Below are 72089 nucleotides of genomic sequence, written 5' to 3'. Positions count from 1 at the left end.
TCATTGACATAAATGGTATGTTCAATTTTGCTAAAAAGTTTTTTATTTTATAGTATATCGGATTATAATTCCTATCAAACAGCATCTTTGGGTTCGCTGTAATTTTTAAACCTAAATATTTTAGTTCAGACTTCGGCCATTTAAAGGGAGACTGTGTACTGACAGCTAGGAACATATTCTGTGGTAGTGACACATTAAGCGCTTCTGATTTGTCATAATTGATCTTAAAATTAGATATCTGGCCAAAATCTTCAAAGATCTGTAACATTTTTGGAAGTGCTTCCAAGGGGTTGGTTACGTATATTAACAAATCATCAGCGAAGGCTGCCGTTTTGTGTTCAAAATTCCCTACCTGCAGCCCTTTAATTGTGGGAGTTTGTCTTATCTTTAATAGCAAGGTTTCCATTACAAGTATGAATAAGGTAGGGGATAGGGGACATCCCTGACGTGTACCATTCCCAATAGGGAAGGGATCTGAAAAGACACCGTTCACTTGTATTCTTGCTGTGGGATTCTTATATAAGGAGAAAATTGCGTCTATGAATTGTTGCGGAAAATCAAATTTATTCAGAACCGCTCTTAAGTAAGGCCAGTCAATTCGGTCAAAGGCTTTTTCTGCATCTGTACCAAGCAGCATCAGAGGGATCTTGTGTTGTTTTGCATAAAACAGGGCTTGAATGGTTCTAGTGGTGTTAAACTTCCCCTCTCGTCCAGGTACAAATCCCACTTGTTCCATTCCTATCAGCTTAGTCAAAAAGGAACTAATCCTTGTCGCTAGTATTTTTGCCCACCATTTTAAGTCCGCATTCAGTAGGGAGATATGTCTATAGTTACCGCATCTTTCCAGATCCCTCCCCTCCTTAGGGATTATTGTGATGTTTGCTGCTAATGCTTGTGTTGGGAAGCTTGAACCCTTCATAACATCATTACATACTGACAGGAAATAAGGCAATAGGGTTTGTTTAAACTTTTTAAAGTAAATAATAGGAAGACCATCTGGTCCAGGACTTTTCCCGTTTGGAATGGAGCTCAAAGTTTTTTCTATCTCCGCCAGAGTGAATGGGGCAGTTAATGAGGATTTTTCCTCTTCTGTCAAAGATGGAGCCTCAATTGATGTCAGATAATTCTCTACCATATCAACCTGTGAAACCTCTTTATTTTGGTCACAATCCTTATGTAGGTTATATAACTCTGAATAATAGTTCCGGAATTCTTGAGCTATTTGGGCAGTCTTCGTGATTTTCTTATTTGATTTGTCTTGGATAGATGCTATAAATGTTTTCCCTCTTTGCTGTTTAATGAGGTTTGACATCATTTTATTCCCTTTATCCCCATGGGCATATGATTTATATTTGAGTAATTGAAGGGATTTAGCTGCCCGTACATTCAATACATTTTTCAGTTTCTGTCTGAGATTCTGGAGTTCTATCTGATTAGCTTGTAGTTGCGATTTCTTGTGTACTGTTTCTAGGTAGGATATTTGGTTTAACACCTCATTTATGAGTTGAGATCTCTGTCTCTTTACGCGTGAGCCCAAAGCTATTAATTCTCCTCTCAAAAATGCCTTGTGTGTCTCCCATAGTATAGGTCTGGATATGAGAGGGTCATCGTTAAATGTAAAGAATTCTTTCAATTTACTTTCAATTGAGGCTACATCTTTAGCGCTTTCTAATAGTGTATCATTCAATCTCCAGTTCCACTCCCTGGCAGGTAAATCTGCCAAGGTTATCTTAACAGAGACTGTGGCATGATCTGATATGGTTATGTTCCCAATCGTAGAGGAACATATTTGGGGCAAATACTGTTTAGGTAAAAATAGGTAATCTATGCGATGATACGAATCGTGTGGGTTAGAGTAGAAGGTATAATCTCTCATAGATGGATGTTGAAGTCTCCATACATCTATTAACTGAAATTTGGTTAACATAGCTTTAAGACGTCTGAGGTTTTTATGAGCAATAGGTGATCTTTTTGAAGAGGAATCCATAATCAGATCTAAAGTTAGGTTTAAGTCTCCTCCTAATATTACGAGGCCCTCAAAAAAAGGTTGCAATATTCGCATTACTTTCAACAACCACTGCGCCTGTCTCACATTCGGCGCACAGAGGTTTACTAGCGTGACTTTCCTACCGGAAATAGTGCCTTTAATAAAAATATATCTACCTAATGGGTCTACTTGTGAGGTTTCAAGGGTAAATGGTATAGTATTTCGTATGGCAATTTATACGCCTCTAGAAGCCGCATGGTGAGTACAATGGTACCATTTATCATATGTTTTAGTATGAAGTGATGGGATCTTGTTTGTTTTAAAGTGTGTTTCCTGCAAGAAGACCAAATCGGCATCCTCCCGTCTCATTAAGTTAAATATCTGGCTTCTTTTTTGCGGAATATTCAATCCTTTAACATTAAATGATATTATTTTGCACGAAGCCATCTATCCACCTCATTGTGAGACAGACGCAGTGTTATCCAAGTACGATCACAGTATAAACTTAACAAATTATGTACAAATGCATTTTTAAGCATATCTTCTATATCCTGCCCGCTATATATAACTGAGCTTATCGGTATATCAAGACATAGAATTAACCATAGTTTAATGACCATAGAGAGATAGTCAATCTCAATGGTCGCCGTTTGTTTTCTCTTACTAGAACAATAGTAAAGTAAGGAAATAAATGAAATAAAAGAAATAAATGAAATAAAAGAAATAAAATAAATAAAAGAGAGGGGGATAAGCATAGCGTCACCAGATACAAATTCCCCCTCCAGAAACGTTAGCAGCGAACTGAACAATTTTTGCAGTAATGAATAGCTTCTCCTCTGTTTCTGCTAAATTGAATACAGGCTTATTGTATACATGAATTACATAAAGCAGCCATTTTACATTTTCTCGTCTACATATATGTACTGTGAAAAATTCACTTTTCAGCATGAAATAAAATAAAATAGCGTATACTTGAAATAAAATATAATAATATAAAATTACGTGGATGTTTGAGATATAGTTAAACATTTGTTTTACAACACTCACGCAGTCTTCTTAGTTCACCGCTATCTGTAGATACGAGAAAATAATGTACTATAACATAACGTCCTACTATCCAAGTCAAGTGTCTCGGGGCCTGAAGTCGGTCGCATGTTGTTTCTTATTTCTTGGAGATTTCATTCTAGAAGCTCTCTGCCACTCCTCTTGTGACGGTAATACCGGAAAATTTTGATCTAGTTGTGCCGGAAGCCAGGACGGGATCTCAATTGGTTGAATTTCTGTCTTCTCCCAAAACTTCGGTAAATCCTCTGGAGCTCTGATAGTAATTTGCCGTCCATCTTTTATGGTTGCTAATCCGAACGGATATAGCCATCTCACAGGTAATTTCTTGGATCTCAATTTATCCGTGACAGGTTTCAGAATTCTCCTTTTAGCATGGGTGCTAGGAGCGAGATCTTGAAAAAATAATAGTTTGGACTCTTCGAACTGAAAATCTCCTTTTTCTCTCGCCGCTTTCAACAAGCATGCAGTATCGACAAAGCTCAGCAGTCCGCAAATTATATCTCTCGGCGGTTCATGCAGTGCGGGTTTTGGTCTAAGAGCCCTGTGTACCCGTTCTATTACTATTGTAGCAGCTCTCTCTTGCCCCACTAATTCCACAAAAATTTGGTTCGTCACCTGATGCAGCACTTCTCCTGATGTCAGTTCGGAGAGGCCTCTTATTCTTATGTTCCGTCTTCTGCTGCGATTTTCTTGATCCTCTATCATCAGGTGGGTATTATTGATGTGGAGTTGATGTGATGCCAGCGTGGTGTTAACCGCTGCACTGTGTTCCAAAATGGAGGCTTGGGCTTCTTCCAGCGCATCCACTCTGCTCCCAATTTGTCTGATATCATTTTTTATATCCGCCAACTCCTGCATTATCGGTGAGACCGCTTGTGTCAGAGCTTAGTTAAAATATGATCTCGATAATGTATCTCTGCTCCTTGCCGTGTCCGAATAAGCTGTTGAACTTTCTCCATCGGTGTCGTCATCTCCGGCATCGTTATGGACTTTTAACCTCGAGAACCGTTATTCTCAGGTTTTAATATTAAGACCTGTGCTTAATATAACTGAGACACTATCTTAGAGGAACCTTATGTTTTTATCACATAACCTTATAACATCTAAATGAAAAATAATAAAAACATATATAAACAAACTTATATTACCTTTATTCATACCATGGTAACAGGGGCCACAGAAATTCATCCTATGTTTGTTTACTCTGTGCCGAGAAGGAGGACAGGATGACCCTCAATATTTCCTGAGTTATGGGGTCCTCCTCACTGTGCAATCCCCAATAGAGTGCAGCACACATAAAATATCATCAGTAACTTCAATTTGTCCCTCAGGCTTATACTGGATGACAGCCTCGATTGTTGCAAGGATATCAGCACCTATAAGATTTACTGAACAGAAATCTGAAACTTGGCAACAAGCTCTTGAATGCTGTAATCTTATTTGGTATTTTAAATTTCGCCAAATATATTCCTAATATTTTTATGTGTGTGTGTGCATATCATCATTAAAAAGAAAGGATACTGTTAAAATGGTTAAAATGTAACACTGATATAGAAAAATCTTTCTTGTCATATCACTTATGGTATATGAACTCCTATTTTATTATTTATAATTTAATGAACTATATTCCTCATTTATTAAATTTAAAAATATGAACAAAGTTTTTCATTCTGGATAACAAAGAAACCACATAAAACATATAAACATGAAATAATACTGAATCCTTTGATCTTAATCATTAAAGTTACAGTTCTGATTTTGCACTAAATGTGCACTTTCTGCAGACACAGCTATACTACAGATAACAGAGAATGTAGCATTAACCCTTTACTAGCCAAAACTTATGAGCTAAATGGTCAAAATGTCACCATGTGCTCCTGTCAATCAATGACCAGCATCTTCACATGCTCATTCCACAATGGAGATCTGAGGTATCACACATTTGTAAGTAACAAACTTTATTCTCTGTTATCATTAGTTATATTAGTCTAACATTGTTATTATAGATTAATAGTATATGTTGTTAAACATCCCATGCAATTATTAAAATGACTGTTAAATAAACCAAAATGGAAAAAGATTTACAGTAATGTTTAAAATGCCTTGAAAAAACCCTCGTATAACGAGAGAAAATTTCATTAGTGACAATTTAGGACAGATGATATATATATTCCAACAACCAGATCTTGATAAATGCCTTTAGGGGTGTAGTCTCTAAAACGGGGTCACTTTTGTTTGGTACATCAGTGGTTTTGCAAATGCAACATGCTGTCCGCAAACCATTCCAGCAAAATCTACGCTCCAAAAGATAAATATCGCTCCTTTTCTTCTGAATGCTCCCATATACGTAAACAGCTGATTATAACCACCTATGGGGTGTTACTGTACTCGGGAGAAATTACTTTACAAATGTTGGGGTGCTTTTTCTTCTCTATTCCTTGTAAAAATGAAAAATGTTGATCTAAAACGACATCTTGTTGGAAAAAAAAAATTATTTTTCATTTTCATGGCTTAATTCTAATTAATTCAGCAAAAAACCTTTGGGATCAAAATTTTCACTATACCCCTAGATGATTCCTCAGGGGGTGCAGTTTCCCAAATTGAGTCACTTTTTCGGTGTTTCCACTGTACTAGTACTACAGGGGCTCAGCAAATGTGACATGGCGCCCAGAAACCATTCCAAAATCCAAATGTTGCTAGTTCCATTCTGAGCCCTACCGTGTGTCCAAACAAATTTTATGGTGCTTTTTCTCCTTCAGTCTTTGTGGAAATGAAAAAAAATACCTAAACCTACATTTTCTTTGGAAAAATGTAGATTTTCATTTTTACGGCCTACTTCCAATAAGTTCTGTGAAACACCTGTGGGGTCAAACTGCTCACTATACCCCTAGATAATTTCCTCATGGGGTGTAGTTTCCAAAATGGGGTCAATTGTTGGGGGTTTCCACTGTTTTGTCTCCTCAGGGGCTTTGCAAATGCGACATGGCCTCCGCAAACCATTCCTGCTAAATTTGAGTTCCAAAAGCCAAATGGCGCTCTTTCCCTTCTCAGCCTCGCCGTGTGTCCAAACAGCCGTTTATGACCACATGTGGGGTATTGTTTTACTCGGGAGAAATTTCTTTACAAATTTGATGGTGCTTTTTCTCCTTCAGTCTTTGTGGAAATGAAAAAAAATACCTAAACCTACATTTTCTTTGGAAAAATGTAGATTTTCATTTTTACGGCCTACTTCCAATAAGTTCTGTAAAACACCTGTGGGGTCAAACTGCTCACTATACCCCTAGATAATTTCCTCATGGGGTGTAGTTTCCAAAATGGGGTTAATTGTTGGGGGTTTCCACTGTTTTGTCTCCTCAGGGGCTTTGCAAATGCGACATGGCCTCCGCAAACCATTCCTGCTAAATTTGAGTTCAAAAAGCCAAATGGCGCTCTTTCCATTCTCAGCCTCGCCGTGTGTCCAAACAGCCGTTTATGACGACATGTGGGGTATTGTTTTACTCGGGAGAAATTTCTTTACAAATTTTATGGTGCTTTTTCTCCTTCAGTCTTTGTGGAAATGAAAAAAAATACCTAAACCTACATTTTCTTTGGAAAAATGTATATTTTCATTTTTACGGCCTACTTCCAATAAGTTCTGTAAAACACCTGTGGGGTCAAACTGCTCACTATACCCCTAGATAATTTCCTCATGGGGTGTAGTTTCCAAAATGGGGTCAATTGTTGGGGGTTTCCACTGTTTTGTCTCCTCAGGGGCTTTGCAAATGCGACATGGCCTCTGCAAACCATTCCTGCTAAATTTGAGTTCCAAAAGCCAAATGGCGCTCTTTCCCTTCTCAGCCTCGCCGTGTGTCCAAACAGCCGTTTATGACCACATGTGAGGTATTGTTTTACTCGGGAGAAATTTCTTTACAAATTTTATGGTGCTTTTTCTCCTTTAGTCCTTGTGGAAATGAAAAAAAATTAGCTAAACCTACATTTTATTTGAAAAAATGTAGATTTTAATTTTCACAGCCTAATTCCAAAAAATTCTGCAAGAAACCTGTGGGGTCAAAATGCTCACTATACCCCTACATAATTTCCTCAAGGGGTGTAGTTTCCAAAATGGGGTCACTTGTTGGGGGTTTCCACTGTGTTGTCCCCTCGGGGGCTTTGCAAATGCGACATGGCCTCCGCAAACCATTCCTGCTAAATTTGAGCTCCAAGAGCCAAATGGCGCTCTTTCCATTCTAAGCCCTGCCGTGTGTCCAAACAACCGTTTATTACCACATGTGGGATATTGTTTTAATCGGGAGAAATTGCTCTACAAATGTTGTGGTGCTTTTTCTACTTTAGTTCTTTTGGAAATGAAAAAAAATTAGCTAAACCTACATTTTATTTGAAAAAATGTAGATTTTAATTTTCATGGCCTAGTTCCAAAATTTTTGCAAAAAAACTGGCCGGTCAAAATGCTTGCTACACCGCTAAATAAATTCCTCGAGGGGTGTAGTTTCCCAAATGGGGTCACTTTTGGGGGGTTTTCACTGTTTTAGTTCCACAAGACCTGTTCAAAGCTGACATGGTGCCTAAAATATATTCTAATAAAAAGGAGGCCCAAAATCCACCAGGTGCTCCTTTGCTTCTGAGGCCGGTGCTTCAGTCCAGTAGCACACTAAAGCCACATGTGAGATATTTCCTAAAACTGCAGAACCTGGACAATAAATATTGAGTTGCATTTCTTGGGTAAAACCTTCTGTGGTACAAAAAAATGGATTCAAAATGAATTTATGGAAAAAAATAATGAACTTTGTAAATTTCACCGCTACTTTTCCTTAATTCCTGCGCAATGTCTAAAGGGTTAAGAAACTTTCTAAATGCTGTTTTGAATACTTTGAGGGGTGCAGTTTTTAAAATGGGGTGACTTATTGGCGGTTTCTAAATATATCTAAGGACCTCAAAGCCACTTCACAACTGAACTGGCCCCTGTAAAAATAGCATTTTGAAATTATCTTGAAAATGTGAGAAATTGCTGCTAAAGTTCTAAGCCTTGTAACGTCCTAGAAAAATAAAATGATGTTCAAAAAACGATGCCAATCTAAAGTAGACATATGGGGGATGTTAGTTAGCAACATTTTTGTGTGGTATAACTGCCTGTCTTACAAGCAGATACATTAAAATTGAGAAAAATGCACATTTTTACAATTTTTCGCTAAATTTTGGAGTTTTTTACAATTAAATACTGAATGTATCGGGCAAATTTTGCAAGTAACATAAAGTCCAATGTGTCACGAGAAAACAGTCTCAGAATCGCTTGGATAGGTAAAAGCATGGCACTTCTTGGGGCGTTTTTAGAGCTGATTTACCATTGACACTATGAAAAACACCTAAAAAAAAGCCTAGAAAGAAGCTTCAAATGAAAAAAAGCTTTATTTTCATCTTAAAAAAACAGCTTGAAATCAGAGTCTGTTTTCCCTTAAAAACAGCTCTGTAAATGTCTTAGTACCTGTAAACATACCCTTATACTTTGGTACATTCTTTTTTACTGGAGTGTCACTATGTATAGAATTAGACGATTGTGAATTCTTGCTTATAAATGACAACTGTGGGGTTTTTTAGTTTTTTTTTTTTCTGGTACATTCATTCCTTTGAGACATTCAATTACTTCTATCTGTTCATGTAAACCTGTTTATTAATCCAGGGCCCATCATCGCTCAAGAAATCATCCCATCTAGTATAACTGCTGTTTTTCCCCCCACCCTCCACCTTGGTGCCCCTTTATCTTGGCTATCTAGCATTTTATCTTTGGCACACTTAGATCCAGAAGACCCCATGCACTCTGCTAAATCCTTTGTTTGCTTAACTCTTTAGCCTATATTTAGTATTTCAGTATGTCAATAAGGTTAATTTGTTGTTATAGCCTCTTTGTGGGAACAATTGTGATCATCTGGTATATCACAAGGTATTATGAGGTACCAGATGGTACATCACGAGGTATTATGAGGCTTGTGGATTTTTGCATTATATCAACATTGTGATAAAGTTAAATATATAACATATAACTGTGGGCTTTCCTTGAGGAGATCATTGTTACTTAGCATTGATATTAAGAATCTTAATTCATGAACCTGAGATTCTTTAAAAGGATTTCTTAAGCTGCCCATACACTTGAGGTAGTTTTCGGCCAACAGCTTTTCCTCCCGACAACCCTATACACGTGCATGCGTTTTTAACAGATAGAAGTGAGAAAGCCGCTGCCACATTCCTCTGGTACAGGCTTATCTATTTGCAAACTAAAGGATCAGACATGTTAAAATTCATCATGCCCAACCCTTCTCTCCACCAACATCTGCCGTCAGGGGACACCGACATTTACATAAGATAGTCGACCTACATCTAATCTGTATGGCCAGCCATAGGGCTCACACACAAGCGCATTTTATGTCTCTGTTTTGTAGAGAGGTGAAATAAGCCTTATATAGAGGTGCATGGGGCCTTTACTGTACCTATTTTTTTTATACAATGTAATATGTAGATTGTATAAGGATACAGAATCAGAATCAGTTGACCATAGCAAACAACTGGATCACAGCTGTACTTTTCCATGGCAGTGATAGGTGAAATCTAAATGTTGCTATGGGCAACTGCTGCAACGGAACCGAGCTCAGTACATATATACAGCACCAGAACCAAGCTCAGTACATATATACAGCGCCAGAACTCAGCTCAGTGCATATATATGTAGTATGCGACTGGCACAGGGTAAACGGCGCAGGCCCGATATGGAAGCTGGAGATATGTCTTAAATGGGCTTTCGTCCTTGTTAACGGGCCTACTGTAACTTTCCCACTTTTCCTTGGGCTAAGCGCACACCAGTGACTCTAGTTCTCGGTATCTACTCCTGTCCAGTTGGTGTGTGAGCTCTTCTTGGTGGTTAAGTGCAAATTAAAGACAGGAGGCTGTAATAAAGTGGAACAATTAACTCACGGTTCCTTTACTTTTCCGTAACTTGTAAAACTCTTCAGATTTGGAGGCACTTAGTTCTTATAATAAACAATCTTTCATCATTGGGCTTGTAATTCTGGAGCTGAAGTTGGATACTACTAAGTGTCAAATAGTCTACACAAAAAACAATGTGAACGTTCCTAAAAAAAACAACTGATAAGCCAGGCCGGAAGCCTAAGGCCTAATCATACATGGAAGTTGTCAAAAACGAATAAGTCAGGCCGGAAGCTTCTGACTTAGACGTGGCTATGAGACCCAAATAAAATGTTTCCTCACAGACTTCTATTCTGTTCTCCTCAGAGACCAGCACATATTGTATTCCTTGCATTCCCTGTCGAACGCCTACGACTTTGCCACAGAAAGGGGAAAAAATTATATAACTTTAGCTCCTTCCTCCTTCCAAAGCAATCTCCTGGTCATACTACCTAAGTATTGGGGAAAACCCTTTAATGTTCCAGCCTCAGATGGTAAGGCCCAGGTGTTCAAAGATACAATTGAATTTACATTTAAAGTAGCAGTACACAAAAAGTACAAGTTCCTTATAAAACACCATAAAACGTTGTAAAACATATTATAATTGCAATGAATATTTAGTAGTGTTTGGTGGGACACTACATATACAGCACTAGAATCAAGCTCAGTACAAACATTGAGGACCAGAACGAAGCTCATTACACATATATAGTACCAGAAAAAATACAGCTCAGTACAATAATTTGCAAAGGAAGGTTAACCTTAACCATAATTTGTATGAAGTAAAACTACAGCTTCCAGAATAGGCTGAACAATGGTAAGGATTTTCTGTGTCTAATAAAGATAGTGCCACACAATGTGGCACCCTAAAAGTACAGTAACACACACACACACACACACACACACACACACACACAGTGCCCCCTAAAGATAGCGCCTAACTTTGTGCTACCTAAAAGTGAAGTGGCACACACTGTGCTCCCTGAAGATAAAGCACCATACACACAGTGGCCCCTGAAGATAGTGCCACACACTGTGCCCCCTGCATATAGTGTTACACACATAGTGGCCCCCTGAAAATACAGCACCAGAAACGTAATGCCCCCTGAAGATATAGCCTGACTCTGTGGCTCCTAAAAATGAAGTGCAACATGCTGTGCTCCCTGAAAGTAAAGCACCACACAGTGTCACGTAAAGGCGAAATGCCACACAAACAGTGCTCTTAAAGCAAGTGAAACAAACTTATCTGTCCCTGTACTCTTGCTGTCATACAGCAATGCAGGCCTGGCCTCTTCTAGTCAAGCGGAACTATGCAGAAACAGCGTCAGCGGCATGATTACATCATCACACCATCTGTATTACAAACAAAGTAGGGAACTGCTCCTGAGAAAGCCAGTTAGGGCTGTTTAATTGTAATCCCTCTACTCTCTGGTTCCACAAACCAGCTGTCATTTTAACAACCGGTAAGGGAGAACTGGGAAGAACCTAACCCTGTGGGTAAGGCTTTGGATGTTGTATATCTAGATTTTTCTAAAACATTTGATGCAGTTCTACCTAAACAGTTGGTACATAAAATAAAAATGCTGGGACAGATGGAAAATATGTGTATTTAGGTTAATATTTGGGAAGGGCAGGAACAAAGGGTGGTCATTTATAAACTATGCAAAGGTTGGGTCAAGATTGTTAATGCATACCTACCAATTGTCCCATTTGTCACGGGATTGTATCACGAAACAGAACTCAAAAGGAGAAGGGCTTATTCAAATGAGCCAAAAATGGGAATTTCAAGAAGGTTTTGTGGTCATTTCTGGGCAAATCAGGGCTAGAGCTTAAAATGTCCCATATAAGAAATTTTAAATGTTTGGAGGAATGTGATTGGTGTTTTATAAGGGTCAGTAATAGGGACTATTTTTTTTTGTATGTTTATAAGCCATCTTGTAGATAACATACAGAGTAAAACTTCAATACGTGCAGATTATACTAACCTAGGGAATTTGTAGAGCATTTTATTAATTTTCTTAATTTGTGTCCATTACGCTATATATTTGTCCCAAAGCTGTATACTTCTGAACCGGGGTGCGCCGATATCCCAAGAAGGCTGTCCAGTCAAAAACAAGAGGGAGATGGTGGAATACACAGGGGTATGAGAGTTGGTGAAGCGGTCCGATAGGAAACCCAGAGAACTTTCTATTCAGGATAAACATGTAGTTTTTTATATTGTTGTAGTGGACATTACTGATAAAGATAATTTATGTTATATTATATGTTGAAGACTGATATTTATTTTTAATAAAATTTTTATTTATATTCTTATTTTTTGATTGATTGTTTTCATTTTTTTTTTTTTGTTTCGGAGCGCCGGGTCTTATATTGATTTTGTACACTATAGAAGTTTATAAAAGTAGAATTGCTCAGTCTTCAGTATGAAGGTGTATCATGTACCTATGGGGCGTATTTAATATAAATACTTTAAAGAATACAAAGAGTTCTATGTTAGTTGTTTGATAATTGTTATAAATAAAAAAATATATATTTAAAAATGCACCAAATTTATTAAGAGTTGTCCGCAAATCACGTTACCTCCATATTCAAGCATTCAGGAGGAGGTTTGCAGATCTGACCCGTAGAAGACAATACACATTGGGGTAACTGGCGGTCAGTGTTAGATGTTAAGCCGCCCAGTCACACCATCTGCACCCAGACTACAAGGAGCGCCAAGCCACCAAGGTTCTAATAAGACCGCATGGAGTACCCAGTCATACAGCCCATAACCCATTACCAGACTGCACTCATAGAGAATTGTGAGCATAGCACTACTGTGCAGTAGCATGGCAGTATAGATAAGGAGACTCCATCCTCTCAGCTTGTTGGGAGACTGACAAAGAGACAATTTTATATTTTATTTTGTTTTTGTCTCTTTGTTACTTTAACAATAAAATTGGTTTGTTTATTTAAAGATCATTATTTCTCTATGTGAATTTATTATAACACAAGTTCCCATGACCGGCTCATGAATATAATAAGTCATCATGTGATAAGTTATTCTTAGTAACACACTTTGTAAATTGAATCCTGGTAATTATATAAAGATCGTGTGTCCCGGTCTAGAGGTAGTCACCCCGTCTGTGATACAAGAGTAGATGATGGATTCCAGTACCCATAAGCTCTATCACGTACATGGCTTTGATTCCAGACAATCTCTGGAGCAATACTTTTCAGATAAACCTGACATGGTCTTTGGAGATGACTCCTTGAAATTTGTCATTGAAAATCTTAGACAAGTTTTCGCAGTGGGTATGTATCGTGGGTATACGTTGACATGTGTATTCTATTATTTTTAACCAGTTTTCAACAATTGAATACAAATTGAGCAAACTTTTTTTTTTGGGTTGTGGGCGATCAGAGAGGCTGAAAATACTACCCCAGTCTTAGTAACTGGAAAATCACAGGGAGCAGAGCAAAGCCCTAGTCATTATATATGATAAAGAATATAAGATGTCAGGGTTCAGTAGAGTCATTGTTTTCTCTTCTCTAACCTCAAGAACACCGGAAAACTTTTTGGCGGATGATGAGGGGTATCTCAAAAATTCTAATTGTGGGTGCAATTAACTAAATCTGCTTTTATCTGACAATTTGTGGTTTCCCAATATAAGCTGCAGTTATTTTCTGATCTCTAGAATCTACAGTTCGATATTTAATCCCTTCCCGCTGCAAGCACTTTTGACCTTGCGGACAGAGCCTTATTTTTCAAATCTGACATGTGTCAATTTATGTGGTAATAACTTTGGAATGCCATTCTGAGATTGTTCTCTCTTGACGTATTGTACGTTATGTTAGTGGTAACATGTCGTAGATACATTCAGTATTTAATTGTGAAAAACACCAAAATTTAGGGGAAAATTGGCTTTTCTCTAAATTTAAATGTATCTTTTTATAAGACAGATAGTAATACCACACAAAATAGTTGCTAATTAACATTCCCCATATGTCTACTTTAGATTGGCGTTATTTTTTGAACATCCTTTTATTTTTCTAGGACGTTTAGAACTTTTGTCTAAATTTCTTACAGTTTCAAGAAAATTTCAAAAAGCTATTTTCACAGGGACCAGTTTCGTTGTGAAGTGGCTTTGAGTGGCCTATATAATACAAACCCCAATTTTAAAAACTGAAAAGTATTAAAAACAGCATTTAGAAAAGTTTATTAACCCTTTAGGCATTTCACAAGAATTAAAGATAAGGAGAGGTGAAATTTACAAATGGTTTTTTTTTTGCAGAAATTCATATTTAATCATTCTTTTTCTGTACCACAGAAGTTTTTACCAGAGAAATGCAACCTAATATTTATTGTCCAGATTCTGCAGTTTTTACAAATATACCAAATGTGACCATAGTAGGCTAATGGACTGAAACACAGGCCTCAAAAGCAAAGGCGCACCTAGTGGATTTTGGGGGTCTTCATTTTATTAGAATATATTTAAGGCACCATGTCAGGTTTGAGGAGGTCTTGTGATGCCAAAACAAAGGAAACACGCCCAAAAGACCCAATTTTGGATACTACACCCCACAAGGAATTCATCTTGGGGGTAGTGAGCATTTTGACCCCACAGGTGTTGCATTGATTTTATAAGAGTTTGGACGTGAAAATTAAAAAAAATATTTTTTTACAATAAGATGTTGTTTTAGCAAAAAAAAAAAAACAAAACGTTGTCCACATGGAATAAAGAAGAAAAAGCCCCCTAACATTTGTAAAGCAACTTCTCTGGAGTAAGGAAATACCTTATATGTAGGCATAAATAGTTTCACCATGTCACTTTTGCAAAGCTCCTAACGTACAGTGGAAACTACCCAAAAATGTCTCAATTTACGAAACTACACCCCTTGAGCAATTCATCTCAAGGTGTAGTGAGCATTTTGACCCCACAGGTGTTTCATAGATTTTATTAGAATTTTTAGAGTGAAAATAAATAATTCCTTTTTCTTCAATAAGACTTAGCTTTAGAATTTTTCCCTAGATATGCCATTTCAGTGGAAAATATGTCATGCCCAGCTTGTGCCACTGGGGACACACACCCCAAAAATTGTTAAAAGGGTTTTCCTGGGTATTGTGATGCCATATATGTGGAAGTAAACAGCTGTTTGGGCATGCTGTAGGGCTCATTATGGAAGGGAGCACCATTTGGCTTTTGGAGAGTGGATTTTGCTTGGTAGTAGTTTCGTTTGAGTATTGCTGCCGTTTTGATTTATAATGTGGGGGTACATGTAAGCTGTGCAGAGTACATCAGGTGGTATAATAATGGGGTTAAATAATCCATAGATGTGTGTTACGCTGTGAAGCAATCCTTTCTGCACAGGCCGGTGTCACACTGATAAATGGTGTACTTTCTTTCCCCCTTTTGTTCCATACTTTGCACCATTGCAGTTTGGGGAATTTTGCTGGGAAAGTGTTGTCCTGGTATAATACGGGCACCCTCGCTTCCAGCAGACATGTTTGGACAATCCCCTTCCTGGTTCCCTAATTTTAGGGCCTTGATTAATCGCCTCTTGAAATAGAAGAAATGTTCCCCTCGGGCCTGCACAACTGAATATTTTCTCTTTCATGACTTTAGGGAGCCTTAACTAATTTTTTTTTTTTATAGACATAGTGGTATGAGGGCTGTTTTTTTTCGCGGGTTGAGCTGCAGTTTTAATTGGTACAGTTTTGGGGTACATACGACTTTCTGATCACTTTTTATCCCATCTTTTAGGAGGCAAGGTGACCAAAAAACATAAATTTTGCTTTTTTATTTATTTTATCTATTTTTTTATACAGCGTTCACCATGCGTTATAAATTACATGTTAACTTTATTCTGCGGGTCAGTACGATTCCGACGATACCTAATTTATAGCACTTTTTTATGTTTTACTACTTTTTGCACAATAAAATTACTTTTGGAAAAAGAATGTATTTATTCTGTTACCATGTTGTGAGAACCATAACATTTACATTTTTAATCGACGGAGCTGTATGAGGGCTTCTTTTTTTCGAGATGAGCTATAGTTTTTATAGGAACTATTTTTGGATGCATGTGACTTTTTGATCACTTTTTATTCCAATTTTTGTAGTGCAAATTGACCAAAAAACCGAAATTCGGGCATTGTTTTTCATGTTTTTTTTTTGTTACGCCATTCACTGAATGGAATAAACAACATCATATTTTTATCGTTCAGGCCGTTACGGTTGCAGCGATAGCAAATTTGTGTGGTTTATTTATTTTTTTCATTAATAAAGGACTTGAGGGAAAAAGGGCGACTTCTTTTAACTTTTTTTTTTTACACTTTTTTTTAGTCCCACTAGGGGACTTGAAGGTCCAACTGTCTGATTTTTTTTTTTAATACATTGCACAACCTATGTAGTGCAATGTATTATATATGTCAGTCTTTCACTGATAGCAAGCCGATTAGGCTTCGCCTCTGAGTGGGCCCTAATTGACTTCCATAATGGCAGCGCAGTAGGTCATTGTTAGGCCTCCTGTTGCCATAGCAGCAGTCAGCAGCCCTGTGATCGCATGCAGGGCTGCCGATCTGCTACCAAGTCCTAAGATGCAGCGATTGCATTTGATCGCTGCATCTAAGGGGTTAATGGCAGAAATCGGAGCTAGCTCCAGTCCCTGCCATTACAGGTGGATGTCATCTGTAACATACAGCTGACAGTCACTGCTGATAACGCCGGCTCAGCTCCTGAGCAGGAGCCATCTTGCCGTCGGCTACTGAAGCCTTGTAGGCCCCGCCGCCTGGTGGGTCCTAGAAGGCTTCCATACTAGGCAGATCAGGAGGCCAGTATTAGGTTTTTACTTGGAATTGCAGCCACGGCACCCCGGCAATTTCATTGCTGCTGTGCCGATGAGCTGCAAACACCTTAAATGCAGCGATCGATTTTGATCGCTGCATATAAGGGTTTAATGTCGGGGATTGATGCTGACTTCGGTCCCCGCCATTACAGCAGGATGTCAGCTGAGCATACCCTTACTGTGTCTTATCTGTGGTGTCACATAAGACTGCTGACTGCAGGTAACGTCAACTGTATTATCTGTACTCAAAGAGTTATCACTGTGTGTTATCTGTGGTGTTACATAGGACTGCAGGTAACATTTACTGCATTATCTGTACTGTGTGTATATATGTGCCTGTATGCATATATATGGGTCTTTATGTGTGCATATGTCTCTGTGTTTGTATGTGTATATGTGTATCTGTGCATGTATACATGTGCCTGTGTGTCTATATATATGCCTAAATGTATTTGTATATGTGCCAGTATGTGTGTGTATATATGTCCACAAGGGAGAAAAGAAAACCTGGACCGCACATCCACTTGCTATACTTTATCTATTTGCGTTTTAGCAAAATAAAAATGTACGAACATGAGGTTCTTAGTAAACATTTTGATCAAACTGTATAAGCCACTTGCCACTTCACGGCGACCTCTTTCAAGTGGGTCCCTACTCTACAAAGTGTAGTATCCCATAGCAATTAATGCCGCTGCAACTCAACACCTGAAGAGGGGCAAACCTGGAGACCAACAGCATTCATGCTGCCAGTCTAAGCCACCTTGGCTCTGGACAACGTCCCCCCAGAAATACAGCACCACAGCAACAAAAAATCACCACACAACACCACAAAAAATTAACAGATGGACAAAGCTCACATTTCCTTATAGTCTCAGGGGCCAAACTGAGAACAAATAGGTAGAAATCTTTTTAATATGCCGTCTCCTGCTATTTAAAAACACCTGGGCCAAATCGGGGTGGAGTGCTTGAATGCCACAAAAATGAGACGGGGTCAAAACCGTATATGGCCAGACAGCCCAGTCCATTGAGGGAACCTAGGGCTGTCTGACCATATTTCCTGTTGTTAGGGCATACTGAGGTATACCCTAACAACTGCCTGTATACAATCAGTACACAGGCTAATGTACTGGCATATAGATATATGAAAACTGGAGTGAAACTGCTTTTTTTCAGAATTTTTGCCAAAGTAAAAATGTACATAAATTAAACGATAATGTAAATGTACCAAAAACTGGCACGTACATAAAGTACAACTCGTCCCGTCTCATACAGCTACGTCGGAAAAAAAACATAAAAACGCTATGAGGGAAATATAAAAAAAATGTTCTGTCCTCAAGGCCAAAATTGTCCGTGTCCTTAAGTGGTTAACACATATTGAAAACTTTTGGATTTTTCTAGTTACGGCCCTATGATCCTCCCTTCTCCTTTTATTTCCTCTTACTACAAGAACTACCTCAGATGATTGCAATCTTCCCCTTCTAAAAACATTGATGTCATCAATTTATAGAACAGTTGAGGATTATTACATCTCTTTTTTAGAACTTGGGGTATTGGATACCAATCTTTACATAGTTTGCTAGAAGAGACACAGACATATGTCCTTGTTTATCCACAAAATCTATAAAGATTCAACATATTAGATGTTTCAGTAGCCAAACATTTTTTTCTACAGGTCATATTAATGGAGACATCTTGATTGACATCAGTATTGGTTCATTTGTTCATCATCTATATTCAGCCTGTGAGTTTTTTGAAAACATCCTAGTGCTGAAGGTCAGTAACAGATGCATCATGGAGCTGAAGAGATGGGTGGACGACCGTACAGGAGCATTTAATTGGGGCCACACATCAACACTTCAAGAGAAAGAGGAAAACAGGTGATATATTTGTGCAAATATGAAGAGAAAAACCACTGACATTGTGATTGTTGCTTCTTATACAACAAATATAAGGGGAGATGGGGCAAAGATCCAGGAAAACGTTTATTCTGTTAGAACTCAAGTCAAAACGTAACATTTTTATTACCCACTTAGTTGAATATTCTTATACAAGTTAATTCTGGAAAGACACAGCATAATGCCTTATTCACACGAGTGTTGAATACGTCCGTGTGATGGCCGTTAAAACAATAGCCGTCACACGGACGCATGTTTTTCAATGGGGCCGTTCACAGGGCCGTTGTTTCAATGGATTGTGTGAAGGGTCCGTTGAAAAACATTTCCTATTATCTTCCATTTTCACGGATCCTTCCATAGGCTCACTTCTATGGGGATCAGTGAAAACAGGACCCGCGCCGGGTCACCTAGAACGTGAAAAATGACCAGTTTCCCCATGCCCATATGAATCTAGCCTAAGTCTGACACTTGGTTCAACAATCTTGAATGATTTCAAGCTATACCTCTAGTATTGCAGTTCAATACTCCAGTGCTAAGCACTGAGCCACCATGTTAATGTGTAACAATCACTTTCCTTGTATTTTTTTACTTTCCAGTGATCAGTTTCAGGACCAGGAAGCAAAACTGAGATCAGCCCTTCAACATGTTGTGAAATACGACCTGGAGAAAGAGAATATGACAGACCCGCTGGTCTTACCACTAGCCGATTGTGTCATCAGTGTTTGGCTTCTGGGTGTTGTCAGCAAAGATCAAGATGAATACATCAAAAATATGAGGAAGTTCTCTAGGCTGCTGAAACCTGGAGGACACCTCATAATAATTGGGACTTTAGGTGCAACATATTTCACAGTTGGAAAAGACAAGTTCCAAGTTATTCCATATGATGAGGATTTTATCAGGAAAGCTCTAGTTGGAGAAGGCTTTATCATTGATTACTGTAAGGTCAAGGAGAGAACGGCTGTCAGTGACCTTATTGACTATAAGGCCGTCATATTTATTGCAGCTCACAAGGAGAAGTAGGTTGAAACTTACAAAATCTGCATGTCATTACTTTATCTGTTCAGCTTAAAAAATAGATCAGTAATCAAAAAGAAGCTTCCTTAGTGCAGAATAGAATAGCATAAAAATAATTGTTCTTTTTGGGACTTTGTCCTGGACTGGTCCTAAATAATATTGCCGTGACCGAGTCTGATCATCTGGGACATCATGGGAATCTGAAATCATGGAATCAGTTGCTTTCTCATTGTTGTTCTGTTTCGTATCTGCTTTATATAATTAGTGTAATAAAGCGAAGCATGGAGCATTTAACTGTTTGTGTTCTTGAATAGGGGGGTGGGGATTTCCTGCTCTATATGTTTTACAGACCTTGAATAATAAAATGAAACTTACAAACTTTAAGACAAAACAATATAATAATCCACAAGGATTTTGCTCTATGATTTCATTTACTTAGATATTTTTTAGAGGAACCTGTTAATTTGTTTATCTAGAATCTAGTTCACAATTTTATTGCTTAAAAATAATTTTTCAGAACATTATCACCTATCCTGTAAATAGATGATAATTTATGAGTCTGGGAAAACCCCTTTAAGGAGATTTGTATCTGTTAATCAGGAAAACGGATCTCAGAATTCTATAAGGATATAATATTAAATGATTTGGCACAGAACTTTGGACCAATTTATATAAAAAAATACAAAACGGTTCAAATGCATAAAAACGCTATTTTTGAGCAAAAACATTGTGACTTTTGAATTTTTACGCCACCTCCGCCATTTTTTTAAATAAAGTGGGCATAGTTCAGTAGAAGGGGGTGGCCAGAGGCCCTGTACATTTACTATAGTTTCTTCCAGAAACTGGAGTAAATTAAAGCACAAATCTTCCCCAGCTCGCAGCTAAAATAGATTTGAAATTTTGGTGCAGGGACATACAAATGGTATGCACCTCTTAATAAATGAAGTGTATTTTATTTCAGTGCTCCTCATATTAGACTTGTCACATAAAACACCAGTCTTACTAAATTCCCTCATTATCTATTTTATATTTTTCTGTTCCTTACACTTCTTTAAGGAGTTGTCCATAGACTCTATTAGGGAATTCTGAGTTAATATAGTGAGGTCCCCTGTTCAGAATCCTGTCCTGTCCTGCATTACACAGATAACACATTGATATAATTGGACACTCTGCAATGCTTAATTTACCCAGTGGTGGCGCTGCAGGGAAACTAAACACTTACATCTAGGTTTCTCATAAATTACAGCTGGGGTCTCGGCAGGGGGTCACTTTGTGTTCTGTTTGTTGTTACAGGACCCTTCTAACAAGTAGGGATTTTTTTCAAAGAGGAGAACTCCATTAGTATATACAGCCTGCACATAAGTAGAATTTAAAGAGAATATGATTTTACTATGAATTTTTTGTAAAGCAATTAGTTAATTTGTTGTTATAGCGGCTTTGTTTCTGGAACCTTTTCTTGTACTGATAATAGTTCCGGGAACTCGTGTGATCATCTGGGACATTATGGGGTATTATGAGGCTTCTGGCTATTTGCATTATAATATCATTGTGATAAAGATAAAGATATAACATATAACTGTGACTTTCCTTGAGGAGATCATGTGACTTGTCTGCTCCTGAGCATAGGTATTAAAAATCTTGATTTATGAACCTTAGATTTCTCTTGAATCCAAGACACAGAAAGTTAAAATGAAATGACAAAAAATATTAGCTGTTTCATACGATAGAATTTAGAGGTTGAAAAGAGGTAAAAGGAAATTATTTTTCAACATAAGCTACGACCATTTTTTACAGGTCCTGCAATAAATGTGCCTTGTATCCCCTAATTTATAAAATATAGTGCAGAAAAAAAAAGAACATGAAGCAGTTGTCTATATCAACCAATCAGATCACAGCTGTATTTTTCCAAGGCAGTGATAGGTCAAATCTAAATGTTGCTATGGGCAACAGCTGCATCCGAAATAAGCTCAGTACACATATACAGCACCAGCACAAATACGGCTCAGTACAGAGATAATTTTCAAAGTCAGGATAACTCAGACCATAATTTGTACGTCATGAAACTACAACTCCCAGCATGGGCTGAACAATGGTAACGATTTTCTGTACCCTCTGAAGGTAGTGTCACAAACTACCCAGTGTAGTTAGTGCCACGCACTGTGCTCCCTGAAAATACTGCACCACACACACACACACACACACACACACACACACACACACACACACACACACACACACACTGTGCCCACTGAGAAAGAGCCTGCCTCTGTTCCCCCTAAAAGTAAAATGCCACACACTGTGTTCCTTGAAGGTAAAGTACCATACACACTGTGCCCCCTACAGATAGTGCCACACACATAGTGCCCTATGAAAATACAGCACCACATGTACAATGCCCCTCAAATATAGAGCCTGACTCTGTGCCCCCCAAAAACGAATTGTCACATGCTGAAAGCGAAGGACCACACAGTGCCCACTAAAGATGAAGCGACCCCAAATTGAGTAAAGAAAACTTATCTGTCCCCGTACCCTTGCTGTGATACAGCGATGCAGGACTGGCCTACTTTAGTCAAGCGGGACAGTGCTGGAACTACGTCAGCGGCGCGATTAGGTCATCGCATATTTTGTATTACAAACAATACAGGTAACAGATGGTCTCCTTGCTACCGAGAATGCCAGTTAGGACTATTCAATAGTATCTGAGTCCTAAAAGAGACAGTTTTAGGACTGGATTAGGATCCCTCTACCTCCCTGTTCCACAAACTAGCTGTCATTTTAAAATCCGGTTAGGGAGAATTGGGTAGAACCCAACCTTGTAAGTAATGCTTTGGATGTTGTATATCTAGATTTTTCAAAAGCATTTGTTGCAGTTCCACCTGAAAAGCTTGGCACATAAAATAAGAATGGTGGGACAGATGGAAAATGTGTGTAGTTAGGTTAATATCTGGGAAGGGCAGAAACAAAGGGTGGTTATTTATGAACTATACTAATCTTGAGTCAAAATTTGCATACCTACTGTAACGTCTATGGCCACGGTCTGTCGTTCTAACTTACCCCTTGAAGAATGCGGCCATGGACGTCCTGCTGCAGTGCTGCGTCGTCGCCCTGTGAAGCGCCGGTGCTCACTTCCGGGTATCGAGCCTGTCTCCCTGGAAATACATCATCATCAACTCCTGAATTCCTGGACTATAAGAGGGTCACCGCCCTTCTTATCCTCGCCTAGGCGTTGCTGTTGTTTCCCTTAGTCTGTCTTGCAAATGGTCTCCTAAGTGTCTTCCATCTTCCCAGTGTTCCCTGTACCTGTATCCTGTTTCCCGTGCTATCAGTACCATCCTGGTCTACTGTCGTGCTGAACTGTTGTCGTGTTTTACTGCATCTCCACGCCTGTTCTGCTGCACCACGCCTGACGTCTACCTGCTGCCTGGTCCCAGCCGAGCCTGCCTTGCTACTGCCTACATTGCCTCAGGTACCCTTTTTTGAACTATAGACTCTGTACCATACCTGTTTGGCCAGCTCCGTGGTATGGCCCAGTGGATCCACACCCCGCCCCGTGACAGTAAGCTCAGGCCATGGACTCCGCTGGTCAATTTAAGGGCATGTCACCCTCTCAAGCCATGCATGCGGACATGCAGTATCTCCGAACAAGACAGGATCAACTTCTTGTGCCAGTGGACTCCATGGCGCAGCAGCTAGGGGCGCTAGCTGCTTCCATTCCTGCCTCTATACAAGCTCCTCCGACCGACCCTTCTGCTACATCTCCTGGTGTTTCCGGTTCAGATTCTCGGTTCCCGCTGCCGTTACCTTCTTGGTTCCATGGAGATGCAAGTACGTGCAGGGAATTTCTGAACCAATGCTATATCCATTTTTTCCCTGCACGCCCGAGCATTTCCGTTGGACGGAACCAAGATCGCCTTCATGATGTCTCTACTTGCTGGCAAGGCCCTGGCAGGGGCGAACCCAATCTGGGAACGACAGGGTCCAGAGACTCGAGACTTACAGGGGTTTGTGCGGTTGTTCCGTACTGTTTTTGAGGAGCCAGGATGTGTCTCGTCGGCAGCCACGGCTATCTATAACCGTCGCCAAGAGGACACCTCTGTGGGCGAATACACCATCCAGTTCTGGACCCTGGCAGGAGAGCTGTCCTGGAACAATGAGGCCTTGGTGGCATCCTTCTGGCATGGTCTGTCGCCCAAGATCAAGGACGAACTTGCTGCCCGAGACCTACCACCTGCCTTGGACAACCTGATTCTGCTGGCTTGTCGGGTAGATATAAGGCTCAGGGAGAGGTCTCATGACGTGCAACTGGAGAGACGACTTCATTGATTGGCGCCCAACTTTCAACAACCCCTCTTGCCTTCATCTAATGCTACGCCTGAGGTGCCGATGCAGGTGGATCGCCAAAAATTTCTCTGTACAGAAGAAACAGCGCAGGCGCACCTCTAGACTCTGTCTGTATTGCGGCCTCGCTGGCCATGTCGTGCGTCTGTGTCCACAGAAACCAAAAAAAAACAACGCCTAGGTTTGATTGGGCGCTACTGCATTTAATCGTGAACTCTCTTCCAAACTGTTTATTGCCGTGACCATCGTCCCTGGCGAGAGGCTCCATCCAGGTTTCGGCCTACCTTGTCGCTGGCTCTGCAGCTAATTTCATTTGTCAAGACCGTGTGGAACTTCTCCAGTTGCCCACTGTTCGCCTGGAAAGGCTGTTTCCGTGACCAAGCCATTGAAACTTCAAGTGGGAGCTCTTCACACTTAGCTCATCTCCCTGTTTGTTCTTCCCAATGCCGTCAGCCCCATGCTGCTGGGTTTGCCTTGGCTCCGTTTTCACGCCCCAGTCCTGGATTGGAACTCCGGAGAGGTTCTCCAGTGGGGCCCCAAGTGTCTCGACCGCTGTCTGGGTCATATCCATACACCGCAGCCTTCTCCGCATCAGTCATTGGCAGGGTTGCCACCCTGTTTCTCTCAGTTCGCTGATGTCTTCAACAAGAAGGAAGCAGAGACTTTGCCGCCTCATCGTCCATATGATTGTCCGATCGACTTGGTTCCTGATTCATCTCCTCCTCGCAGTAGAGTATACCCTCCCTCCCTGCCAGAGACTCAGTCTATATCGACCTACATTAAGAAGAATCTGGAGAGGGTCTTCATTCGTAAATCCTCATCCCCGGCCGGAGCCGAGTTCTTCTTTGTCAAGAAGAAAGATGGATCCCTCCGTCCCTGCATTGACTACCGAGGCCTCTATCGGATCAGGATGAAAAACAGGTACCCTTTGCCTTTCATTTCGGAACTGTTCGATCGCATACAGGGGGCAAAATTTTGTTCTTAACTGGACTTGCGGGGGGCCTACAACCTGATTCGGATTCGTCAGGGTGACGAGTGGAAGACCGCATTTAATACTCGTGATGGGCACTATGAATACCTAGTGATGCCCTTTGGCCTGTGTAACGCCCCCGCGGTGTTTCAAGAATTTGTCATTGACATTTTTCGTGATCTGTGTTGTGGTGTATCTCGATGAAATAGTGATTTTTTTTCCCCCAGATCCAGTAACTCATCAGAGTCATGTCCGCCACATGTTGCTTCGTTTAAGGGAGAATCATCTTTACGCCAAGCTGGAGAAGTGCATGTTTGAAAAAAGATCTCTTCCCTTAATGATTTTACTGGTGAAAAAAAAAAGTTCAAAAAACCCCCCTTAACCCATTTTCCTCTGAAGCAATGTAAAAATAAAAAAAATAAACAAAATTGGTATTGCTGCGTCCATAAAAGTGTAAAATATTACAATATAGCATTATTTAATGTGCACGGCGAACACAGTAAATAGAAAAATGTAAGCCGCCAGAATCGCTGTTTTTTGGTCAACATAGCAGTGAAAAAAAATATAATAAAAAGTGATCAAAAAGTCGTAGGTACCAAAAAAAAACCTATATAAATTTGGTATCTCCATAATCGTATTGACCAGCAGAATAAAGCTAATCTTAAAGTTAATTTGCGATTTTTCTGCACGATGAAAGATGTAAGAACGAAACCCAAATGAAAATGAAGGAATCATAGTTTTTTCAAATTCCACCCCACATGGAATTTTTTTTTTCAGTTTCCCAGTACATTTTATGGTACTTTAAATGGTGGCAATAGAAGCTACAACTCCTCCCACAAAAAAGCAAGCCTTCACACCACTCCATTGATGGAAAAATAAAAAAGTTATGGCTCATAGAAAGCTGGGAATTGCTGGAACTTTAAGGGGTTAACAATAAAATAGATTTGTTTATTTAAAGATCATTAATTCTCTATGTAAATTTATTATAACACAAGCTCCCATGACCGGCTCATGAAGATAATAAGTCATCATGTGATAAGTTATTCTTAGTAACACACTATGTAAATTGAATGCTGGTAATTATATAAAGACCTTGTGCCTCGGTCTAGAGGTAGTCACCTCGTCTTTGATACAGGAGTAGATGATGGATTCCAGTCCCCATAAGCTCTATCATGTACATGGCTTTGATTCCAGACAATGTCTTGAGAATTACTTTTCAGATAAACCTGACATGGCCTTTGGAGATGACTTATTGAAATTTATCATTGAAAATTTTAGACAAGTTTTCGCAGTGGGTATGTATCCTGATTTTATTACTCCTAAGATACATTGATATGTATATTATTATATGTTTAACTGGTTTTAAAAATTGTAAACAACTGATTTTACATTGGATTAACTTATTTTTTGGGTGTGGGAGATCAGAGAGGGCGAAAATACTGCCCCAGTCTTAGCAACTGGAAAATCACAGGGAGCAGAGAAAAACCCTAGACATTGTATATGATGAAGAATATCGGGTGTCAGGGTTTAGTAGAGTCATTGTTTTCTCTTCTCTAACCTCAAGAACCCTGGAAAACATTTTGGTGGATGATTAAGGGCATCTCAAATATTCTAATTGTGGGTGCAATTACCTAAATCTGCTGTTATCTCCCAAATTTGTGTTTTACCAGTTTCATCTACTGTTATTTTCTGATCTCTTCCAACTATTTTTGTCTATATTTTTTTAGAAACTAGAACCTGATCTCTAGAATCTACAGTTCTCTATTCAATGACAGATTTTCGTAGTAAAAAAAAAATGCACCAACAATTATTTTCTGCTCATGATACCACTAATGGCAAAAAATATATATTTTCTAGTGGGAATAGGGCAAAGTCCAGCAACTCCTCAGTTATAAAAGTTTTATTATGCCATATTAAAATAGATCCAGAAATAAAAAGTGACCTATGTGTTTCAAGCGTGCAACTCTTAGTCATAGCCAACAAATGTTAAATATTAAAATTCAGATTTTTTAACTGAGGACTAGCTGGACTTATTCACACTGGATGTTTACTTGCTGATCCTCAAGTCGTGACCTTACACCCGCACTTTGGATGATATGTTTTGGAGCTGCAGCACTTATCCATTATCTGATGTTACTGCAAGACTGGTGAGATGTATCTACTCTTGTTTTTGCACTTTAATAAAGTTTTCTTCTCATTCTCATATTTAGAGGATGTTGTCAAATTGGCATGGACATACCACAAAAAAGTCAGCATATGGTAGATAAAGAAAACAATTATGGAAGTCAGAAACCTAACTTGTCCTAAGTGAATCTTTATTCTTTGGATCTTTATTGAAACTGAAGGAACCAAAATGAAGCTTATAAATCCTTAAATAGTTGATTTAATTTTGTCAAAAAATGTTTTCAAGACAATAATGTCCACTGCTAGGATTTCTGAACCTGCATATATGGTTTTGTTGAAGATCTATTTCACCACCTATAGAACATTTGAGGACAATGAAATCTCGTTTTTAGACTTTTTGGTTTTGGAAATCCAATGTTTACATAGTTTGCTAGAAGTGATAGAGACATATGTCCTTGTTTATCTACAATATCTATCAAGATTTAACATATTAGATGTTTCAGTAGTAAATTTTATTTTTCCTGCAGGTCATATTAATGGAGACATCTTAATTGACCTCAGTCTTGGTTCCTTTGTGCATCATCTTTTTTCAGCCTGTGAGGTTTTCAAAATCATCATAGTGCTGAAGGTCAATAACAGATGCATCATGGAGCTGAAGAGATGGGTGGACGAACGTACGGGAGCATTTTATTGGGGCCACACATCAACACTTCTTCAAAAGAAAGAAAAAAAAAAAGGTGAAGTAGTTGTGCAAATATCAAGAGAAAAAACACTGTCATTGTGATTGTTGCACCTTATACAACAAATATAAGGGAAGATGTTGCAAAAACCCCTGAAAACGTTTACTCTGTTAAAACTCGAGTCAAAAGTAAAGTGGGTTTTAATTAACAAATCAGTTTAATATTCTTAACCATAGGGGGCAGTGTTACACCAGTTAATGCTTGAAAGGCACAGTATAAGCCTGACACTTGGTGCATCAGTCTTCGATTATTTCAAGTGTTACCACTAGTATTGCAAGTCAATAGTCCAGTGCTGAGCCTCCATGTTGTTGTTGACTGTGGGACAATGACTTTCTTTGTATTTTTTTGTTTTCCAGTGATCAGTTTCAGGACCAGGAAGCAAAACTGAGATCAGCCCTTCAACATATTGTGAAATACGACCTGGAGAACGAGAATATGACAGAGCCACTGGTCTTACCACCAGCCGATTGTGTCATTAGTGCTGGTCTTCTGGATGCTATCAGTAAAGATCAAGATGATTTTGTCAAGGATCATTAGCCTGTATATTGTTTGCAAAAACATTATTACTTCATATCAGTATATTCCACAAAGAATTTGAATGAAACTAAATGGAACCTGTATCAGGAACACGCCTATGGAGACACCGCCCCTGGAATGCAAGAGGAGTGTACAGATGAATTTACAGCTGATGAGAGCCAATAAGGCTTAAGCACGTCCCACATCTCTAGGGAGGAGATTTGTAGGTTCTTTGTTCAATAAAGTTTAATCTTACTTCCTACTTCACTGAGGGAGGATCTCTACCAACTTGTCTGCCTGGTATATTTCTTACATGCATGCACTCAGTTTCCAATTTACAGAGGTGGCTATTCGGTGTGAAATAACAGGGAAAAGGAAGTTTACCCTGACAATTTCATCAGATATCTGAGGAAGTATTCTAGGTTGCTGAAACCTGGAGGACACCTCATAATAATTGTAAGTTTAGGTGCAACATATTATACTGTCGGTAAAGACACGTTCCAAATTTTAACATGTGATAAGGATTTTGTTATGATAGCTCTAGCTGGAGAAGGCTTTATCATTGATTACTGTAATGTCAAGGAGAGAATGGCTGCGAGTGACATTTCTGACTATAAGGCCATCATATTTATTGCAGCTCACAAGGAGAAGTACGTTGAAGCCTACAAAGCCTGCATGTCATTACTTTATATGTCAAGCTTAACAAAAAATATCTGACAATCAAAAAGAAGTTTCCTTAGTGCAGTATAGAATAGCATAAAAATAATTGTTTGGTTCTTTTTGGGACTTTGCCTTGGACTGGTCCTAGATAGTATTGCTAAAACCGAGTCTGATCATCTGGTACATCATTGGAGTCTGAAATCTTGGGATCAGTGGCTTTCTGTTGTTCTGTTTCGTATCTACGTTATATAAAATGTTGAATAAAGTGAAGCATGGAGCATTTAACTGTTTGTGTTCTTGACTTTGGGGGACGACTACCTGTTCCGTAGATTTTACATGCCTTAATTGTCATGATCTATGGGTAAGTGGACCCACTAGGCCACTTCGCCGTAGCGGAGAGGCAGCTGGCCAAGTCACAGTCAATGCACAAGTCTATATAAGAAGTACGTAGCACGAAAGTACCTGAGATAGTCCAGACAATTGGCTAGGCTTTAGCACGGATGGAGGTTGATTTGGCAGGTTGCGCCAGACGTTGCGGATGACGTGGCGAATAATAGCAGGTGAAGCAATTTGCGCCAGACGTGGCGAATGACAGCAGGTGCAGCAGGTTGCGCCAGACGTGGTGGATGACAGCAGGATGCAGCAGATTGCGCCAGACGTGGCAGAAAACAGCAGGTACAGCAGGTTACGCCGGACGTGGCGAATGATAGCAGGAGCAGCAACTCTTATCACTAAACAGGCACAATAACACAGCACGGAATACAGGATACAGGTAGCAGGGCACGGGAACACTGTGAGCAGTGTAACACTAAGGGACCAGTTGCAAGACTAACATGGCAATTACAAACAACGCTTAAGCGAGGATCGAATGGTCAGGGCCCTTTTTATAGTTCAAGGTGATCAGAGCATAATAAATTAATTAATTACATATGCGCACGCTGGTTCTTTAAGGCCGGTAACCAGCGCGCGCCCCCTCTGGTGATCACTGCGGGACAGAGTGGACGCGTGTGCCAGCGTCTCCCGGGAGGGAGACTTCGGCAGGAAGAGGAGGACCTGCAGGAGGCAGGTAAGAGGAGTTTGCGGTCCGTGACCGCAGCCATAACTGTACCTCCCCCTTACGCCCCCTCTTCTTGGGTCCAGAGCGAGAGAGGATAGTAGGAGCATTGAAGTTCTCCTCTGGTGCCCAAGATCTCTCCTCAGGACCAAACCCTCTCCAGTCCACCAAATAGAAAGTCCTTCCTCCTACCCTTTTGCAGTCCAGGCTCTCCACCTCAAACACATCAGAAGAATCGCTGGAAGCAACCACAGGACCAGAAGTTTTACTGTAGCGGTTCAGGACCACAGGTTTAAGGAGGGACATGTGGAAAGAGTTGGGAATCTTGAGCGTAGGAGACAACAGAATTTTATAGGATACAGGGTTTATACTTTGCAGAATTTAAAAAGGACCAAGGAACCTGGGAGCGAATATGTGAGAACGCATCTTGAGTCTAATTTTTCTCGAGGACAGCCAGACTTTGACTCCAGGAGAGAACTGAGGAGGAACAATTCTTTTTTTGTCAGCCTGCTTTTTCATGTGGGCCACTGATTGGAGAATGGCAGCCTTAGTTTGCTGCCAGATGTGAATAAAATTCCCAAATGAAGAGTTAGCTACTGGTACTTTAGTCATGGCTGGCATAGGAAGAAAAACTTGGGGATGCTGGCTGTACACAATGTAAAAGGGGGACGAAGAAGTAGACTCACTTGTGTGGTTGTTGTACAGTTGTACCCAATTGTCATGTTGGGCGGAAACAAAATGACGAAGATAGTTCTCCAAAATTTGATTGGTCCTCTCCACCTGACCATTGGACTGTGTGTGGTAGGCAGAGGAGAAGTCCAGCTTAAAGAGGCTCTGTCACCAGATTTTCAAACCCCTATATCGTATTGCAGCAGATCGGCGCTGCAATGTAGATTATAGTAACGTGTTTTTTTTCAAAAACGAGCATTTTTGGCCAAGTTATGAGCATTTTTATATTTATGCAAATGAGCCTTTCTTAAGTACAACTGGGCATGTTTAAAGTTAAGTACAAGTGGGCGTGTATTGTGTGTGTACATCTGGGCATTTTTACTTGTTTTACTAGCTGGGCGTTGTGAATAGAAGTGTATGATGCTGACGAATCAGCATCATCCACTTCTCTTCGTCAACATCCAGCTTCTGGCAGTGCACAGACACACAGCGTGTTCTCGAGGGATCACGCTGTGACGTCACTTCCTGCCCAGGTCCTGCATCGTGTCGGACGAGCGAGGACACATCGGCACCAGGCGACAGAGGCTACAGTTGATTCTGCAGCAGCATCAGCGTTTGCAGGTAAGTCGATGTAGCCTCTGTTGCCTGGTGCCGATGTGTCCTCGCTCGTACGATGCAGGACCTGGGGCAGGAAGTGACGTCACAGCGTGATCTCTGGAGAACACGCTGTGTGTCTGTGCACTGCCAGAAGCTGGGTGTAGACGAAGAGAAGTGGATGATGCTGATTCGTCAGCATCATACACTTCTATTCACAACGCCCAGCTAGTAAAACAAGTAAACACACGCAGATGTACACACACAATACACGCCCACTTGTACTTAACTTTAAACACGCCCAGTTGTACTTAAGAAAGGCTCATTTGCATAAATATAAAAATGCTCATAACTTGGCCAAAAATGCTCGTTTTAAAAAAAAACAAAAAACGTTACTGTTATCTACATTGCAGCGCCGATCTGCTGCAATACGAGATAGGGGTTTGAAAATCTGGGGATAGAGCCTCTTTAACATCTAGTAGGTTGCACAGGGCTCTCCAGAACTTGGACATGAACTTTACACCCCAATCCGAGACAATGTGCAGAGGAAGTCCGTGCAGATGGAAAATGTGAAGAATAAACAGGCTTGCCAGGTGAGGACCAGACGGAAGACCAGTCAACGGAATGAAATGTGCCATTTTAGAAAAATGATCCAATACTACCCATACCACAGTACATTCATCTGAGGGGAGTAAGGTCTGTAATAAAGTCCATAGCGATATGCTGCCATGGGGCATCAGGGACAGGCAGGGTTAGGAGCAGACCAGCAGATTTGGAGCAGGTAGACTTGTTTGAGGCACAGTTTGTACATGAAGTGACGCAGTCCGTAACATCTCTAGGCAGCGTGGGCCACCAGTACTGATGGGATATGAAGTCCAGAGTCTTTCGAACACCAGAATGCCCCGCCAGTTTGGAGCTGTGTCCCCAGCGGATAATTCTCTTCCTGTCTGCAAGCCAAACAAAAGCCTTTCTGAGAGGAATGTCTCTAATTTGTAAAGGGTTAGCGGCATTAATCCTAGAACAATCTATAATATATTGAGGTATCTCCTCAGAGTCATTAGTCTCAAATGATCGACACAGGGCATCAGCCTTCACATTCTTATCGGCAGGATGGAAATGAAGCAGCAAGAATTTAAATCTGGCGAAGAACAATGACCACCTGGCTTGGCAAGGATTTAGTCATCGTGCTGACTGTAGGTACGTGAGGTTCTCATGATCCGTATAAGTGATAATAGGGTGACCCACGCCCATCCCCTATGGAATAATTACGTTCAGCCGGTGAGAATAGTTTCGAAAAGGGGACACGGACCACCATCTTGCCCTTAGAGTTCTTTGACATAATAGTGCTCCAGCACCAACGGAGGATGCATCCACTTCCAGAGAGACCGGTCGAGATGCATCAGGGTAATGAAGAAAAGAGGCTAAGGTGAAAGCGTTCTTGAGGTTTAAAAATGCTGATTCTGCCTCCAGAGGCTAAACTTTGGTGTTCACCCCCTTCTTGGTGAGGGCGGTGATTGGGGCAGTCAGGCATGAAAAGTTCGGGATAAATTGCCGATAGAAGTTTGCGAACCCTAGAAATCGTTGTATGGAACGAGGCCCCTATAGACGTGGCCACTCTAAGACAGATTTCACCTTCTCTGGATTCATCTTGAATCCACTGTCGGACATGATGTAACCCAGGAAGGGCAGACAGATCCTCTCAAATACACACTTCTTGAGTTTAGCATACAAGAGATTCCCCCTTAACCGAGCTAGAACTCGGCGAACATGCCTCTGATTTGTCGTCAAATCAGGTGAGTAGATCAGGATGTCGTCCAGATAGACCAACACACATACATAGAGCAGATCCCAGAAGATGTCATTCACAAACTCCTGGAATACAGCCGGAGCGTTACACATTTCAAAGGGCATCAAGAGATATTCGTAGTGACCGTCTCGGGTGTTGAATGCGGTTTTCCACTCATCACCTTTGCAGACACGGATCAAGCTATAGGCCCCGCTTAGATCCAGCTTTGTGAACACCTTGGCCCCACTAATTCTATCGAAAAGTTCTGAAATGAGTGGCAAAGGGTACTTATTCTTGACCGTGATTTGGTTCAAACCACGGTAATCGATCATGGACAAAGAGATCCATCCTTCTTTTTCACAAAGAAGAATCCGGCGGGGGAGGAAGACTTCTGGATGAACCCTCTCCCAAGATTCTCCTTAATGTAGGCAGACATGGCTAGGGTCTCTGGCAGGGAGAGGGGATAGACTCGCCCATGGCGTGAGGAGGTGTTAGGAAGCAACTCGACTGGGCAATCGTAGCTGCGATGAGGAGGAAGAGTCTCTGCCTCCTTTTTGCTAAATACATCTGCAAAACTGGCATGGTGTGAGGGTAGATCGGAGAGTGACTGAGGCAGTGGCGGCAAAACTGGAACAAACTTGTGGCAGGCAGCTGTTAAGGCATTTGGGGCCCAATTGAAGGACTTCTCCAGAACTCCAGTTTAGAACCGGAGCGTGTAGATGAAGCCATGGCAGGCCCAGCAGAATTGGGTTGATCGCTTTAGGCAATACAAGAAAGGCAATCTGTTCTGAGTGAAGAACTCTGACTTGTAGTGTCAGTGGTTCCATGATGAAAACAATTGGATCAGGCAATGGTAGACCATTCACAGAAGCAACAGCCGGGGGTCTCTCCAGAAGAACTGTGGGTCTTGGGCTGGCCAGTGGGTTTCATGGCCTGAGCGTACTGTCATGATCTAGGGGTATGCGGACCCACTTGACCGCTCCGCCGTAGCGGAGAAGCAGCTGGCCAAGTCACAGTCAATGCACAAGTCTATACAAGAAGTACATAGCACGAAAGTACCTGAGATAGTCCAGACAATTGTCAGGGGCTTCAGCACGGATGGAGGTAGATGTGGCAGGTTGCGCCTGACGTGGCGGATGACAGCAGGTGAATCAGGCTGCGCCAGATTTGGCGGATGACAGCAGGTGCAGCAGTTTGCACCAGACATGGCGGAAGACAACAGGTGCAACAGGTTTTGCCAGACATGGCGGATGACAGCAGGTGCAGTAGGTTGCGCTATACGTGGCGGACGACAGCAGGAGCAGCAGGACACGACTCCTTTCACCGAACAGGCTCAGGCACAATAACACAGCACGGGATACAGGATGCAGGTAGCAGGGCAAGGGAACACTGGGAGCAGGGTAACACTAAGGGACTGTTTGCAAGAATAACATAGGAATTACAAACAACGCTCAAGCAAGGATCGAAAGGGCAGGGCCCTTTTATAGTTCAAGGTGATCAGAGCATAATTAATTAATTACATATGCGCCCTCTAGTGACCACTGCGGGACAGAGCAGACGCGTGTGCTGGCGTCACCGGGGAGTGAGACGTCAGCAGGAAGAGGAGGACCTGCGGGAGGCAACTAAGAGTAGGTTGCGGTCCGTGACCGCAGCCATAGCATTAATTAATCGGTTGAAACTTACAAGCTTTAACCCCTAAAGGACACAGCATGATTTCACCTACTGGACCAGCCCATTTTTTTCAAATTTGACGTGTTCATTTATGTGGTAATAACTTTGAAATGTTTTGATTTTTTTAAGCTATTCTAAGAATGTTTTCGCGTGACACATTGGACTTTAAGTTAGTGGTAAAATTTGGTCGATTCCATCAGTGTTTATTTGAGAAAATATGCAAAATTAGCATTTTTATAAATTTTATTGTATCTGCTTGAAAGATAGATAGTAATACCACAAAAAATAGTTGCTAATTAACATTTTCCATATGTCTACTTCAGATCGCCATCATTTTTTGAACATTCTATTATTTTTCTAGGACGTTACAAGGCTTATAACTTTAGCAGCAATTTCTCAAATCTCCAAAAAAAATTCAAAAGCCTTTATTTTTTAATGGACCAGTTCACTTTTGAAGTGGCTTTGTGGGCCTTATATATTAGAAACCCCTATAAATCACCTCATTTTAAAAACTGCACCCCTCAAAGTATTCAAAACAGCATTTATAATGGTTTTTTTTCATACCTTTAGGCGTTTCACAGGAATTAAAGCAAAGTGGTGGTGAAATTTGCAAATACATTTTTTTTTGGCAGAAAATCTGTTTTAATCTATTGTTTTCTGTAACACAGAAGGATTTATGTAAAAGGGCGCGTGGTAATAGCGGGGTTCACCGGCTGGTGTCGCCCACTCTTACTACCTCCTTTATAATATGGTCACTAGGGTTATGCCTTGTTTCCCCTACCTTTTTCTTATATAAACGTCAATATAATTGCTTTGCTACCAAGGGATTACAATTGCAAGTACGTAAAGGTAATATTTAGTAATACAAACAGTAATCACACTTCGAAATAAAACACCACACTAAACACAGTAAATAATCACAGTATATTATCAGTGTATTCCAATACAGGTAATATCTTAATATGTACTGAATACACTGACCCTACACGTGGCACAGTATAAACAAGGTATCACAAAACTGTTCTATACTAACACCCAAACACTTAACTAAACATACATAGAAGTTACAGTGCACTCACTCATGCTTGCTTCTGTGACCCACTCCCACCTGGCTCTAAATTTCCCTATACACTCAAGGGGCTAAATACCAGGGGAAATCTGTAGAAAAGTGTTACCAGGGAAAGTAGGGTTATGGCATAAAGGAGAAAAAGCACCCCAACATTTGAAAACCAATTTCTCCCGATTACTGCAATACCCCACATGTGGTAATAAACAGCTGTTTCGACACACAGCAGGGCTCAAAATGGAAGGAGCACAACTTGGCTTTTGGAGCTTAAGTTTTGCTGGAAAGGTTTTCGGGTGCAATGTCGCATTTGACTAAAACAGTACATACCCTCCAAAAGTGATCCCCATTTGGGAAAATACACCCCTGAAGAAGTTTAATAAGCATTTTGACCCCACAGGTTTTTTGCAGAATTTAGTGTAATTATGCAATTTATTTTTTTCTGATAAAACATGGAAATTTTTAATTTTTACAAGGAATAAAGGAGAAAATTCACCCCAACATTTGAAAAGCAATTTCTCCTGCTTACGGCAATAAACAATATGTAGTAATAAACTGCTGTTAGGACACGCGGAAGGGCTCATAAGAGAATAACTGTGGCTTTCCTTGGGGGGTTTATTATTACTTGCCTGCTCCTGAGCATAGATATTAAAAATCTTGATTTATGAACCATAGATTGAGTCTAGGACACAGAAAGTTAAAATGAAATGACAAAAAATATTAGCTGTTTCATACAATGGAATTTGGAGGTTGAAAAGAGGTAAAAGGAAAATATTTTTTAGCACAAATACAGCTCAGTACAGAAATAATTTGCAAAATCAGGTCAACTCAGACCATAATTTGTACGTCATGGAACTACAACTCCCAAAATGGGCTGAACAATTGTAAGGATTTGCTGAACCCTCTGAAGGTAGTGTCACAAATACCCCCTGTAGTTAGTGCCGTGCACTGTGCTCCCTAAAAATACAGCACCACACACACACACACACACACACACACACACACACACACTGTGCCCACTGAAGATAGAGCCTGCCTTTGTGCCCCCTAAAAGTAAAATGCCGCACACTGTGCTCCCAGAAGATAAAGTACCATACACACTGTGCCCCCTACAGATATATTTGTCTCTTAGCTGTATACTTCTGAATCGGAGTACACCAATATCCCAAAAAGGTTGTCGAGTCAAAAACAGAAGAGAGACATCAAAATACACATGAGTACGATCACTAAAAATATGGGAAGTCTGACTATGAGATCTGGTGAAGCAGTCCGATAGGAAACCCAGAGATTTTTCTATTCAGGATGAACACACTGTGTTTTATATTGTTATAGTGGATATTATTTATCTATCTATCCAATGCTTAATTTTTTTATATTTAGTGCTTTAGGTGGCATTGGTGTTCGCAGTGTGCTGTCACCATTTTTTTGTCTGCTGTATATTTGCAGTCACAGGTGTTTTTGCACCTGTATACACGTTTTGTTTCATTTTGTTGGAATGTGCTGTTCAAACTTTTGTGTTGTTTATGTGGGGTTAGTGACTGCCTCCATTTTTGTCAAACTGGTAAAAATGCGCCAAATATAATAAGAGTAGTGCACAAACCACATTACCTCTATATGCAAGCATCCAGCAGGAGGTCTGCAGATTTGACGCATAGAATACAATACCTATTGGGGTATATGACTGCAAGTGTTATGTGCTAAGCCGCCCAGCCTTACCATCTGCACCCAGACTACAAGGTTCTAATAAGACCGCACAGAGTACCCAGTCATACTGCCCATAACCCATTACCAGACTGCACTCATAGGGAATTGTGAGTATAGCACTACTATGCAGTAGCATGGCAGTATAGATAAGGAGACTCCACCCGAAGAGCTTGTTAGGACTATAAAGCTTTGCATCCTGACAAATTGACTGAGACAATTTTCTGTTTTGTTTTTGTCTCATTGCTTCTTTAACCCATTCACGCACCATGACGTAGCTGCACGCCATGGTGCGGGGGGTGATGTATGGAGCTGACACCTGTGTATGACAGCTAACACCTGGAACTAACGCCCAGGAACAAAGATCGCAGTGTTTCTGGCCGTTTAATCCCTCAAATGCTGTGGTCAATCGCGACCACAGCATCTGAGGCGTTATAAAGAGCCTCCGACAGTTCATCGGCCCCCCACGACATGATCTGCCTTCACTCTGCCTCTGTTAAACCTCTAAAAATGACTATACACTGCTATAGATTAACGATTTTACTATTGAAAAAATAAAAGGTTAAATAAAAACCCTTTTCCCATTTTCCTCTGAAGTAATGTAAAAATAGAAAAAATAAACAAAATTGGTATTGCTGTGTCCATGAAAGTGAAAAATATTAAAATATAGCATTATTTAATGTGCACGGTGAACATATATAATAAAAAGTAATCAAAAAGTCATAGGTTCCAAAAAAAAAACATATATAAATTTGGTATCTCCATAATCGTATTGACCATCAGAATAAAGCTAATAATAAAGTTAATTTGTCTATTTTTCCACATAATATGATGTAAGAAAGATGTAAGATACGAAAGATGTAAGAACAAACCCCAAAAGAAAATTAAGGAATCACAATTTTTTCCAATTCCACCCCACATGGAATTTTTAATTTTTTAATTTTTCTCAGTTTCCCAGTATATTATATGATACTTTAGATGGTGGCAATAGAAACTACAACTCCTCTCACAAAATACAAGCCTTCACACCACTCCATTGATGGAAAAATAAAAATGTTATGGCTCATAGAAAACGGGGAGTGTAAAATTAAAAATTAAAAAAATGGCTTGGACTTTAAGGGGTTAACAATCAAATAGATTTGTTTATTTAAAGGTCATTAATTCGCTATGTGAATTTATGATAACACAAGTTCCCATGACCGGCTCATAAATATAATAAGTCATCACGTGATAAGTTATTCTTAGTAACACACTTTGTAAATTGAATCCTGGTAATTATATAAAGACCTTGTGCCTCAGTCTAGAGGTAGTCACCCCGTCTGTGATACAAGAGTAGATGATGGATTCCAGTCCCCATAAGCTCTATCATGTACATGGCTATGATTCAAGGCAACATCTAGAGCATTACTTTTCAGATAAACCTGACATGGTCTTTGGAGATGACACCTTGAAATTTGTCATTGATAATCATAGACAAGTTTTTGCAGTGGGTATGTATCCTGATTTTATTACTCCTAATATACGTTGACATGTGTATTCTTTTATTTTTAACCGGTTTTAAACAATTGAATACAAATTGAGCAAACTTTTTTTTGGGGGTGTGGGAGATCAGAGAGGGTGAAAATACTGCCCAGTCTTAGCAACTGGAAAATCACAGGGAGCCGGGCAAAGCTCTAGTCATTGCATATGATGAAGAATATAAGATGTCAGGCTTCAGTAAAGTCATTGTTTTCTCTTCTCTAAATTCAAGAATTCCTGGAAAACATTTTGAAGGGCATCTCAAAAATTCTATTTGTGGGTGCAATTACCTAAATTTGCTGTTATCTGATAATTTGTGATTTATCAGTATAAGATGCAGTTATTTTCTGATCTTTTCTAACCATTTTTTTTTATAAACTGGAACCTGATCTCTAGATCTACAGTTCGATGTTTAACTCCTTCCTGCTGCAGGCACAATTGACCTTTCTGACATAGTCTTATTTTTCAAATCTGACGTGTCAATTTATGTGGTAATAACTTTGTTATGCGATTCTGAGATTGTTTTCTCATGACATATTGTTCGTTAAGTTAGAGGTAAAATTTGGTGGTTATATTCAGTATTTAATTGTGAAAAACACCAAAATTTAGCCAAAAAAGAAAATAAAAAATGTGCATTTTTCTAAATTTAAATGTATCTGCTTCTAAGACAGATAGTAATACCACATAAAATAGTTGCTAATTATCATCCCCTCAACACCTCCCACAAAAAACAAGCCTCCACACCACTCCATTCATGGAAAAATAAAAAAGTTATGGCTCATAGAATGCAGGAGTGTAAAATTAAAAATCAAAAAATGGCTTGGACATTTTCTGGGAGTGTACAGTATTGTCCAGCTTTTGGCAGCAAGTAGAACATTTCTTACGATCTCTTTTAGGGGTTGACATTCAGCTCGCCCCTGCTCTAGCCCTACTGCATGTGGGATTGGTGGATTTCTCTCCGGGTGTCAGAAACGTGCTTTTTCATGTATTGCTGTCTGCAAAAATATTGATTGCAAAATACTGGAAATCTACAAAAGTGCCTAGTATGAGTGAAGTGATTTTATATGTTAACAATAATTGTGTTATGGAACGCGCTTTAGCCTCTATTCAAGGGTCCTACGCTCGTACTTCCTTATGGGATCAATGGACTGACTCTACTTACTCCGACATACTCTTATGATTACCTTAGTCGAATATGTGGTCAATTTGTTGTGTCTGGATCCGGAGTTTTGTTTGTTTGTTTGTATGTTTCTTTTTTGTTTTTTTCTGTAAAAAATGTGATCCTTATCCCAATGCTGTGTTTACAATGTTTCATTGCTGTATGTAATGATTAGATGTATACTGGATCAATAAAAATCTGTTTATTAAAAAAAAAAAAATGGCTTGGACTTTAAGGGGGTAAACAATAAATTAGATTTGTTTCTTTAAAGATCATTATTTCTCTATGTGAATTTATTATAACACAAGTTTCCATGACCGACTCATGAATATAATAAGTCATCATGTGATAAGTTATTCTTAGTAACACACTTTGTAAATTGAATCCTAGTAATTATATGAAGACCTTGTGCCCCGGTCTAGAGATAGTCACCCCGTCTGTGATACAAGAGTAGATGATGGATTCCAGTCCCCATAAGCTCTATCATGTACATGACTGATTCCAGACAATTTCTGGAGAATTACTTTTCAGATAAACCTGACATGGCTTTTGGAGATGACTTATTGAAATTTCTCATTGAAAATCATAGACAAGTTTTCGAAGTGGCTATTTTTTCAGGGACCAGTTCAGATGTGAAGTGACTTTGAGGGCCTTATATATTAGAAACCCCCAATAAGTCACCCCATTTTAAAAATGTCATCCGTCAAAGTATTCAAAACAGCATTTAGAAAGTTTCTTTACCCTTCAGACGTTTCACAGGAATTAAAGCAAAGTAGAGGTAAAATTTATAAATTTCCTTTTTTTTTTTTGCAGAAATTCATATTTAATCCATTTTTTTGTAACACAGAAAGTTTTACCAGAGAATCGCAACTCAATATTTGTTTCCCAGGTTCTGCAGTATTAGGAAATATGCCACATGTGGCCCTAGTGTGGTAATGGACTGAAGCACTGGCCTCAGAATAAAGGAGCACCTCGTGGGTTTTGGGCCTCCTTTCTATTAAAATATATTTTAGGCACCATGTCAGGTTTGAAGGGCTCTTGCAGTGCCAAAACAGTGGAAATCCCCCAAATTTTACCCCATTTGGGAAACTACAAATTATCTAGGGGTATAGCGAGCATTTTAAACTCACAATTTTTTTGCAGAAATTATTGGAATTAGGCCGTGAAAATGAAAATCGACATTCTTTCAAAGAAAATGTAGGGTTAGCTATTTATTTTTCTAATTTCCACAAGGACTAAAGGAGAAAAAGCACCATAAAATTTGTAAAGCAATTTCTGTCGAGTAAAACAATACCCCACATGTGGTCATAAACGGCTGTTTGGACACACGGTCGGGCTTAGAAGGGAAAGAGCGCCATTTGGCTTTTGGAGTTCAAATTTAGCAGGAATGATTTGCAGAGGCCATGTCACATTTGCAAAGCCCCTGAGGGGATAAAACAGTGTAAACTCTCAAAAGGTGACTCCATTTTGGAAACTACACCCCATGAGGAATTCATCTAGGGGGTGTAGTGAGCATTTTGACCCCACAGGTGTTTAATAGATTTTATTAGAATTGGGCAGTGAAAATAAAAATAATCCCTTTTCTTCAATAAGATGTAGCTTTACCTCAACATTTTCATTTTCTCAACAAATAAAGGAAAAAAAGAACCCAACATTTGTGAAGCAACTTCTCTGGAGTATGTAAATACCTCATATGTGATCATAAACTGCTGTTTGGGCGCATGGCAAGGATCAGAAGAGAAGGAGCGCCATTTGGCTTTTGGAGCACAGATTTTGCTGGATTGGTTTCTTGACGCCATGTCGCTTTTGTAAAGCCCCCAAGGTACCACTACAGTAGAGACTATCCAAAAGTGACTCCACTTGGGATACTACAGCTCTTGAGGAATTAATCTAGGGGTTTATGGAGCACTTTGAGCCCACAGGTGTTTTATAGATCTTTTTTGAATTGGGCAGTGAAAATAAATAATTCCTTTTTTTTTCAATAAGACGTAGCTTTAGCATTTTCCCCTAGATATGCCATTTCAGTGGCAAATATGTAGTGCCCAGCTTGTGCTGCTGGAGACACACCCCCCAAAAATTGTTAAAAGGGTTTTCCTGAGTATGGCAAAGCCATATATGTGGAAGTAAACTGCTGTTTGGGCACACTGTAGGGCTCAGAAGGAAGGGAGCGCCATTTGGCTTTTGGAGCGTGGATTTTGCTTAGTAGTAGTTTTGTTTAACCCCTTCCCTCTTTGGCCACTTTTGACCTTCCTGACAGAGCCTCATTTTTCAAATCTGACATGTTTCACTTTATGTGGTAATAACTCCGGAATGCTTTTACCTATCCAAGCGATTCTGAGATTCTTTTCTTGTGACACATTGGACTTTATGTTACTGGAAAAATTTGCCCGATCCATTCAGTATTTAATTGTGAAAAACACCAAAATTTAGCGAGAAATTGCAAAAATTAGCATTTTTCTCAATTTTAAATGTATCTGCTTGTAAGACAGGCAGTTATACCACACAAAAATGTTGCTAACTAACATCCCCCATATGTCTACTTTAGATTGGCATCGTTTTTTGAACACCATTTTATTTTTCTAGGACGTTACAAGGCTTAGAACTTTAGCAGCAATTTCTCACATTTTCAAGAAAATTTCAAAATGCTATTTTTACAGGGGCCAGTTCAGTTGTGAAGTGGCTTTGAGGTCCTTAGATATTAGAAACCGCCAATAAGTCACCCCATTTTAAAAACTGCACCCCTCAAAGTATTCAAAACAGCATTTAGGAAGTTTCTTAACCCTTTAGACATTGCGCAGGAATTAAGGCAAAGTAGAGGTGAAATTTACAACGTTCATTATTTTTTTCCAGAAATTCATTTTGAATCCATTTTTTTTGTAACACAGAAGGTTTTACCCAAGAAATGCAACTCAATATTTATTGCCTAGGTTCTACAGTTTTAGGAAATATCCCACATGTGGCTTTAGTGTGCTACTGGACTGAAGCACCGGCCTCAGAAGCAAAGGAGCACCTGGTGGATTTTGGGCCTCCTTTTTATTAGAATATATTTTAGGCAGCATGTCAGCTTTGAACAGGTCTTGTGGAACTAAAACAGTGGAAATCCCCCCAAAAATGTTTTTCATTTCCAAAAGAACTAAAGTAGAAAAAGCACCACAACATTTGTAGAGCAATTTCTCCCGAGTAAAACAATACCCCACATGTGGTAATAAACGGTTGTTTGGACACACGGCAGGGCTTAGAAGGGAAAGAGCGCCATTTGGCTCTTGGAGCTCAAATTTAGCAGGAATGGTTTGCGGAGGCCATGTCACATTTGCAAAGCCCCTGAGGTGACAAAACAGTGGAAACCCCCAACAAGTGACCCCATTTTGGAAACTATACCCCTTGAGGAAATTATCTATGGGTATAGTGAGCATTTTGACCCCTCAGGTTTTTTGCAGAAATTTTTGGAAGTGGAATGTGAAAATGAAAATCTAAATTTTTTCAAATAAAATGTAGGTTTAGCTAATATTTTTTCATTTCCACAAGGACTAAAGGAGAAAAAGCACCATAAAATTTGTAAAGAAATTTCTCCCAAGTAAAACAATACCCCACATGTGGTAATAAACGGTTGTTTGTACACACGGCAGGGCTTAGAATGGAAAGAGCGCCATTTGGCTCTTGGAGCTCAAATTTAGCAGGAATGGTTTGCGGAGGCCATGTCACATTTGCAAAGCCCCTGAGGGGACAAAACAGTTGAAACTCCCAACAAGTGAACCCATTTTGGAAACTACACCCCATGAGGAAATGATCTAGGGGTACAGTGAGCAGTTTGACCCCACAGGTGTTTTACAGAACTTATTGGAAGTAGGCCGTAAAAATGAAAATCTAAATTTTTTCAAAGAAAATGTAGGTTTAGATATTTTTTTTTCATTTCCACAAGGACTGAAGGAGAAAAACCACCATAAAATTTGTAAAGCAACTTCTCCCGAGTAAAACAATACCCAACATGTGGTCACAAACATCTGTTTGGACACACGGTAGGGCTCAGAATGGAACTAGCAACATTTGGATTTTGGAATGGTTTCTGGGCGCCATGTCACATATGCTGAGCCCCTGGAGTACTAGTACAGTGGAAACACCCCAAAAGTGATTCCATTTGGGAAACTGCACCCCCTGAGGAATAATCTAGGGGTATAGTGAAAATGTTGATCCCAAAGGTTTTTTGCTGAATTAATTGGAATTAAGCCATGAAAATGAAAAAAAAATTTTTTTTTCCAACAAAATGTCGTTTTAGATCAACATTTTTCATTTTTACAAGGAATAGAGAAGAAAAAGCACCCCAACATTTGTAAAGAAATTTCTCCCGAGTACGGTAACACCCCATATGTGGTTATAATCAGCTGTTTACGTATATGGGAGCATTCAGAAGAAAAGGAGTGGTATTTATCTTTTGGAGCGTAGATTTTGCTGGAATGGTTTGCGGACAGCATGTTGCATTTGCAAAACCACTGATGTACCAAACAAAAGTGACCCCGTTTTAGAAAAAACACCCCTAAAGGCATTTATCAAGGGGTGTAGTGAGAATTTAGACTCCACAGGTGTTTTTCAGAAATGAATACGCAGTGGATGGTGCAAAGTGAAAATTGCAATTTCTCCACTGATCTGCCCATTCACCGCACAATATGTTGTGCCCCTAGAGAATCTTACCCCATAAATTGTTAAGCGGGTTCTCCCGGGTATGGTAATGCCTTACTTGTGGCCATAAATTGCTGTTTGGGCACACTGTAGGGCTAAGAAGGGAAAGACCGCCATTTTGAGCATGGATTTTGCTTGGTAATAGTTCTGTTTGGGGTTTTGCTGGTATTTCCGTTTATAATGTGGGGGCATAAGTAATCTGTGCGGAGTACATCAGGGTATATGTAAGCTGTGCGGAGTACATCAGGGTATATGTAATCTGTGCGGAGTATATCAGGGGTATATGTAATCTGTGCGGAGAACATCAGGGCATAATAAGAGGGTATAATAATGGGGTAAATAATAAAATTATCCATAGATGTGTGTTATGCTGTGAAGCGATCCGTTATGCACAGGCCGGTGTCACACTGATAAACGGTTTTCTTTCTTATCCCCCTTTTGTAACGCTCTGCACCTTTTGGGGACTTTTTCTCCTTCGTAGTTTGGGAAATATTACTGGGAAAGTTTTGCGCTGGTATAATACGGGCGCCCTCGCTTCCAGCGGATGTGCTATGTCCCTTCCCTGAAACTGAAGGAATGTTCCCCTCCGGCCTGGGCATTGAGATGTTTTTTCATCACCTCATTACTAGTGCTATAACTTTTTTATTTTTCAGTTGATGGAGCGGTGTGCGGGCTTGTTCTTTGCGAGACGGGCTGTAGATTTTATTGGTACCATTTTAGAACACATACGACTTTTTGATCAATATTTATTTCATTGTATTGGTAAAGGAAATTACCAAAAACAAGCAATTCTGGAATATTTTTTTTATTGGTTTTTTTTTTTCGGCATCCACAGTGCGCCCTAAATTACATGTTAGCTTTATTCTGCGGGTCGATACGATTACGTCGATACCAAATTTATATAGTTTTTTTATGTATTGCGGCTTTTGCACAATAAAATCACTTTTTTTATAAAATCATTTGTTTTCTGTATCGACATATTCTAAGACCCATAACTTTTTTATTTTTGCGTGCACAAAGCGGTGTCAGGGATTATTTTTTGCGGGACGGATTGTCGTTTTTTATTAGTACTATTTTGGAGTAAATGTGACTTTTTGATCACCTTTTATAGCATTTTTTGGAAGGAGATGTGACCTAAAAACAAAGATTCTGGCGTTGTTTTTCATGGTTTTTGTTTACGGCGTTCACCGTGCGGGATAAATGACATAATTTTTTTGTATTTTGGGTCGTTACGTACGCGCCGATACCAATTATGTATAGTTTTTTTTTTATGTATTGCGGCTTTTGCACAATAAAATCACTTTTTTTATAAAATCATTTGTTTTCTGTGTCGCCATATTCTAAGACCCATAACTTTTTTATTTTTGCGTGCACAAAGCGGTGTCAGGGATTACTTTTTCCGGGACGGATTGCCGTTTTTATTAGTACTATTTTGGAGTAAATGTGACTTTTTGATCACTTTTTATAGCATTTTTTGGAAGGAGATGTGACCTAAAAACAAAGATTCTGACGTTGTTTTTCATGGTTTTTTTTTACGGCGTTCACCGTGCGGGATAAATTACATAATAGTTTTGTAGTTTGGGTCGTTACGGACGTGGCGATTCCAATTATGTATAGTTTTTTTTTAATTTTTACGGTTTTTCCCATAATAAAAGACTTACTATGCGAAAAAAGTCAGTTTAGCTTTATTTTTATTTGAAATGTGTGTGTTTTTATAGTTTTACCACATTTTTATTAACTTTTTTTTACTTTTTTGACTTGTCCCACTAGGGGACATGAGGGCCTGATGCCCCGATCGCTACTCTAATACACTGCACTACATACGTAGTGCAGTGTATTAGCGCTGTCAGTTATTCACTGACAGCAAGCCTATGAGGACACGCCGCAGGCGGGTCCTCATCTGCTCCCATACAAGGCAGACTCGGCACTGGGTTGCCGGTCGGGTGAAAACTCTATTGAGCGCAGCATCTGAGGGGTTAATCTGCCGGATCGGAGAATAGCTCCGGTCCTGGCAGTTACAGGAGGGTGCCAGCTGTATAATACAGATGTCACCCCGCGGTGATGGTGCCGGCTCTGCTCCTGAGCCCGCACCATCACAGCGCCGTAACTGTACTGCGCTTTGCGGGAACACCTTCCCGGCAGTGCCGTATATATACGGCGGATGTCGGGAAGGGGTTAAGTATTGCTGGTGTAATAAGACATCAATAAGACGTATCTTTAGCTCAAAATGTGTCATTTTCTCAAAAAATAAAGGAGAAAAAGCATCCCAACATTTGTAAAGCAATTTCTCCCGAGTATGGCAATACCCCATATGTGGTCATAAGCTGCTTTTTGTGCACACGGTAGGGCTCAGAAGGGAAGCAGTGGCATTTGAGTTTGGAGTGCAGATTTTGCTGGATTGATTTCAAGTCGCTATGTCGTATTTGCAAAGCTCCTGTGGGACCAAACAGTAGAAACCCCTCAGAAGTGAGCCTATTTTGGAAACTACACCCCTCAAAGATTTCACCTAGGGGTGTAGTGAGCATGTTAACCAGGTGTTTTGCAGAAATTAGTGTGCACTCGATGTTGCAGAGTGAAATGTTTTTTCTTTTTTTTTATAGATATGCCTATACGTGGTGCCCAGCTTGTGCCACCATAACAAGACAGCTCTCTAATTACTATGCTGTGTTTCCCGGTTTTAGAATCACCCTACATGGGGCACTAATCTTTTGCCTGGGCATTCGACAGGGCTTAGGAGTGAAAGAGTACCATGCGAAATTGAGGCCTAATTTGGCAACTTACAAAGTATTGGTTCACAACTGCAGAGGCTCTGATGTGAAATAATAAAAAAAAACCCTGAGAAGTGACCCCATTTTGGGAACTACATCCTTCAAGGCATTTATTAAGGGGTGTAGTGAGCATTTTCACCCACAGGTCTTTTCTAAAAATGATTGCACTGCGGATGGTGCAAAGTAAGAATTTAAATTTTTCCCCAGATATGGCATTTCAGTGGCAAATATGTCATGCCCAGCTTATGCCACTGGAGACACACACCCCAAAAATTGTTAAAAGGGTTCTCTCGGGTATGGCGATGCCATATATGTGGAAGTAAACACCTGGTCGGGCACGCTGTAGGGTTCAGAAGGGAGGGAGCTCATTTGGCTTTTGAAGCGTAGATTTGTTGGCTTGGTTGAAGTTTTGTTTGAGTATTGCTGGTGATTCCGCTTATAATGTGGGGGCATATGTAAACTGGGCAGAGTACATCAGGGGCATATTCAGGCGGTATTATAATGAGTTAAAAAAAAAAAAAAAATACATAGATGTGTGTTATGCAGCGAAGCAATCCTTTCTGCACAGGCCGGTGTCGCAGTGATAAATGTACTTCCTTATCCACCTTTTGGTCCACACTCCGCACCTTTGCAGTTTGGGGAATTTTGCTGGGAAGTATTGTCCTGGTAAAATACGGGCACGCTCGCTTCCAGCAGATATGTTTGGGCCCTCCCCTTCCTGGATCCATAATTTTAGGGCCTCGATAAATCGCCTCTTGAAACAGAAGAAATGTTCCACTCGAACCGGCACAACTGCATATTTTTTCTTTCTTGAACTTTGGGAGCATTAATATAATTTTTTCATAGATGTAGTGGTATGAGGGATGTTTTTTTGCAGGATGAGCTGTAGTTATTATTGGTACCATTTTGGGGTACATGCGACTTTTTGATCACTTTTTATCCTATTTTTTGGGAGGCAAGGTGTCCATAAAACAGCAATTCTGGCATTTTTATTTTATTTTTTTTATACAGCGTTCACCATGCGTTATAAATTACATGCTAACCTTATTCTGCAGGTCCGTCCGATTCCAGCGATAACTAATTTAAAGCACTTTATTATATTTTACAACTTTTTGCACAATAAAATTACTTCTGTAAAAAGAATATATTTTTTTTCTGTTGCCATGTTGTTAGAACCATAACTTTTTTATTTTTTCATCGACGGAGCTGTATGGGGCTTTTCTTTTGCGAGACGAGCTTCAAGTTTTAAAGGTTCCATTTTTGGATACATGAGACTTTTTGATCACTTTTTATTTTCAATTTTGTGACCAAAAAACTGAAATTCTGACATTGTTTTTTACTTTTTTTTTTACGCCGTTCACCGCGTGGAATAAACAACACAATATTTTTATAGTTCAGGCCGTTACGGTCGCGGCGATAGCAAATATGTATGGTTTATTTATTTTTTTTCAATGATAAGGAATAAGGGAAAAAGGGCGATTGTGTTTTATTTTATTACTTGAAACTTTTATTATATTTTTTACCACTTTTTTTTTCCACTTTTTTTTTAGTCCCACTAGGGGACTTGAAGTTCCAACTGTCAGATTTTTTTCTAATATATTGCACTACCTATGTAGTGCAATGTATTAAATCTGTCAGTCAGTCACTGACAGCAAGCCGATTAGGCTTCGCCTCTGTGAGGGGCCTAATCGGCTTCCTTAATGGCAGAGAAGGAGGTGATTGTTAGTTCTCCTGTTGCCATAGTAGCAGTCGGCTAACCTGCAATTGCAGGGCAGAGCTGACGATCTGCTGACAACCACAAAGATGCAGCGATCGCTTTCTAGGGGTTAATGCCAGGTATCGGAGCTAGCTGCACATTACAGGTACAGCTCTAACATACAGCTGATGACACCGGCTCATCTCCTGGGGGGCTGGTGACAACTTGCAGAGGGCCACGGAGGCCTTATAAGCCCCGCCTCTGAGCTGGGTGTAATGTATGTGGCTGCGGGCTGTCAGCTCCAACCTTGCCCTGACAGCTGCAGCCACGAGTCGGCAAGTGCAGGCCCCAGCCTCCTGCTCAGGAGACGCCAGCGCTCGCACCCACTCACCTCTGCCGGATCCCGTAGAGTGCGCGCGCACGCTTGTGCCTGCTCATAAAGGGGCAGCGCGCGCATCGGACCGGATGGACGAACTTTGACCCGCGAGTAGCCTGTACTATAAGAGGGGTCCAGCCCCCTAGTTCTATGCCTAAGCGTTGTTGTGTATCCCTTAGTCTGTCTATGCAAATGGTTCCCTAGTGTTTTCTGCTTCCAGTGCTCCTGTTCCCGTTCCTGTACCTGTATCACGGTCTAGTGCCGTGCTTGCTATAGTCATTCTGTGCTGGAATTCCACGCTTGCCTGCTTCTCCACGCCTGACGTCCACCCACTGCCTAGTTCCTGCCAAGCTACTGTCTGTGCTGCCACAGGTACCCTATATACCATAGACTGTGACCTGCGCCCTGTTAGCCAGCTGCCCTACCCCCAAGGTGGTATGGCCCAGTGGGTCCACAGACCCTTCGTGACAGCATGGTCAGGTCATGGACCCCGCTGGCCGGTTCAAGACTATGACGACGACACAGGAGATGCGAGCGGATATGCTGGACCTCCGGTTCCGACAGGACCAACTCCTCCAAGCGCTGAACATTCTTGCACGTCGACAGGAGGCACTAGCTGCTGTTCCTCCTACTACACCTCCTGGCAATGTGGATCCTCAGTCTACACCTCTTGGCAGTATTGGCCCTCGCGTTTCTTTGCCACTTCCTGATCGCTATGACGGAGATGCAAGTACCTGTCGTGGTTTTCTTAATCAATGCCAGATCCACTTCAGCTTGTATGCTAGGACATTTTCGTCTGATGGTGCCAGGGTCGCTTTCATCATTTCCCTCCTCACCGGAAAGGGTCTTGTATGTGCGAACCCTATCTGGGTGAGACAAGGACCAGAGACCCGTGACTTTCCTGTCTTCCTCCGGAATTTTCGCATGGTGTTTGAGGAGCCTGGACGGGTCTCATCTGCAGCGGCTTCTTTGATTGACCTGCGCCAAGGAGACACCTCCGTGAGTTAGTACTCCATCCACTTCCGCACCCAGGCGGGAGAGCTCGCATGGAACAATTAGGCTTTAGTGGCTGCATTCTGGCACGTACTATCTTCCAGAATTAAAGACGAACTTGCCGCCTTGGATCTGGCGTCTACCCTGGATGAACTCATCCTTCTGTCTGCCCGGATCGATATACGGATCCGTGAACGGTTCAACAGGAGGGAGCCCCTCCTAGTCTGGTTCCTACGTTGCAGCAAACCCTGCTGTCCTCAGATGTCGATCCTTCAAAGAAATTGGTAATTACGGATCAGTATAAGTTATCTACCCAAGAGAGACAACGCAGACTCACATCTGGACTCTGACTTTATTGCGGCCTCGAGGGCCAACTTGTGCGCCTGTGTCCCCAAAAGTCCCAAAACCTAGGGCTGCTTGGAGTGACGACCTTGGGCAAAGAGGGACTTCCGTCTAAATTGTCCATACCCGTGACTATAGTGTCCAGTGAGGGAACGCATCAGGTCTCTGTGTATCTGGACTCTGGTTCCGCTGCTAATTTTATTCGCAAAGATCTGGTGGACCTTCTACAATTGCCCACCGTCCCCCTGGAGAGCCCGTTGACAGTTGCTTCAGTAAATGGACTACCTCTGATAGACCCGGTTTTAGCGATGACCAAGCCGCTGAGGCTCCAAGTGGGAGCTCTTCACTCCGAACTTCTACCTTTTTATGTCCTGCCTAAAGCTGTTAACCCTGTGTTGCTGTGCCTGCCTTGGCTCCAACTGCATGCCCCAGTTCTGGACTGGAATTCGGGAGAGGTTCTTCAGTGGGGTCCTGAGTGTCAAGGTCGTTGCCTGGTGAGGATTCGTTCGGCTCAGCCGTCGCTGCCTCGGTCATTGGCAGGATTGCTGGTTCATTATGCTGCCTTCTCGGACGTCTTCAGCAAGAGGGAGGTGGAGACATTGTCTCTACATCGGGCATATGACTGCCCTATTGAACTGATACCTGGTGCATCCCCTTCCCCGTGGTAGGGTATAATATCCTCTCTCCTTGCCAGAGACTCTGTCCATGTCCGCCTATGTAAAAGAGAACTTAGAAAGGGGCTTCATACGAAAGTCATCCTCCCCGGCAGGAGCCGGGTTCTTCTTCGTCACAAATAAAAATGGTTCTCTTCATCCTTGCATCAACTACCGTGGTCTTATGGTCTTAACCAGATCACGGTGAAGAATAAATATCTGTTGCCACTGATCTCCGAACTGTTTGACCGTATACTTGGTGCAAAGATTTTTTCTAAACTAGACCTGCATGCGGCTTACAACCTAATCCGGAATCGCCAGGGCTATGAATGGAAGACTGCATTTGACACCCGTGATGGACACTATGAGTATCTAGTAATGCCCTTCGGCCTGTGTAGTGCTCCCGCGGTCTTCCAGGAGTTTGTGAATGACATTTTCCGTGACCTCCTCTATGTTTGTGTTGTAGTCTACCTTGATGACATCTTGATTTTCTCCCCAGGTCCTATGACGCACCAGAGACATGTCCGTCAGGTTCTGATGTGGTTAAGGGAGAATCATCTGTACACCTAGCTGGAGAAGTGCGTATTTGACAAGGATGCTCTACCCTTCCTGGGCTACATCGTCTCGAATCGAGGTCTCGAGATGGACCCTGAGAAGGTAAAGTCTGGCCTGGAGTGGCCACGTCCTCAAGGCTTGAGGTCCATACAGCGCTTTCTGGGATTTGCTAACTTTTACAGGCAGTTTATTCCGAACTTCTCCTCACTGACTTCTCCCATCTCTAACCTTACTAGGAAGGGTATGAATGCCAAGGTGTGGACTCCCGAGGCAGAGTCCGCATTCAACAGTCTGAAGAGTTCCTTCACGTCAGCTTCTATCCTTCATCATCCGGATGTCTCTCTGCAGTTCTCGTTGGAGGTGGACGCATCCTCCGTCGGTGCTGGTGCACTCCTGTTCCAGAGAGGTCCCAAGGGCAAGTCAAGGGTATGTGGATATTTCTCTAAGCTCTTCTCTTCAGCAGAATGCAACTACTCGATTGGGGATCGGGAGTTACTGGCCATCAAATTGGCCCTGGAAAAGTGGAGACATCTACTAGAGGGCGCAGCTCACCGAATCTTGATTTTTACGGACCACAAGAATCTGACCTACCTCCAGACGGCCCAACGGCTGAACCCTCGTCAGGCCAGGTGGTCACTGTTCTTGGCAAGGTTTCATTTTGAGCTTCATTATCGCCTGGCCGACAAGAATGTGAGGGCCGATGCCTTGTCCAGGTCTTTAGAGACAGAAGACACCATTGAGAATCCACAGAACATTATTGATACGTCTTGCATTGTCTCGGTCAATCCCCTGCAAATCGGGGACATTCATCCAGGGAGTACTTTTGTGCGCCTGGCTGATTGTGGAAGAATCCTCCTCTGGGGACACTCCTCTAGACTGGCAGGTCACGCGGGAGTCCGTAAGACCCGGTATTTAATTGCTCGATACTGTGGACTTTGTTTCTTCCTGTGCTATATGTGCAGCCAACAAGGCCACCCACTCCAGACCTGCTGGTCTGCTCCAGCCATTGCCTGTGCCCGATGCTCCCTGGCAGCATATAGCTATGGACTTTATTACGGACCTGCCTCTCTTTGCTGGATGCAGTGCTGTCTGGGTGGTGGTGGACCGATTTTCGAATATGGCCCACTTCATTCCTCTGACCGGTCTTCCTTCTGCTCCTCAGTTGGCCAAGTTATTTATTCAACACATCTTCCGCCTGCACAGCTTGCCACAGCATATTGTGTCTGATCGGGGGGTTCAGTTTACCTCAATGTTCTGGAGAGCCCTCTGCGGACTTCTTGGCGTGAAGTTGGACTTTTCTTCTGCCTACCATCCTCTGGTCAGGTCGAGAGGATCAACCAGATTTTGGAGAACCACCTATGCCACTTCATCTCCAAACAGCATGATGACTGGGTGCAGTTGCTCCAATGGGCAGAGTTCTCCTACAATAATCACACCAGCGAATCTACTAGGAATACACTGTTCTGCATTGTCTACGGCCAGCACCCACAAATTCCTCTTCCAGTGCCTGATATTTCCGAAGTACCTGCAGCTGACTCCACGTTTAGAGACTTTTTGCAAATCGGGCAGCAGACTCAAGCCTCCATCCTAATGGCAGTGGACCGCATGAAACGGAAGGCTGACACAAGGAGAAGAGAGCCTCCTCGGTTTCTTCCTGGCACTAAGGTCTGGCTGTCGTCTAGGAATATCCGACTGAGGGTACCCTCATGTAAATTTGCCCCCAGGTTCCTCGGACCGTTCGAGGTCCTGCAACAAATCAACCCTGTCGCCTACAAGCTTCGGCTGCCTCCTACCCTCAGGATTCCCAACTCCATCCATGTCTCCCTCCTGAAACCAGTGATCCTGAACCGCTATTACAAGACCTGCGGTTGCCTCCAGCGGCCCTTTGGACATCTTTGAGGTCAAGGAGATCTTGGACACCAAGAGAGTGAGAGGAAAGACTTTTTATTTGGTGGATTGGAGGGGGTTCGGCCCTGAAGAGAGTTCCTGGGAGCCAGAGGAGAACCTCAATGCCCCTACTCTTCTGAAGAAGTTTCTCTCTTGCTCTGGTCCCAAGAAGAGGGAGCGTGAGAGGGGGGAAACTGTAATGTCCGTGGCTGCGGGCTGTCAGTTCCAACCTTGCCCTGACAGCCACAGCCACGAGTCGGCAAGCGCTGGCCCCAGCCTCCTCCTCAGTAGACGCCAGCGCTCGCGTCCACTCACCTCTGCCGGATCCCGTAGGGAGCACGCGCACGCTCGTGCCCACTCTTAAAGGGGCAGCGCGCGCATCGGACCGGATGGACGAACTTTGACCCGTGAGTACCCTGGACTATAAGAGGGGTCCAGCCCCCTAGTTCTATGCCTGAGCATTGTTTTGTATCCCTTAGTCTATCTATGCAAATGGTCCCCTAGTGTTTTCCGCTCCCAGTGTTCCTGTTCCTGTTCCTGTACCTGTATCCCGATCTAGTGTCGTGCTTGCTATAGTCATACTGTGCTGGATACCATGCTTGCCTGCTTCTCCACGCCTGACGTCCACCTGCCAAGCTACTGTCCGTGCTGCCACAGGTACCCTATATACCATAGACTGTGACCTGCGCCCTGTTGGCCAGCTGCCCTACCGCCAAGGCGGTATGGCCCAGTGGGTCCACAGACCCTTCGTGACACTGGGGCTGGAAGTTTTCCGTACTGGGCATACCGGGAGTGCAGTGTTTGGCCTCCGGTTGCCATTGCAGCCACCAACACCCTGGTGATTTTATTGCTGCGGTACCGATGAGCTGCAAACACCTTAAATGCAGCGATCGCTTTTGACCGCTGCATTTTAGGGGTTAATGGCGGGATCTAAGCTAATTTCGGTACCCACCATAACAGCAGGGGGCCAGCTGTAAGATACCGCTGACATGCCGTGTTGATGGCACTAACTCAGCTTCTGAGTTGGTGCCATCGATTTGTCGTAAGTATATGACATTTTGCGGGAAGCACTTGCTCTCCATGATGTATACTTACGACAAATGTCGGGAAGGGGTTAACTGGTTTTAAAAATTGTAAACAACTATTTGTAAATTGGGTTAACTTATTTTTTGGAGTGTGGGAAATCAGAGAGGGCGAAATTACTGCCCCAGTCTTAGCAACTGGAAAAGCATGTTGTCATATTAGGATGGACATATAAAAAAAAAGTCAGCATAGGGTAGATCAAGAAAAAATATTGTGGAAGTCAGAAACCTAACTTGTCCTAAGTGAATCTTTATTCTGTGAATATTTATTGAAATCCAAAGAACCAAAATGAAGTTTATAAATCCTTAAATAGTTGATTTAATTTTCCCCAAAAATGTTTTCAAGACAATAATGTCTACTGTTAGGATTTCTGAACCGGCATATATGGTTTTGTTGAAGACCTATGTCACCACCTATAGAACATTTGTGTATAATTCAATCTCTTTTTCAGACTTTTGGTTTTTGAAACCCAATGTTTACATGGTTTGCTAGAAGTGATAGAGACATATGTCCTTGTTTATCTGCAAAATCTATAAGAATATAACATATTAGATGTTTCAGTATTCAAACATTTATTTCTGCAGGTCATATTAATGGAGACATCTTAATTGACCTCAGTCTTGGTTCCTTTGTACATCATCTACATTCAGCCTGTGAGTTTTTCAAAAACATCATCGTGCTGAAGGTCAATAACAGATGCATCATGGAGCTGAAGAGATGGGTGGACGAACGTACGGGAGCATTTTATTGGGGCCACACATCAACACTTCTTCAAGAGACAGAAGAAAACAGGTAATGTAGTTGTACAAATATCAAGAAAAAAACACGGTCGTTGCGGCTTCTTATACAACAAATATAAGAGGTGATGGGGCAAAAAGCCCTGAAAACGCTTACTCTGTTAAAACCAAAATCAAAACTTAAGTAGGTTTTTATTAACCACTCAGTTTAATGTTCTTATCAATAGGGGCAGTATTATGCCAATTAATGCTGGAAAGGCGCAGTATAAGCCTGACAATTGGTGCATCAGCCTTCGATCATTTCAAGCGTGACCTCTAGTATTGCAAGTCAATAGTCCAGTGCTAAGTCCTGAGCCACCATGTTGATGTTGACTGTGGGACAATCACTTTCCTTGTCTTCTTTATTTTCCAGTGATCAGTTTCAGGACCAGGAAGCAAAACTGAGATCAGCCATTCAACATGTTGTGAAATACGACCTGGAGAAAGAGAATATGACAGACCCGCTGGTCTTACCACCAGCCGATTGCGTCATCAGTGCTTTTCTTCTGGATGTTATCAGCAAAGATCAAGATGATTACATCAGATATTTGAGGAAGTTCTCTAGGTTGCTAAAACCTGGAGGGCACCTCATAATAATTGGCGTTTTAGGTGCAACATATTTCACAGTCGGAAAAGACAAGTTCCATGGTTTCACATGTGATGAGGATTTTATCAGGAAAGCTGTAGTTGGAGAAGGATTTATCATTGATTACTGTAATGTCAAGGAGAGAACGGCTGTCAGTGACCTTACTGACTATAAGTCCATCATATTTATTGCAGCTCACAAGGAGAGTCGGCATGTCATTACTTCATCTGTTAAGCTTAAAAAAAAGATCTAACAATCAAAAAGAAGCTTCCTTAGTGCAGAATAGAATAACATAAAAATAATTGTTCGGTTCTTTTTGGGCCTTGGACTGGTCCTAGATAATATTGCCGAAACCGAGTCTGATCACCTGGGACAACATCGGAGTCTGAAATCTTGGGATCAGTTGCTTTGTCATTGTTGTTCTGTTTCGTATCTGCTTTATATAAATATTCTAATAAAGTGAAGCATAGAGCATTTAACGGTTTGTGTCCTTGACTTGGGGGGGGGGGACTACCTGCTCCATAGATTTTACAGACCTTAATTCATGGGTTGAACCTTACAAGCTTTAACCCCTTGAGGACACAGCCTGTTTTCACATACTGGACCAGGCCATTTTTTTTCAAACTTGACATGTTAATTTATGTGGTAATAACTTTGGAACGTTTTTATTTTTTTTAAGTGATGCTGAGAATGTTTTCTCGTGACACATTGTACTTTAAGTAAGTGGTAAAATTTGTTCGATACAGTCAGTGTTTATTTGTGAAAAACAACAAAATGTTGAGAAAATCTTCAAAAATTTGCATTTTTATTAATTTTAATGTTTCTGCTTGTAAGATAGATAGTAATACCACAAAAATAGTTGCTTATTAACATTTTCCATATGTCTACTACTTTAGATCTACATCATTTTTTGAACATTCTATTCCTTTTCTAGGACCTTACAAGGCTTATAACTTTAGCAGCAATTTATCACATTTTCAAGAAAATTTCAAAAGCCTCTTTTTTTTAATGGACCAGTTCAGATTTGAAGTGACTTTGTGGGCCTTATATATTAGAAACCCCTATAAATCACCCCATTTTAAAAACTGCACCCCTCAAAGTATGGAAAACAGCAAATATAATGTATTTGTCGACCATTAGGCGTTTCACAGGAATTAAAGAAAAATGGAGGTGAAATTTACAAATTACATTTTCTTGGAAGAAAATCTGTTTTAATCTATTGTTTTCTGTAGTACACAGAAGGATTTATGTAAAAGGACGCATGGTAATAGCGGGGTTCACCGGCTGGTGTCGCCCACTCTTACTACCTCCTTTATAATAGGGTCACTAGGGTTATGCCTAGTTTCCCCTATCTTTTTCTTATATTAACGTCAATATAATTGCTTTGCTACTAAGGGAATACAATTGCAAGTAAGTAAAGGTAATATTTATTAATACAAACAGTAATCACACTTTGAAATAAAACACCACACTATACACAGTAAATAATTACAGAATAGTATCAGTGTATTCCAATACACATAATAACCTAATATGCACTGAATACACTGACCCTACATGTGGCACAGTATAAACAAGGTATCACAATACTATTCTATACTAACACCCACACACTTAACTAAACTTACATACAAGTTACAGTGCACTCACTCATGCTTGCTTCTGTGACCCACCCCCACCTGGCTTTAACTTTCCCTATACACTCAAAGGGTTAAATACCAGGGGAAATCTATAGAAAAGTGTTACCGGGGAAAGTAGGGTTATGGGGAGAAGGGTAGGAAAGGGGAGAGTGAGGGAAGATACTTAGCGGTGTATTCTGTTGGTCTGTGGTAGGGAGCAGGAAACAAGAGAGCTGTTGGTGTCTGGTGAGGGAGGCAAGAGCAAAAGAGGGATCAGCATGCCTGTTGCCCCTCTTATAAAACCGCCCCTGATGAGATGTCATACAGACATGCACGGACCCTTGTCCGTGCATGTCTGTATGACATCTCATCAGGGGCGGATTGGTCATGTACTTCACCGGGAATTTTCCTGGTGGGCCGGCCGCTCCACTGATCAGGGACCGCTTCCCTGTACAGTCCTGCATACATCTGTGTATGTAGGTACAGAAAAAGGGCGGGCTGGGTCGGGAGGCCGCCCAAAGCTGTAAAATTTATTAAAAAGCTGGGGCAGCGCAAGGTACAGGAGCAGGAGCCGTGTAATATAATGCATGGTGTTCTACTGTACAGGCAGAGTGCGCATGTGATCATGTGACATCATATAATGCAGCCAGCCACACACTCTGCCTGTACAGGAGCACACCGTTGAAGTCTTCGGCCAAAGCTATTTACCTAGCAGAGACAGGCCGGCAGGATGGAGGAAGAGAGAGCTGGGGAAGAGCATTCATACACACAGCTCCTCCTGCCTGGAATGTGTGACTACTGACAACATGATGAACCCCCCCCCCCCACCCCCACGGAGCTGAGGACTGTTAAGTATAGCTATGTATGTTCTGTGCAAGTAGGGGGAGCTGTAAGTGTTTTATGTGAGGGGGGATATTCTTTTTAAATTGTTTTTGTGTGAAGGGTGGATTTCACTGTAAGTGTTATATGTGGGGGAAGGGAATTTGTATAAATCGTTTTTTGAGGGGGAGGGGGGATCTTTTCTGTAAATGCTGTTTGTGTGGGGGGGCATTCTTTATAAATCGTTTTTGTGTGGGAGGGAGGACTTGACTGTAAATATTATGTGTGGGGTGAGGAAATTCTGTATTTTTGTGGGGGAGGGAGTATTTTACTGTAAATGCTATGTGTTGGGGGAAGGTTGATTTCTTAACCCCTTCGCACATTCAGACGTGTTGTTATGTCCTGGATCGGGGGGTGAAGTATGGAGTGCGTTCCATACGCAGCTGGTGTCGACTGTGTTTTACAGCTGACACATGGGACTAACGGCTGTTCAGCCCCTCATATGCTGCAGGCAATCACGACCGCAGCATCTGAGGCATTGAAAAGTGGGGCCCCAAATACTGCCTTCACCCTGCCTATGGCAGGGCTTAACAGAAGCCTGTAAAAATGACAATATACTGCAATACATTAGTATTGCAGTGTATTGTACCAGCGATTCAACAAATCACTGGTTCAAGTCTCCTAGGGGAGATAATAAAATGTGTAAAAAAAAAAATATGTGAAATAAAGTTTTTAGTAGTGAAAAAAAGAAAAAAAATATTAAAAGTAAAAAAAAAACCTTTTCCCATTTTTCTTCTAAAGTAATGTAAAAAAGTAAACAAAATTGGTATAGCTGAATCAGTAAAAGTCGGAACTATTACAATATAGCATTATTTAACATGCATGGTAAACACCGTAAAAAATAAAAATGTAAAACACCAAAATCTCTGTATTTTGGTCAACTTGGCTCTAAAAAAAATAATTTAACAAGTGATCAAAAACTTGTACCTATAAAAAAATGGGACCGATAAAAACGACAGCTTGTCCAGCAAAAAAATAAGCTCTCACGAAAAATATAAACGTTATGGCTCTCAGAATGTGGTGACACAAAACAATTTGTTTTTTATCAAGAGTTTTTTGTCTTTAAAAGTAGAAAAATATAAAAAAAATCTATATAAATTTGGTATCACCATAATTCAATTGAGCTGCAGAATAAAGCTAAATTGACGTTTTTATCGCACGGTGAAAGCCGTAAAAACGAAACCCAAAAAACTATGTAAGAATGGCAGTTTTTTCCAATTTCAGCCTGCAAGAATTTTTGTTCAGTTTCCCAGTACATTATATGGTACTTTAAATGCTACCAATAGAAACTACTCCTCCGGCAAAAAATAAGCCCTCACACGCTCTTTTGACAGAAAAATAAAAATGGTATGGCTCTTGGAATGCGTGGAGTGAAAAGCAAAAATCAAAAAATGTCTCAGTCCTGAAGGGGTTAATACATTGTTTTTGTGGGGATGGGGGTGACTTGGCTTTGAACGCTATGTGTGGGGGGATTTATTTGCAACTATTCATAGGTTAAGGTCATGTCGTATTTTGTTGCAGCGATTTTCTCAAAACTGTGGCCAATTACATAGTTATAAAGCAATAGACCAAAAACAGCTGTAAAAAAACGTAATGTGTAAGAAGAGACCCTTAAAGTTAATTTTCTTGGAGTCAGGGGGCTTTGCTGTAAATATTATGTGTGGGAGATTTTTCTTTCTAGTTTTTGCGTGGGGAAGGGAGGTGTTACTATTATGTTCCCTTAGGGTATATTTACATATAGCGGTTGAGGTGCAGTTAAGAAAACGCACACGGTTTTATCACGATTTGTTGTGGTTTTGTGATGTTGTAATCTGCCACAGTTTCATAGGTAAAACATGTCAAATAAATGTGTTTCACCCCCAAAAAAAATTGGCGACTATTTTACGCATCGCAAAACTACAGTGAAACGGATGTGTTTTTTTCAAATGCGGTTTTCAACCACACCTCAACCGCTATGTGTGAATTTACCCAAGGCTTCATGTGATAGTTTACAGGTGGATAGACACGCAGGAACCGCTGTTACTCAAACCGTTAGGTCTGCGGGACTGACTGATTTAGTGAATAGCGCTAGATACAGCTGCCCTGTATAGATAATACAAAGCCGCTGTATCTAAAAAAGTTACAATTTTTAATAAAAAGTATTTGTAAAGTTACAAAAAAACACACTGATATAAAAAAATAAAAAAATTGGCCTTTCAAAGGTTTACATAGCCTTTAATGTAACATCAGGCTGCACCATGAAAAACACATCAAAATGCTGTGTGTGAAATCAGCCTTAGGCCTCATGTACATGGCCGTGCCCACAATCACGGGCTGTGATTGCCGGCACTGCCGGGCGCCGATGGCCACAGACAGTCGTCCGCATTTTCGGCCCGTGCTTCCATACAAAGTATGGGAGCACAGCCCATAAAAAGCAAAAGATAAGACATGTCCTTTATTTTGCGGTACACTTCTATGGCTCGGACACCTACCCGTAAATAAATGGGAAGGTGTCTGTGTACAATAGAAGTGAATGGATTCGTAATTGCGGATGATTTTTACGGTCATGTGCATGGGGCCTTAGGACAATGCTATGTATCGGGGTAAAATTCTGTGTCAGTAGTGGGGGGCTATAAATCCTTTGTGTATCATAGAATTTGCAAATGCCAATGTATTCAGATTAAAAAGTTATATTGTCATGGCAGCCCTTTTCCCAAAACTCAATTTGTTAGAACCGGCTCAATATTTGTATAATCTAAAGAAATGCAATAATTGGAGGGGTTTCTGTTTTGATAAATCTTGTGCAAAAAATATATACCATAGACTTATGTTACAGATTTTTGGCTATTCCACCACTGATGGACGTGTGTGTGTGTGTATATATATATGTATATATTGTGACAACTTGGGGACCACTTAGCTCACAGGATCGCCATCTCCCTGGTGAGATGGTTGGCACACATAGAAAGTTCACTCCAACTCATGGAATAAAAGTTTAAACCAGCCGCAGCTAGCTTTATTGTCTTCACCACAGCAAGCAGTGTTACAACAAAAAACATACAAAATAAACCCTAGGCCGTCCAGCCTCTAACTAACACATTCAGTGTCCCTCAATACGAGACACTGAGCCTTGTGCTCAGCACCTCAAAACATAGGCAGTTTGTACCTTACACGTTGGTGACTCTCACAGGCTAGCATGCCTGTCTTCCCCAGACTGAGAGCCCTGTGTGAACTGCACACACCTGAATTAAAGAGCTGTCTCAGGTGAAGCCTAACTAAGCTCATCAGACAGCCCAAGACACGGACTGTCTGTATGGAGTGGAAGCCACCCTTCTTCACACTCCAGCAAACCAGGCCCTATTCTGGATTTTACACCCAAGCAACAGCAGAGAAAAACCCCTCTCTGCTGTACATGCTCCCTGGTTGCTTAAAAACCTGACAGTTTCTGCACTATCCAGTAGCTGCACTAATATATATATATATAATGTGTGTGTGTGTGTGTGTGTGTGTTTGTGTGTGTGTGTGTGTGTGTGTGTGTGTGTGTGTGTGCGTGTATGGATGGATGGATGTAGCCATCTTTATCTTGACTCTGATAACTTGCTGCAGCGTGATATCACACGACAAAAGCCATTGAAAAGTCATTGAAAAGATCAAGATAAAGGATCTTGCCACTGTGTATTTAATGCGTTAAAAGTCAAGAAAAAGTTGGCTAATAGAAATATATGTGTGTGTGTGTGTGTGTGTGTATGTGTGTGTGTGTGTGTGTGTGTGTGAGTGTGTGTGTGTGTGTGTGTGTGTGTATGTGTGTTGTGAGACTGAGTGTTGTGTGTGTTACGCAGAGGCATATCTGGGAGAGGACTGCAGGGACTTTCAGAGACTAGGCTGCCTTTTAACAGTGGGGACATGCAGTTAGTCCAAAACAGCTTATGTTTTTCAGTGCACCCTTAACCACTTTAGCACACATCCTGTTTTGGCCTTGTGGACACAGATGATTTTTTCAAATCTGAAATGTGTCACTTTATGTGGTAATAACTCCAGAATGCTTTTACCTATCCAAGCGATTCTGAGAATATTTTCTCGTGACATATTGTACTTTATGTTAGTGAAAAAATTTGGTCGATAAATTCAATATTTATTTGTGAAAAACGTAACATTTTAGCGAAAATTTGAAAAAATTAGAATTTTCGAAATTTAAATATACTTGCTTGTAAAACAGATAGTAATACCACACAAAATAGTTACTAGTTAACATCCCCCATTTGTCTACTTTATGTTTGCATCATTTTTTTTCACGTCCTTTTATTTTCTAGGAAGTTACAAGGCTTAGAACTTTAGCAGCAATTTCTCATATATTCAAGAAAGTTTCAAAAGGCTATTTTTTAAGGGACCAGTTCAGTTCTGAAGTGGCTTTGAGGGCCTTATATATTAGAAAGTCCCCATAAATCACCCCATTTTACCGAGTGTATTTTGGGTCCTCCTTTTTTTAGGAATATATTTTAGGCACCATGTCAGGTTTGAAGAGGTCTTGTGCGGAGAACATCAGGGTATATGCAATCTGTGCGGAGTACATCAGGGTATATATAAGCTGTGAGTAGTACATCTGGATATATGTAAACTGTGCGGAGGACATCCGGGTATATGTAAGCTGTGAGGAGTACATCAGGGTATTAGTAAGCTGTGCAGAGTACATCTGGGTATATGTAAGCTGTGAGGAGTACATCATGGTAAATGTAAACTGTGCAGAGTACATCAGGGTATATGTAAGCTGTGAGGAGTACATTAGGGTATATGTAAATTGTTCAGAGTACATCAGGGTATATGTAAGCTGTGCGGAGTACATCTGGGTATATGTAAACTGTGAGGAGTACATCACAGGATGTATATAAAATTTCAGTATGTGCAGATTATACACAGCCAGGGAATTTGTAGAGAATTTTACAAATTAGCTTAATTTGTGTAGAGTACACTATATATTTGTCCCTTAGCTGTCTACTCCTGAACCGCAGTGCGCCAATATCCCAAGAAGGTTGTCCAGTCAAAAGCATGAGAGAGACGGTGGCATACATAGGAGAACAATCACTAAAAAGACAGGAAGTCTGAGTATGAGAACTGGTGAAGCAATCCAATAGAAATCTGAGCATAGGGTAATGGGAAGTTAGCTATTACTAAGAAACCTCCGGTTCGAAATGCGTAATGGTCCCTCCTAATGAAGTTTTATCTTTGTTTTGATTGGATAAATAATTTATTTTTTTTACTGAATTGAATGCCGGACGATACTTTTTTCACTGTCATACAGTTCAATAGCCAACCCAGAGAAGTTTCTATTCAGGATGAACATTCTGTTTTTTATGAGGTTATAGTGGACATCAATGATATGTATATATATAAATATATAAATATATATAAATATATACTTTTTGATCAAAATGTGCACTAAGAACCTCCCTATTTGTAAGTAGATTTAGCTTTAGTGCATATTTATTTATATTTAGTGGTTTAGGTGGCATTAGTGTTGCAGGGTGCTGTCGCCATTTTTTGTCTGCTATATATATATATATATATATATATATATATATACAATGTTTTGTTTTTTATTCATGTTATACAATACGTTCAAAGCTGTAATCTGTGTTTATTTCATTTTTTTAAATATATTTTGTTTTTTTTATTTGATTGTTCTAATAATTTGTCTTTCGTTCAGAGCACCGGGTTTAATATTGATTTTGTACACTAAGGAGGCTTATAAAATAGAATTGCTGAGTCTTCAGTATAAAGATGCATCATGTATCCAGGGGGTGTATTTAATATAAATACCTCATAGAATACAAAGAGTTCTATGTTAACGCGTTGTTAAATGTTATAAATATTATTTTGTTTATAATTTTCTCTGTCAGACGGGTAAAAATGCACCAAATATATTAATAGTTGTGCACAAACCACGTAACCTCCATTTTCAAGCATCCAGCAGGAGGTCTACAGATTTGACTAATAGAAGACAATACCCATTGGAGTATCTGGTGGTCAATGTTAGGTGCTAAGCCACCCAGCCACACCATCTGCACCCAGACTAAAAGGAGCGCCAAGCCACCAAGGTTCTAATAAGACCGCACAGAGTACCCAGCCATACTGCCCATAACCCATTACCAGACTACACTCATAGAGAATTCTGAGTATAGCACTACTATGCAGTAGCATGGCAGTATAGATAAGGAGACCCCATCCTACCAGCTTGATAGGACTGTAAAGCTCTACGTCTTGACAGACTGACAAAGAGATATTTTATTTTTGTTTAATTGTCACTTTAACAATAAAATAGATTTGTTTCTTTAAAGATCATTAATTCACTTTGTGAATTTATTATAACACAAGTTCCCATGACCGGATCATGAATATAATAAGTCATCATGCGATAAGTTTTTCTCAGGAACACACTTTGTAAATTGAATCCTGATAATTATATAAAGACCTTATGCCCCAGTCTAGAGATAGTCACCCATCTGTGATACAAGAGTAGATGATGGATTCCAGTCCCCATAAGCTCTATCATGTACATGGCTTTGATACCAGACAATTTCTGGAGCATTACTTTTCAGATAAATCTGACATGGTCTTTGGAGATGACACCTTGAAATTTGTCATTGAAAATCTTAGACGAGTTTTCTCAGGTGGTATGTATCATGATTTTATTACTCCTAAGATACATTGACGTGAATATTGTTATAGTTGTAAGCAACTGAATACAAATTTGGGGTGTGTGAGATCAGAGAGGGTGAATATATTGCCCCAGTCTTAGCAACTGGAAAATCACAAGGAGCAGAGCGAAGCCCGAGTCATTGTATATGATGAAGAATATCGGGTGTCAAGATTTAGTAGAGTCATTGTTTTCTCTTCTTTAACCTTGAGAACCCCGGAAAACTTTTTGGCGGATTATGAAGGGCATCTCAGAAATTCTAATTGTGGGTGCAATTACCTAAATCTGCTGTTATCTGACTTGTGGTTTACCAGTTTGAGCTGTCGTCATTTTCTAATCTCTTCCAACTTATTTTTTTAGAAACTAGAACCTGATCTCTAGAATCTACAGATCTATGCTCAATGACAGATATCCATACTTAAAAAAAAATTCACCAAAAAGAATTTTCTGCTCAGGACACCGAAATAACAGAAATAATAATATTTTTTCATCGTACTCATATTTAGAGGATGTTGTTATGTTAGGATGGAGATATCACTTTCTGTGTCACATCCGACTGAACATGAATGACAGCTCGGCAGACTTGTTGTTTAGAAGATTCTACACAGGGTTAGGTCCAATCACAAGAAGTCAAATACTATTAGAATCGGGTAGATCAAGAAAATGTTTTGGAAAGAAAGCTAACAGAAGTCGCACCTGTGTATAATAGCTAGTAAAGGGTCTAGAAATCAGAGACCATAGGTGTCCTAAGCGAAGCTGTAGATCTTGAAACTAAAAAGAAAAACAAATTAAAGCTCATAAATCCTTAAAAACTTGATTTAATTTTAGCAAAATTGTTTTCATGACAATATTGTCCACTCCTAGGACTTCTGAGCCTGCACGTATGGTTTTGTTGAAGACTCATACCTACAGCTTAGTTTTAGGAATATGCAGTTCAGCCAGGTGGGCCTATCATCTTTTTTCTTCAATTACATTATACAGGACATACTACACAAGGGCCCCCATGTTTGCTTTATTTTTCTACTTTTAGTATTTCATTCTACATTTGGATACATGAGTTGCAGTCATTACAAGTAAACAGCTGCACCCCTGGTTATTGAAGACACATAGGGTGACCTATATAGTACCACATGACACCTTTCCTTTAAAATATAATAAAGATTTTTGGATTGTTCTAGTTATGACCCCATGAGCCTCCCTTCTCCTTTTCTTTCCTCTTACCACAGGACCTCAGATGATTGCAGTCTTCACCTTCTAAAAAACATTGATGTCATCAACCTATAGAACATTTGAAGATTATTTAATCTCTTTTTCAGATTTTTGGTATTGGAAACCCAATATTTACATAGTTTGCTAGAAGTGATACAGACATATGTCCTTGTGTATCCACAAAATCTATGAGGGTTTAATATATTAGATGTTTAAATAGTCAAAATGTTTTTCTGCAGGTCATATTAAGGGAGATACCTTGGTTGACCTCAGTTTTGGATCCGCTGTTCATCATCTATATTCAGCCTGTGAGTGTTTCCAAAACATCATAGTGCTGAAAGTCAGTAACAGATGCATCATGGAACTGAAGAGATGGGTGGACGACCGTACGGGAGCATTTTATTGGGGCCATACATCAGCACTTCATCAAGAGAAAGAAGAAAACAGGTGACGTATTTGTCCAAATATCAAGAGAAAAACCACTGTCATTGTGATTGTTGCGTCTTACATAACAAATATAAGGGGAGATGGGGCAAAGATCCAGAAAAATGTTAAAACTTAAGTCAAAAGTAAAAAAAATGTATTAACCACTCAGTTCAATATTATTATCCATAGGGGTCGGTATTGTACATGTTGATCCTGGAAAACACAGTATAAACCTGACACTTGGTGCAAACGTATTGGATGATATCAAGCTTTACCTCTAGTATTACAAGTTAATAGTCCAGTGCCAAGTACTGAGCCACCATGTTGATGTTGACTGTGGGACAATCACTTTCCTTTTTTTTTTTTTTTTCAGTGATCAGTTTTAGGACCAGGAAGCAAAACTAAATTTTAGCTATTTAACATGTTGTGAAATACGACCTGGAGAAAGAGAATATGACAGACCGGCTGGTTTTACCACCAGCTGATTGTGTCATCAGTGCTTGGCTTCTGGATGTTGTCAGCAAAGATTAAGATGATTACATCAGATATCTGAGGAAGTTCTCTAGGTTGCTAAATCCTGGAGAATGCCTCATAATATTTGGGGTTTTACATACAACATATTTCACAGTCGGAAAATACAAGTTTCATGTTTTCACATATGACGATGATTTTGTCAGGAAAGTTCTAGTTGGAGAAGACTTTATGATTGATTACTGTAAGGTCAAGGAGAGAAGGACTGTCATTGACCTTATTGACTTTAAGGTCGTCATATCGATTGCAGCTCACAAGGAGAAGTAGGTTGAATAGTAGGTTGTTTACCATTAGTTCATATGTTAAGCTAAAAAAAAAGATCCAACAGTCAAAAAGAAGTTTCCTTAGTAAGTAAAGAATAGCAAAAAAATAAATGTTCGGTTCTTTTTGGGACTTTGCCTTCGACTGGTCCTAGATAATTTTGCCGAGACTGAGTCTCATCATTTATGACATCATGGGAGTCTGAAATCTTGGAATCAGTTGCTTTCTCGTTGTTGTTCTGTTTTGTATCTGCTTTATATAAATAGTGTAATAAAGTGAATTATAGAGCATTTAACTGTTTGTGTCCTCGACTTGGGGGTGGAGGATTTCTGAACTACAGAATTTACAGACCTACAAGCTTTAAGACAAAACATTATAATAATACACAAGTGTTTTGCTCTATGATCTCATTTACTTGAATTTTTTAGAGAATTCTGTTAATTTGCTTTATTAGAGTTTAGTGCACAATATAATTGTCTAAAAATATTTTTTCATTAAAATTATCACCTATCTTGTAAATAGATGATAATTTATGATTCTGGGAAAACCCATTTAAGTTGCTTTGTAGCTGTAAAGAATCACTGGAATAATGATAGAGCTTTATAAAATATAACTTTTACTTCATATTGTTTAAAATAATGTGCAAAACATACACACAGGACAAATTTAAAGGCTAAAAATGTGCTCTCTTTTGTGAGAGAAAACTGACATTCTGTACGTTTTGTGCAGAGTAAATGCAAAGCTCCAAATATTACTGCATAAAGGAGGAGGTTTTTTCAAAGGTATATTTTGGGGTAATCCACCCCCCTACCCATTCTATAGTGTGTCCAAGTCCATCTTGATCCTGTAGCTGGGGACTGGGAAACCTCCTATTTTCCTTTTATATGTGTCCAGGCAGATAATGCTGTTCTCCCGACGCGTTTCCTTGTGGCCAAGATTCTTCAGGGGAGTTTAGGCCAATTAGCCTCTATGGTCAGAGGCTTTGGAGCAAGAAAAAAGATAAATCCTATGCAGTGGCAAAGAAAGTTAAGTGCATCTGTTCCCACGATGCTGGGATAAACGCCTGTCACGGCGTGTAAACTCCCCTGAAGAATCTTGGCCACAAGGAAACGCGTCGGGAGAACAGCATTATCTGCCTGGACACATATAAAAGGAAAATAGGAGGTTTCCCAGTCCCCAGCTACAGGATCAAGATGGACTTGGACACACTATAGAATGGGTAGGGGGGTGGATTACCCCAAAATATACCTTTGAAAAAACCTCCTCCTTTATGCAGTAATATTTGGAGCTTTGCATTTACTCTGCACAAAACGTACAGAATGTCAGTTTTCTCTCACAAAAGAGAGCACATTTTTAGCCTTTAAATTTGTCCTGTGTGTATGTTTTGCACATTATTTTAAACAATATGAAGTAAAAGTTATATTTTATAAAGCTCTATCATTATTCCAGTGATTCTTTACTAATTCTAAATAGAGTATTTATGCTATAAAAAACCTTTGGTGGAAGGAATAAAAATACCACCTGACATCTATTTGTAGCTGTAAAAAAGGAAAATGCACCTGCAAAATCTATAAAGATATGATAATAAATTATCTGAGCTGATTGGACAGTGTCACAGCGATGTTACACGCCCCCTTGCCAATTACACTCCCTATTGACAGTTCAGGTGGTTAATTAAATATCGGGCGCCAAATATAACGGCAACAATATCTAAAAAATGGAGGAGGATAGGGTAATATTTTAAAGTGCACCAGGGTTTGTACAGCCCTGCCTATTATATGCTGCACATGTATGGCCAGGAGAAAGGTTCTCTTTAAGCACAGAACGTTGGACCGATTTAATTTAAAGAAAACAAAATGGTTTAAGAGTGGACATTTACCTTAAAAGCGGGGTATTGGAGGCTTCCATTGCTGGCAGATCAAGAGGCCAGTATTAGGCCTCCGGTTGCCATTGCAGCCACCGGCAACCCTGCAATCACTTGCTGGGATACCGGTGGCTAAAAACCCCTCACATGCTGCGATCTCTATTGAACGCAGCATCTGAGGGGTTAATCGGCTGGATCGGAGGCTATCTCCGGTCCTGGCTGTTACATCAGGATGCCAGCTGTAACATACAGCTGGCACCCGGCGGTGATGGTGCAGGCTCAGCTCCTGAGCCCGCACTACTACCGTAAAGTAATAGTACTGCACTTTGCGGGAAGCCCTGCCCAACAGCTCCGTATATATACGGCGGATGTTGGGGAGAGCTTAAACAGAATATGATATTACTCTGAATGTCTTATAAATCAATTGGTCATTTGTTGTTATATCTGTTTGTTTTTGGAATCTTTCCTTGGACTAATAATAGTGCCGGGAACTAGTGTGATCATCTGATACATCATGGGGTATTATGGGTCTTCTGGCTATTTGCATTATAATAACATTGTGATCAAGATAAACATATAACATATAACTGTGGGCTTTCCTTGAGGAGATCATTGTTACTTGCCTGCTCCTTATCATAGATATTAAGAATCTTCATTTATGAACCTTTGATTCCTCTTGAGTCAAGACACAGAAAGTTAAAATGAATAGACAAAAAAATATTAGCTATTTTATACAATGGAATTTGGAGGTTGAAAAAAGGTATAAGGCCCGATGCACAATACACACGAACGACAATGCACAATGCACACGAACCCGGCCTAAGGAAAATATTTAATATGCCACACCAATTTTTTACATGTCCGGCCCTCCTTACAAGGCTTTCCTCACCCATTCAGTGCTATAAATGTGCCTTGTATCCCCTTATTTATAAAATATAGTGCAGAGAAAACATGAAGCTGTTGCCTAAAGCAGCCAATTAGATCACTGCTGTACTTTTGCAAGGCAGTGGTAAATCAAATTTAAATGTTGCTATGGGCAACTGCTGAACCATAAACAAGCTCAGCACATATATACAGCACCAAAACCAAGCTCAGTAAATATATACAGCACCAGAACAAAGTTCAGTACATATATACAACACCAGAACAAAGCTCTGTACATATGTGCAGCACCAGAACAAAGATCAGTACATATATAAAACCCCAGAACCAAGCTCAGTACACATATACAGCACCAGAACCATGCTCACTACATATCTTCAGCACCAGCGCAAATACAGCTCAGTACAGATATTATTTGCAAAGTAAGCTTAACTTATACCATATTTTTTTATTGTTGAGAAATACAGCTCCCAGCATGGGCTGAACAATGGTAAGGATTTGCTGTACCCCCTGAAGGTAGCGTCACACACTTCCCCCTGAAGCTAGTGTCACACATTGTGCCCCCTGAACATACAGCACCACACACATACAGTGCCCCTGAAGATAGAGCCTGACTCTGTGCCACCTAAAAGTAAAGTGCCATAGACTGTGTTCACTGAAGATAAAGCATCATACACACAGTGCCCCATGAAGATAGTGCTACACACTGTGCCACCTGCAAATAGATCCATACAGTTAGTGCCCCCTGAAAATAAAGCACCACATACACCACATACACAGTGCCCACTAAAGAAGATGCACCACACTAACAGCGACCCTGAAAAAAGTAAAACAAACCACCTTCACTTGCTGTCATACAGCGATTTAGGCCTGGGCTCTTTTAGTCAAGTGGAACGATGAAGGAACAACGTTGGGTCCTAAGCTAGATGACGTTAGGACCTGCTTGGGATCCCTCTACTCCCTGTTTTTCCCAAAAAGCTGGTATTTTAAAAAACCGGGGGGTAACCCAACCCTGTAGGTAAGGCTTTAAATTTTGTTTATCTAGATTTTTCAAAA

General features: G+C 40.5%; 3 protein-coding genes across 3 annotated transcripts in view; all 3 read left to right on the top strand.

Annotated features, from left to right (window-relative positions):
• The first annotated feature begins 13143 nt into the window (after window positions 1-13143).
• On the top strand, window positions 13144-19746 carry LOC142662453 (nicotinamide N-methyltransferase-like). Its single transcript, XM_075840658.1, has 3 exons — window positions 13144-13297; window positions 18504-18708; window positions 19323-19746. The coding sequence occupies exons 1-3, from the start codon at window positions 13144-13146 to the stop codon at window positions 19744-19746; spliced, it is 783 nt and encodes a 260-aa protein (XP_075696773.1).
• A 19216-nt stretch (window positions 19747-38962) lies between these two features.
• LOC142662366 (nicotinamide N-methyltransferase-like) lies at window positions 38963-56945 on the top strand. The gene is made up of 3 exons (XM_075840593.1): window positions 38963-39116; window positions 55915-56122; window positions 56480-56945. Exons 1-3 carry the CDS (start codon window positions 38963-38965, stop codon window positions 56943-56945), a joined length of 828 nt encoding a protein of 275 aa, XP_075696708.1.
• An 8741-nt stretch (window positions 56946-65686) lies between these two features.
• LOC142662365 (nicotinamide N-methyltransferase-like) overlaps window positions 65687-72089 on the top strand; it is a 14241-nt gene continuing 7838 nt past the window's right edge. The window contains exons 1-2 of the mRNA XM_075840592.1: window positions 65687-65837; window positions 67309-67516. Of these exons, the coding sequence (XP_075696707.1) occupies window positions 65687-65837; window positions 67309-67516 (359 nt within the window). The remainder of the gene's footprint in view (window positions 65838-67308; window positions 67517-72089) is intronic.

The sequence above is a fragment of the Rhinoderma darwinii genome, chromosome 10 (genome assembly GCF_050947455.1).
Source record: "Rhinoderma darwinii isolate aRhiDar2 chromosome 10, aRhiDar2.hap1, whole genome shotgun sequence".
NCBI lineage: Eukaryota > Metazoa > Chordata > Amphibia > Anura > Rhinodermatidae > Rhinoderma > Rhinoderma darwinii.
The sequence above is the reverse complement of the archived record's forward strand: the minus strand, read 5'-3'. Positions and strand labels throughout refer to the sequence as shown.

Bases quoted from the DNA above. Each gene is read 5' to 3' on its own strand.
- LOC142662453 (XM_075840658.1), top strand. From the start codon at position 13,144: ATGATGGATTCCAGTACCCATAAGCTCTATCACGTACATGGCTTTGAT. The intron at 13,298-18,503 runs GTATGTATCGTG...TTTTTTCTACAG, and splicing joins TAGACAAGTTTTCGCAGTGG to GTCATATTAATGGAGACATC. The intron at 18,709-19,322 runs GTGATATATTTG...TTTACTTTCCAG, and splicing joins CAAGAGAAAGAGGAAAACAG to TGATCAGTTTCAGGACCAGG.
- LOC142662366 (XM_075840593.1), top strand. From the start codon at position 38,963: ATGATGGATTCCAGTCCCCATAAGCTCTATCATGTACATGGCTATGAT. The intron at 39,117-55,914 runs GTATGTATCCTG...TTATTTCTGCAG, and splicing joins TAGACAAGTTTTTGCAGTGG to GTCATATTAATGGAGACATC. The intron at 56,123-56,479 runs GTAATGTAGTTG...TTTATTTTCCAG, and splicing joins CAAGAGACAGAAGAAAACAG to TGATCAGTTTCAGGACCAGG.